This window comes from Nicotiana tomentosiformis, chromosome 1, assembly GCF_000390325.3.
Source record: "Nicotiana tomentosiformis chromosome 1, ASM39032v3, whole genome shotgun sequence".
Taxonomy (NCBI): Eukaryota; Viridiplantae; Streptophyta; class Magnoliopsida; order Solanales; family Solanaceae; genus Nicotiana; species Nicotiana tomentosiformis.
In genome coordinates this window covers 6470983-6543071 of record NC_090812.1, presented here as the reverse complement: position 1 = coordinate 6543071, position 72089 = coordinate 6470983, and the positions used below count along the sequence as shown (strand labels likewise).

Here is a 72089-nt window from a genome sequence, read left to right as displayed (position 1 = left end):
CGATAGTATGTGTTATGATTCAGTCATTGTGGGCTTTCGGAGGGTTATTTATCCATGTGTGGGTGCCCGGGGTTGATTTGGGGGTCCATTGGTAGGTCTAATTAGGATGTGTATTCTACACCGAGTCGGATTAGTTGGCTCCATACTGCTATTATTGAGGGATGTGCCATTCGGTTATTGTTGAGCTTATTTGTGCTTTGATATGTTCGGTGAGTTACTCTTCTATGCTGTGAGGGGTATTGATTCGTTGGTTGTATGCACCCATAGTGCAGTTCTATTGGGGCCTTATAGCAAAAATTTGCGCGAGATGGGTATTTGGGTGATACATGAGTGGTTGCGCATTGGTTATGTTCTTTCGGGTTTGTGTGGCATTGTGTCATTTGCTTCTCCATGGTTATGGTAATGCACTTCAAGTACTTGATGCCGTATTGCGCGTGGTTATTGATTTTGAGCATGGTGGCTGAGGTATTTCATGTGGATTAGTGTTTGCATGGGGTCATGTATTGCAGCAGAGTTATGTTGAGATATGATCCTTGTGTTAGATTCGTGTGTTATGGTTCTACGGTGTGTGATGGGTTCTTATCATTGCGTTGGGGTGGTACCCGTCGGGCTTACGGGATGATTCTCTTATTTGAGTCATTTTCATGATTGAGTACATTTGGAAGGTTGCTTATTGGTGCACGGATTTCACGGGTTGTGGCTTTAGATAGTATTGGTGTGGCATGTCAGTAGAGTAGCTGGTATTTGATAAGATGAAGTCATCGGATCTAGGATGGGTGCTATCAAATTTAATTATGGCATATTTGGAAGGATAATATCGAAAGTTGGCTTAGGAATTTGCTATGGTTCTTGTAGAAGGAGAGAGAGCTCCACGACTGGTAGATCTGGTGAATGGTTACAAGTCTCTGCGTGTTTCTTTCATCATCGGTGGTGCACAAAGGTTTTAGAATGGAGTCTTGTTTGATATGAGGTTTATTACCGTCATGGGGTTGTTTCGAGCAGCTACAGTGATTAGAAATCATTGCTTCAAGCATTTGAGCTATGTGGTATTTGAAGTTTTGAGAATTTGAGTTATGGTTACGGCTTTTGGTACAGCTTGTTCAGACTTATACAATGTGTAGGTTGCGGGATTCTGACCTTATACAAAATTCCGGATGTTGGGAATTGGATTCTAAGGCTTGTGGGTTAGGTAGAATTAAGAAATTTCAGTTATGTGGTGTTATCAGACCTATATGGGATAGGGTGACGTGGGATCACCCCCGGGTACGTGCGTGGTAAGATGGAATAGTGATTTGGTGGCTTGGAAACAACTTTTGGCACGTTCGAGGAGGAACATATATTTAAGTGGGGGAGGATGTAACGACTCGGCCGGTCGTTTTGAACGTACTAGCCTCGATCCTCTATTTACTACATTCCCCGTATCTATTTCTACTTATGTGACTTACCGGGAGGTCTTGTTTTGGTTTCGGAGTGTTTTCGTACACTTAGTCACTAAAACGGAAGCTTAGGCCTTAGGATTTTGACCGTAATCGGAATGGTGTGAAGACGACTCCTGAATGGAGTTTCGTCAGTTTCGTTAGATCCGTTGGGTGATTTTGGACTTAAGAGAGTGTCCGGACTATGAATTTGAGGTATGTAGCTGATTTAGGCATGAAATTGCGAAAGTCGAATGTTTGGGAAGTTTGACCGGGGGATTGACTTTTTGATATCGGGGTCGGATTCCAATTCCGGAAGTTGGAGTAGGACCGTAATGTTTAATATGACTTGTGTGCAAAATTTGAGGTCAATCGGACGTGGTTTGGTATGATTCGGCATTATTTGTAGAATTTGGAAATTTCGAAGTTCATTAAGTTTGGATTGGAGAGTGATTCGTATTTTTGATTTTATTTGAGGAGGTTTGAGGATTCGACTAAGTTCGTATAGTGTTTTGGGACTTGATGGTATATTTGGTTGAGGTCCTGGGGGCCTCAGGTGAGTTTTGGGTGGTTAACGGATCATTTTTGGACTTTGGTTGATGGCTGATATCTACTTGTGTATATTTTTTGGTTTTCTCTTATGCGTTCACGAGAGGAGCCTCACGTTCGCGAAGGGTTAATGTGAGCTAGAAAGATTTTGTTCTTCGCGTTCGCGAAGAAATGGACGCGGACGCGAAGGTGTGGTCTACGTGTGCATCGCGAACGCGTGAGTGGTGTCATGCTCGCGAAGAGAAGTGAGGTAGCTGGGGACCCCAGGTCTTTGGTCTACGCGTTCACGAGGTATGGGCCGCGTTTGCGATGAATTGAGCTTGTAAAGCTTCGCGTTCGCGAAGAGTAAACTGGGAGACAGTTTGTGTTGGCCTACGCGAACGCGAGAGGACAGCCGCGTTCACGGTTAAGGAAATCTGGGCAGACAATATTAATTTCAAAAACGAGTGTTTGAACTCATTTTTAATATTTTGAGCTAGAGAACACGGAATTGGGCGATTCTTGAAGGGATATTTGGGGAGTTGATTGGTTAAATCCCATGATTTCATCTTTAATTGTATAATCTAATTTGTGATTTGGGGTGAGAAATTGGGGAAAAAGAGGAAGAACTCTTGAGTTAAAATTTTGAGGTTTTGAATGGGATTTTGTTATCGAATTTGAGTAATTTTGGTATGGTTAGGCTCGTGAGTGAATGGGCTTTCGAGTTTTGTGACTTTTGTTAGATTTTGAGACATGGGCCCGGGGCCCGGATTCGAGCCGATTTCGGATTTGTGGCTTATAATTTTGTGTTTTTCTTGTGGAATTGATTCCTTTAGCCTATATTAATTATACCGTACTGCTTGTGGCTATATTCGGGTCATTTGGAGACTGATTCGAGGGGCAAAGGAATTACGGAGTAGGATTTGCTCGGTATGGGGTAAGTAACGCTTTCAAACTTGGTTCTGAGGGTTCGAAACCCCGAACTCTGTGCTATAAGATTGGTATTGAGGTGACGCACATGCCAAGTGACGGGCGTTCGAGCGTGCACCGTGAGAATTGTGGCCTGGTTGATTGCATGGCACTGTATAATGACTCTATTTTGTTGATATCCGTATTTTCATCTTGTGATAAAATAATTGAGCTGTCAATCATGCTAGATATCATGTTTGGGCTTTATACCGGTACTGTTGGGACCCCTGGTGGTTGTTTCTTGTTGTCATCTCACTGATTTCACTGATATTATGTACTCAATCATGTTCATGCATTTCATATCATATCTCCGTCTCAGTTATTATTTATTGATACATCATATTATTGTTTCGGGCTAATTTTCATGATATTGTGACCCCGTGAGTGAGACTTGAGAGATGGATGACTGAGTGAGGCTGAGAGCCTGATTATGATTAACAGTTATGGGATTGGGTTGCACGCCGCAGTGGTTATACTGATTTTAGGATAGCGCTTGGGTTGTAGGAGCCCCTCCGGAGTCTGTACACACACCCAGTAAGCGCGATTGATATTATTGAGGGATGGATCTTCCCTGGACATGGATCTTGTCTGTAGTACTTGATACCGGGAGATGGATCTTCTCCACAGGGCTGGATTAGCCTTCCTCGGTACCGGGTAACTTATAGTCAGTGATGTATATGTTCCGGGATGGATCTTCCCTGGGTCGTATGGGCCATATACAGTACCGAGTGGTTGAGCATTCGAGAGTGTGAGCACATGAGGCTGACAGTATGGTGCATCACATACAGCATGTGTATTGGCATGTAGAGGTAGCAGAGTTATATTCTTTACACTGTTCGTATATGCTTCACTTTACTATTTTGAGTTGCCTATTTACTTTGAAAGCATACCTACATTTTTGTTCAGTTATTTCTATTTTATCTTTACCGGTTGAGTTCGTCACTACCTTTCAATCCAAAGTTTGGACTTGTTACTTACTGAGTTGGATGTACTTACGTTACTCCTTGCACCTCGTGTGCAGATCCAGGCATTTTTGGTCACGGCGGCGGTTGCTGATTGCAGCTTCAGAGTTCGGAGACTACCAAGGTAGCTGTAAGGCATTCACAGGCCTTGACTCTCTTTCTTTATCACTAGTTGTATTTTCAGTTTATTTCTCTAGACACTGTAGTGGATTGTATTCTGATTTAGACGCTCATGTACTCTGTGACACCCCTGTTTTGGGATGGATTGTATCGTATTTTGGATATTTCTGTTTTCAAAAATGTTTTTACTAAATTATTAAATTGCTTTCGTCTTCATGTTCAAAGATTTTTTTTCTTCTGTGTTGAGATGTTGAGTTGTGGCTTGCCTAGTTCCACGATATGCGCCATTACGACGGTTAGATTTTGGGTCGTGACAATAATTTTATATTTTAGATAAAGAAAAATCAATGAAAAAGGGTCACACGCTAAAATATTATAATAAGAGTCTAAAGACCTCTAAAAAATTCATAATCATAAACTTGACCACGATCATTCCGACCGAAGTCGGTCGGTAATTTAATGTTAAATAAAAAAATATATATAATTTAAATATCGACCGAAGTCGTTCGATAATTTAATTTTAGATTTAAAAAAGAAATTATTTAATTTAAAAACCGACCGAAGTCGGTTGGTTTTAGCCAAGATACAAATTAATTATAGGTACTATATAATATATAATTAATTGTGTATGTATGTATATATTCATACACACACACACACACACACATATATATATATATATATATATATATTCTCCAATCGGGTGATTTAACCGAGTATATGTTGTTGTTGCTACAACTTAAGTTTTAATATAGCACTCCATCTTATAACACTATACATTTTATTTTTAAATGTGTTATAGCGGATTGGGTGCCGATACTTAGACTCGATCGCTCCAACATTAAAACTCAATATATATTTAATTTACTAAGGCCGTCAGTACACCCGAAGTAGGTCGGTTTTAGTCAAGATCCAAATTATAAGTACAATTTAATATTTAATTATTTTTGTATGTATATACATACACACACACACACACACACACACACACATACACACATATATATGTATATATATTGTCACGACCCCAAATTTCCTCCGTAGGAGGTCGTGATGGCACCTAGTCTCTAAGACTAGGTAAGCTTATCGATGCGGAATAAATCATAAATATCTGAAATAAATAAACTACAATTTAAATATTTACAACTCCCAAAACCCGGTAGAAATAAGTCACAAGCTTCTACGAATTTTATCCTCAATGTCTCTATATATATCAAGGTCTAAAGAAAATAAGGAAGCATCATAATAATGATAGAAGGGGAGTACGGAGTCTGCGGACGCTGGCAGATATACCTCGAAGTCTCCGTATACAGGTAATTCACTGATGTCGGGGCTGGTAAAGAGTACCTGGATCGGCACAAAAAGATGTGTAGAAGCGTAGTATGAGTACACCATAACGGTACCCAGTAAGTGCCAATCTTAACCTCGGTTTGACCGAGTTAGCGTACCCAGTTAGCGTAGTATGAGTACACTAAATTCCAATAACGATTTGACCCTCAAATCCTCAAATCTATCCAAGAGGGCTTTCAAATTTTTTCAACTTAAATCACTAATTAAATGTTAAAAACAGTGATGGATTTGGACAATCAAACCAAGATTGAGTTAAGAACACTTACCCCAATGTTTTTCCTTGAAAATATATCAAAAATCGCCTCTGCTCAAGCTCCAAGTTGTTAAAAATGGCGAATGGGATGAAGCCCCCTGTTTTTATAACTTACAGATCTGTCAAGGCTGACCTCGATCGTGGAGTCCGATCCTAGACCTCGATCATGGGAGTCCGATTATGGGGAGTCCGATCATGGCCTTCGACCATGGGGCACGATCACAGCCATCGATCCTGGCTATCGATCATGGCCTCGATCACTGGCCTTGGTCATAGCCCTCGATCTTGGGCCTTTGATCACTGGCCTTCGAGCTTGCCTTCGATCATGGCCCTCGAGCCTTGCCTTCGATCATGGCTCTCGAGACTGCCTTCGAGCATGGATCTCGAGACTGCCTTCAATCCTGGGCTTAATTTCTGGCCTTCGATGTTTGGGCTCGATTGCACAGCAGAAGAAAATTTGCAACAGCTGTTTAAGTCCCATTTTTGATCCGTTAACCATCTGAAACTCACCCGAGGCCCTCGGGACCTCAACCAAATATACGAACAAGTCCTAAAATATCATACGAACTTATTTGAAATCTCAAATCACATAAAACGACGCTAAAACCACGAATTATGCTCCAATTCAAGCTTAATGAAACTTAAAATTTTCAACTTCTACATTCGATGTCGAAACCTATCAAATCAAGTCCGATTGATATCAAATTTTGCACACAAGTCATAAATGACATAACGGAGCTGTGAAAATATTCAGAACTAGATTCCAACCCCGATATCAAAAATCCCCGGTCAAACTTCCAAACTTTAAATTCCTATTTTAGTCGTTTCAAGCCTAATTTCACTACGAACTTCCAAATAAAATTCAGATCATGCTCCGAAGTTCAAAATCACCATAAGGAGCTGTTAAAATCATCAAAATTCTATTCCGGGGTTGTTTGCACATAATTTGACATCCAGTCATTATTTGAACTTAAACTTTTAAATTTTTCATCAAAATTCCATATCTCGGGCTAGGGACCTCGAAATTTGATTCCGGGCATACGCCCAAGTTCCAAATCATGATACGGACCTACCGGAACTGTCAAAACACCGATCCGAGTCTGTTTGCTCAAAATATTGACCAAAGTCAACTCAGTTGAGTTTTAAAGCTCTAATTCACATTTTAATCTATTTCTTTTCACATAAAAACTTTCTGAAAAATTTTAGGGACTGCGCACGCAAGTCGAGTAATGATAATAGTGCTTTTCGAGATCTTAGAATACATCATTAATTATTAAATTTAAAGATGACATTTTGGGTCATCACATTCTCCACCTCTAAAACAAACGTTCGTCCTCGAACGGAGTTAGAAAAAGTACCTGAGTTGGTGAATAAGTGTGGATAACAGCTGCGCATATCATGCTCGGTCTCCCAAGTCGCCTCCTAGACTGGATGACCCCTCCACTGAACCTTCACGGAAGCAATGTTCTTTGACCTCAGCTTTCGAACCTGCCTATCTAAAATAGCTACTGGTTCCTCAACATAAGATAGATCCTTGTCCAACTGAACCGAACTGAAGTCTAACACATGAGACGGGTTGTCGTGATATTTCCTAAGCATAGAAACATGGAATACCACATGAACCGCAGAAAGACTAGGTGGTAGTGCAAGTCTATAAGCCACCTTTCCAACTCTCTCAAGAATCTCAAAAGGTCCAATATACCTAGGGCTCAACTTGCCCTTCTTCCCGAACCTCATCACACCCTTCTGTCTAGATTGGGTTGTACGAAGTTGATCCTAAATCAACTTAACCTTTTCCAAGGCATCCTGAACCAAGTCTGTACTCAATAGTCTAGCCTCGCCCGGTTCGAACCAACCTACTGGAGACCGGCACCGCCTACCATACAAGGCCTCATACGGAGCCATCTGAATGCTTGACTGGTAACTGTTGTTATAAGAAAACTCTGCAAGTTGTAAGAACTGATCTCAAGCACCCCCAAAATCTATCACACACGTACAAATCATATCCTCCAGTATCTGAATAGTGAGTTCGGACTACCCGTCCGTCTGAGGGTGAAATAATGTATTCAACTCTACCCGAGTACCCAACTCACAGTGTACTACCCTCCAGAACCGTGATGTAAACTGCGTACCCCGGTCAGAGATGATAGATACTGGTACGCCGTGAAGTCTGACAATCTCGTGTATATAGATTCGAGCCAACTGCTCGGAAGAGTAGGTAGTCATCACAGGAATGAAATGAGCTGACTTGATCAATCTATCCACAATCACCCAAGCTGCATCGAACTTCCTCTGAGTCCGTGGGAGCCCAACAACGAAATCTATAGTGATCTTCTCCCATTTCCATTATGGAATCTCTAACTTCTGAAGCAATCCACCCAGTTGTTGATGCTCATATTTCACTTGTTGGAAATTTAGACACCGAGCTACATACTCCACTATGTCTTTCTTCATCCGCCTCCACCAATAGTGTTGTCTCAAGTCCTGATACATCTTTGCAGCACCCGGATGAATAGAGTACCGCGAACTGTGAGCCTCCTCAAGAATCAACTCACGCAAGCCATCTACATTGGGTACACAAAGCCTGCCCTGCATCTGTAGTACACCGTTATCTCCAATAGTGACTTCCTTGGCATCACCGTGCTGAACTGTATCCTTAAGACAAGCAAATGGGGGTCATCATACTGATGTTCCCTGATACGATCATAAAGAGAAGACCGAGAAACCACGCAAGCCAAAACTCGGCTAGGATCGGAAATATCCAACCTGACAAACTGGTTGGCTAAGGCCTGAACATCCAAGGCTAAAGGCCTCTCTGCTACCGGTAAATATGCTAAGCTGCCCAAACTCTCCGCCTTATGACTCAAGGCATCGGGCACTACATTGGCCTTCTCGGGATGATAGAGAATGGTGATATCATAATCCTTAAGCCACTCCAACCATCTCCGCTGCCGCAAATTAAGATCCTTTTGTTTAAACAGATGTTGTAGACTCCGGTGATCAGTGTAGACCTCACAATGGATACCGTACAAATAATGCCGCCAAATCTTCAAGGCATGAACAATAGCAGCTAACTTAATGTCGTGTAGAGGATAATTCTTCTCATGCACCTTTAACTGACTGGACGCGTAGGCAATCACCCTACCGTCTTGCATCAACACTACACCGAGACCAATACACGATGCATCACAATATACAGTATAAGACCCTGAACCTGTAGGTAATACTAATATTAGGGCTGTAGTCAAAGTTATCTTGAGCTTTTGGAAGCTCTCCTCACATTCTTGGGTTCACCTGAACGGAGAACCCTTCTGGGTTAATTTGGTCATAGATGCAGCAATAGAAGAGAAACCCTTTACAAATCGGCGATAATACTCTGCCAAACCAAGGAATCTCCGGATTTCTGTAACTGAGGACGGTCTGGACCAACTCTGCACTGCTTCAATCTTTTTCGGATCTACCTTGATTCCCTCGCACGAAACTATATGACCCAAAAATCCCACTGAATCAAGCCAGAATTCACACTTTGAAAATTTTGCATATAACTTCTTTTCTCTCAAAATCTGAAGCACTGTCCTCAGGTGTTGTTCATGATCTTCCCAACTCCGAGAATACACCAGAATGTCATCAATAAACACAATGATGAAAGAATCAAGATAGGGCTGAAATACACTATTCATTAAGTGCATAAATGCTACTGGGGCGTTGGTCAGCCCAAAAGACATCACAAGGAACTCGTAATGACCGTACCGAGTCCTGAAAGCAGTCTTCGGGATATCTGGCTCCCGAATCTTCAACTGATGATAGCCTGAACGTAAGTCGATCTTAGAGAATACTCTGTTACCCTAAAGATGATCAAATAGATCATCAATACATGTCAATGGATACCTTTTCTTCACAGTAACCTTGTTCAGTTGGCGGTAATCAATACACATCTGCATAGAACCATCCTTCTTCTTCACAAATAAGATAGGAGCACCCCAAGGAGATACACTAGGCCGAATGAAACCCTTAATAAGCAACTCTCGTAATTGTTCTTTTAATTCTTTCAACTCTGTTGGGGCCATACGATATTGTGGAATATAAATGGGCCGAGTACCTGATAATAAATCAATGCCAAGGTCAATATCCCTGTCGGGTGGCATACCCGGAAGATCTGCTGGAAATACATCGGGAAAATCCATTACTACAGGAACTGACTCCATAGTAGGAGTATAAATACTAACATCTCTCACATAGGCCAGATACGCATCACACCCCTTCTCAACCATTCGTTGAGCTTTAAGGAATGAAACAACCCTGCTAGGAACATGATCCGAAGTACCTCTCCACTCTAGCCGTGGTACACCTGGCATAGCCAATGTCACCATCTTGGCGTAACAATCAAGAATAGCGTGATAGGGCGACAACCAGTCCATGCCCAAAATAATATCGAAATCCACCATACTGAGCAATAATAAATCATCTATGGTCTCAAAACCGCTGATAACAATTAAACACGACCGATACACACGGTCCACAATAATAGATTCACACACGAGTGTAGATACATAAACAGAAGAACTTAAGGAATCACGTGATATGCCCAAATACGGGGCAAAATAAGATGACACATAAGAATAAGTGGAGCCTGGATCAAATAAGAGTGATGTATCTCTATGACAGACCGGAATAATACATGTGATAATAGAATCGGTTGCAACTGCATCTGTCCTAGCAGGAAGGGCATAATATCTGGCCTGGCCTCCCCCTCTAGGGCGACCTCTACCTGTCCGACCTCCACCTCTAGCTGGTTGTGCAGGTGGAGTGGCAACTGGTGCAATAATCATGGCCTGAGAAGCCTGAAGGCCCTGTGGAATGGGTGGGGCCTGAGAAATCTGTGGAGGTGCACCCCTCCTAAATCTGGGGCAATCTCACATAATATGACGAGTGTCACCACACTCAAAACAAGCCCTCGGAGGACGTGGCTGCTGAGACTGGCTCGGGCCTGATCGACTAGATTGTCCGCTGGAAGCACCCCGTACAGGAGGTACAGTAGACACTGGCGGTGCATAATATGGAACATAAGGTCTGGGAGTATCCGGAATACCATTGGAAGCTGGAAGTGATGAATGAATAGGACGGCTCACATAACCTCTACCATGACGGGCTGCAACTGAGGCACGAGAATTATTATATGTGCTAGAATCTCGGGGTCTCTTAGCTTCCCTCTCTTCCCTCTCCCGAGTCTGCATACCTTCCAATCTCCTAGCAATTGACACCACCTATTGGTATGTGATGTCCATCTCTAGCTCTCGGGCCATACTGTACCTGATACTAGGGTGGAGACCCTTAATAAATCTGCGAACCCTCTCTCGAATAGTAGCAACTAAGGCTAGTGCATGCCTAGCCAAATCACTGAATCAGACCGCATATTCTGACACGGTCATAGAACCCTGGTGCATCTTCTCAAACTTTGCACACCATGCATCTCTAAGACTCTGAGGAACATACTCCCTTAAGAACATATCTGAAAATTGAGTCCAAGTAAGTGAAGCTGCCTCAACCGAACTATCCAACTCATATGCCCGCCACCACTGGTAGGCTGCTCCTCTAAACTGGAATGCCGTGAAAGAAACCCCACTGGAATCCACAATACCCATAGTACGAAGGATACGGTGACATTCCTCCAGAAAACCCTGAGCATCCTCTGAAGCTAAACCATTGAAAGTGGGAGGGTGGTACTTCTTATACCTCTCGAGCCTGAGCTGCTCCCCTTCTGAAACTGTTGTCCTAATCTCAGGCCGAACTGGGACAACTGGCTGCACTGGTATAACCTCTGGGGCATGGTCAACTTGGGCCAATGGCTCTGTAGTACGGGTGATGAGAGTCTGTGCTCCTCCTCCGGCCTGAGATATGGCAGGAGCAAGTGGAATTAACCCTACCTGAGCTAGAGTACCAAACATGCTCAGAAACTGGGCAAGAGTCTCCTGAAGTGCAGGAGTAGTAACAGGCATCTCAGGTGCCTGCTCTTCAACTGGAGCTACTGGTGGCTCTAGTGCAGCAGCTCGTGCAGGTGCTCTGGATGTACCACGTGGTCTTCCTCGGCCTCTGCCCCGAACCCGGCCTCTTGCGGCTCCAACAGGGGGCACGAGTGTCTGATCATCGGATCCAGTTATGCGTGTCCTCACCATCTGTGAGAGAATTGAAAGATAATGGTTTAAAACTTTAAAGTCAACAAATGCGCACGATAAGGAATCAAAGAAGTGAATATTTCCTAACAGTTCCATAGCCTCTCGAAGATAAATACAGACGTGTCCGTACCGATCCGCAAGACTTTACTAAACCTGCTTGTCACTCATGACACCTATGAACCTAGTGCTCTGATACCAACTTGTCACGACCCCAAATTTCCTCTGTAGGAGGTCGTGATGGCACCTAGTCTCTAAGACTAGGTAAGCCTATCAATGCGAAATAAATCATAAATATCTAAAATAAATAAACGACAATTCAAATAATTACAACTCCCAAAACCCGGTAGAAATAAGTCACAAGCTTCTAAGAATTTTATCCTCAATGTCTCTATATATATCAAGGTCTAAAGAAAATAAGGAAGCAACATAATAATGATAGAAGGGGACTCCGGAGTCTGCAGACGCTGGCACATATACCTCGAAGTCTCCGTGTACAGGTAACTCACTGATGGCGGGGCTGGTAATGAGTACCTGGATCTGCACAAAAATATGTGCAGAAGCGAAGTATGAGTACACCACAGTGGTACCCAGTAAGTGTCAAGCCTAACCTCGGTAGAGTAGTGACGAGGTCAGGTCAGGCCCTACTGAAAAATAATAATTGCATGGTAAAATGTTTAACAATATAATAAAATATAATGATAATGAAAATGAATCAAGTAGCATGTCACCATTTAATTACACAAAATAATGGCAAATAATATCTCGTGGAATCAAAACAGAATTCCTTTCAACTTTAAGAAAATCACAACTAATAATCAAAGGCAACTGCGGCCATAAATCAATATCAAAAAGGGCACTCCCGAGGTACCGCCTCGTAGTCCCAAATCATAAATAAATTCACAATATCTCATTTCCATATCTCATCGCGGGAGCCTTCACAATTTATTTTAAAGAAAATATTTTTTCCGAAATAGCATCCCGCGTTTTAGCCATCCTTATCATACCGCATGACTTCTAGTAGTTCCCCCTACTAGGCACGTGTATCAAGCCACCCTTATCTCACCGCATGCGTTTCAATACCCAGACCTTATACTACCGCATGCGTATCAATATCACAATATATCACAATTTGCACCTCAAGTGCTCAAATAATTTAACTTGCCAAAATAATTCAACAACAATATTTTTTCACAATAAAGAGCTCACGGCTCATGTCAAAATAAATTATCAATAATATTTTTCCACAATAAAGAGCTCACGACTCCATCATAATGAGTACGAAAATCTTACACAAAAATAATATTTCAAAATCTTTAATACGTTGCTTCAATACCAAATTTAAAATGTCAAATAATTCATATTAATAATAATTAAATTAAAGAAAATCAACTTCTAATAATGCACGGAATAAAAAAAACCAAGTTTCAACTAAACGGGTAAAACAATTAGCAGGAAAAGGTCAAGCAAATTTAAAGTATACAAATCAAATCAATGATGAAGAATATAACAAGATTTAATAATTTAATTAATATGCAACAGTGATCTTCACAATTTAAAAATATAATCCTTCACATTTAATTCATGTACACACTTGTCACCTCGTGTACACGACTTTCATCACATTATAATTAGTACCAATTCTAGGGGAAATTTCTCCCACACAAGGTTAGACAAGTCACTTACCTCGACTTGCTCCAATTTAACCAAGTAGTATATTTTTTCTCAATTTTCCGATTCCGTTCGACTCGTATCTAGTCATAATTAATTCGCTACAGTCAACAAAAATTATAGAATTAATTCTATAAGAAAATACTACATTTTTCAATAAAAATCCGAAATTAACTCAAAAATGGCCCGTGGGCCCATGTCTCGGAATCCGGCGAAAGTTAAGAAATATGAACGCCCATTCAACCACGAGTCTAACCATACCAAAATGAGTAAATTCTAATAACGATTTGACCCTCAAATCCTCAAATCTATCCAAGAGGGCTTTCAAATTTTTCCAACTTAAATCACCAATTAAATGTTAAAAACAGTGATGGATTCGGATAATCTAACCAAGATTGAGTTAAGAACACTTACCCCAATAGTTTTCCTTAAAAATATATCAAAAATCGTCTCTGCTCAAGCTCCAAGTTGTTAAAAATGGCGAATGGGACGAAGCCCCCCTGTTTTTATAACTTACAGATCTGTCCAGGCTGACCTCAATTGCGGAGTCCGATCATGGACCTCGATCATGGGAGTCCGATCATGTCCCTCGGCCCTGGGGCTCATTCACAGCCATCGATCATGGCTATCGATCATGTCTTCAATCTTTATGGCCTTCGATCACTAGCCTTGGTCATAGCCCTCGATCTTGGGCCTTCGATCACTGGCCTTCGAGCTTGCCTTCGATCATGGCCCTCAAGCCTTCCCTTCGATCATGGCTCTCGAGCCTGCCTTCGATCATGGATCTTGAGCCTTCCTTCGATCCTCGGCTTGATTTCTGGCCTTCGATTTTTGGGCTCGATTGCACAGCAAAAGAAAATTTGCAGCAGCTTATGCAGCAACTGTTTAAGTCCCATTTTTGATCCGTTAACCATCCGAAACTCACCCGAGGCCCTCTGGACCTCAACCAAATATACCAACAAGTCCTAAAACATCATACGAACTTATTTGAAATCTCAAATCACATAAAACGACGCTAACATCACGAATAATGCTCCAATTCAAGCTTAATGAAACTTAAAATTTCTAACTTCTACATTCGATGTCGAAACCTATCAAATCAAGTCCGATTGATTTCCAATTTTGCACACAAGTCATAAATGACATAACGGAGCTGTGAAAATTTTCAAAACTGGATTCCGACCCCGATATCAAAAAGTCAACTCCCCGGTCAAACTTCCAAACTTTAAATTCCTATTTTAGCCGTTTCAAGCCTAATTTCACTACGGACTTTCAAATAAAATTCCGATCACGCTTCGAAGTTCAAAATCACCATACGGAGCTGTTGGAATCATCAAAATTCTATTCCGGGGTCGTTTTCACAGAATTCGATATACGATCACTATTTGAACTTAAACTTTTTAATTTTTCATCGCAATTCCATATCTCGTGCTAGGGACCTCGGAATTTGATTCCGGGCATACGCCCAAGTTTCAAATCACGATACGGACCTACCGGAACTGTCAAAATACTGATCCGAGTCCGTTTGCTTAAAATGTTGACCAAAGTCAACTCAGTTGAGTTTTAAAGCTAGAATTCACATTTTAATCCATTTCTTTTTCACATAAAAACTTTTCAAAAAATTTTAGGGACTGCGCACGCAATTCGAGTATTGATAAATAGTGCTTTTCAAGGTCTTAGAACACAGAATTAATTATTAAATTTAAAGATGGCATTTTGGATCATCACATATATACACTCCAATCATGTGATTTGACCGAGTATATGTTGTTGTTGCTACAACTTAAGTTTTAATATAGCACTATATATTTTATTTTTAAATGTGTTATAGAGTGTTAGATGTCGATTCTGTGTCCATTAATCCACTGATGAAGTATCCGAGCAAAGTACTAATAATTATATTAGGTGATTGAGAATAAAACATTCAAGACTGTGTCGATTGTACACATCTTGGAGCATCTAGTCACTCATTGTACCGGAGTATCTAGTCACTTAAACTCCAAGATTTATTTTCTTATTTAGTCACCGATCAAGCATTCGAGTATGAACAGTTGAGAATAAATTATCAACGCTAGTCATATGTATGGAAGTGCAAATTATCATAAATGAAATAAAATCATACACTCTATTAGAATCTATTACACGTATACGGATATGAAGTGTAATTTATACGAAAGCACACGGATGATAAACATTATATATATAATTGATCGAGAATTGATCGAGTTTAATTGATATAGTCGTTATATATATATATATATATATATATATATATATATATATATATATATATATATATATATATATATATATATATATATATAAAACAATAATTTATAAGTGGCTGACTATTTTTGACCACTAATACCGGCTGGAATCGGTCGGTATATTCATAATAATTTTAAAAACTTATTTTGGTAATAGAAAAAAAATAATTGAGCCTGGACGGAAAAAATTAAATCAAAATTTTCGATCGAATTCGGTCGGTATACTTGAATATTTTTAATTAAACTTATTTTTGGTAGATAATATGCAAGTGTGACCATGACTTGGTCAAATATTGACCAATTTTCGACCGAAATCGGTCGAAATATTTATATGTGTCAGATAAAGTACTATTTCTTTATTGTGGGACCAATTTTTCTGACCGAAAGTGGTCAATATGTTTTAGGAAAAAAATTTATTTGACTTTTGCAACCGATCTAGTTTTTTTCCGACCGATTTCGGTCGGTTTCCTCTTCCGGCCGATTTCGGTCAGTATGGATTGGACAGAATTTGGCAGATTTCTAGTAGTGATTATTCTTAAATGTCAAAGGAGAAATGAACAATATAGGAATGGGGAACCGGGTACAGGGGCAGTGGAACTACAGTTCTGTGTAGAGTTCAGAAGAACTTAACATCTGTATTTGTATTAAAAATCTACTTAATATGTATGCATAATTTATCTAGAATTAAAAAAATACCTTTTTAAAAATTTAAAATTCATAAACTTAAAATTCTAACTCCACTTCTGAGCGGGTACTGTACCCTACCTACTTGTTGCTGCCAGTGCTTAATTGTGCTTTACAATCTTTAGAACAAGACTACTAGTGTGTTTAATTCTAGTAAAAGTTGGCAGCCAAATATAGCTGACATTATTATAATGCGAATGTCAAACTACAACAACTTAGCATTTGGTATCAATAAGATACTTTTCAGAAAATACGTCACCTTTTATATATAATTGCCAAAAGCTATTTTTAAGGGAAAAAGTTTTTTCCATCAAATAGGAAGAAATGACTATACACACTTTTGGGTGGAAAACATATTCTTTCACAACTATCTCAATTATTAACTTTATATTATTATTTCAATCAACGCTTAATTAGACATGAATATCAAAATGTGATAATTAGTTTTTGCTAACAATATTATCAATATTTTAGTAAATAGTTTTTTGGAATATATTTTTCACTCCCGATCGAATACCATAAAACATCTTTCAAAAAATAAGTCATTTCCCCCAAATATATTGTTTGTCATAGAAAAAACACACCCACAAATAAAGGTAATGAATACAACTTGGTAATAAAATTTCTTTATTTACCAAAAAAAAAACTAATGAATACAACTCACATAGTGAATAGTAATATCATATTATTTATTAATCTCTTCTATGTTCTTGTTACACTTGAGTCTTTTTAGCTCAACATATGCATGATAGATTGTAAAACTGTGATACACAAATTAAAGTTTAGGAAAGTTTTGATCAATACATCTATCTCTCCTTTTCAAGATTGTAACGACCTAATCAGTCGTTTTGACTGTTAGAACCTCGTTCCCCTAAATAAGACTCCTCGTATGTGCTTTTACTAATTTATGACTTGCGGGGATGGTTGGCTCAGGATTTGAAAGTGTTCGGGTTGAAATCAGAGCAATTGGTTCCTTAGTTGGCTTTAAAAAGGGCGAGTTTGACTTTGGTCAATATTAGTTTTAGAAAACAACTTCGGAATCGAGATTTGATGGTTCTAATAGGTTCGTATGATGATTTTGGACTTGGGCGTATGTTCGGATCGGGTTTTGGATGACCCGGGAACGTTTCAGCGCCTATTGTAGAAGTTGACATTTTGGAAGAATTTCATAAATTTAGGTTGAAGTGTATTTTAATGTTATAAATGTCCGTTTGGGATTCCGAGCCTGGAATAGCTCAGTGTGATGATTCTGGTCTTAGGAGCGCATCCGAATGTTAATTTGGAGGTCCGTAGGTTATTTCGGAGTCATTTGGCGGAAGTTAGAAATTTGAAAATTTTTAAGAAGTTTGATCGTGAGTGAACTTTTTGATATCGGGTTCGGATTCCTATTTTGAAAATTGAAGTAGGTCCGTATGGTAATTTAATACTTGCACGCAAAATTTGGTGCCAATCCGAGTAGTTTAAGTATGTTTCGGTGCGTTCAGAATAAGTTTGAAAATTTTAAAAATTCTAAGTTGAATCAATTTGGTTTGAGGTATGATTTGTAGTTTTGATGTTATTTGATGTGATTTGAGGCCTCGAGCAAATTTGTGTTAGGTTATGGGACTGGTTGGTGTGATTAGACGGGATCCCGGGGGCCTCGGGTGTGTTTCAGGTTGGTTTCGGATCGAATTTGGATGAAAAGTTGTTGCTGGTTTGTTGGTTCTGGTTTTGTTCTTCGCGAACACGAAGGGAGTCACGCTTTCGCAAAGAAGGAAAATGGTGGCTGCTATCTTGTGCTTCGCGAATGCGAAGAAGGGCTCGCGAATGCGGAGGAGTGCTTGATGAACCTACGCGAACGCGGTGGGCCAGTCGCGAACGCGTAGAAGGAAATGGAGGAGATGTGCCTGAGGTCGTTGGCCTTCGCGAACGCGAAGTGTGGAACGCGAACGTGAAGAAACAAGGTCAACTGGCCATCGCGAACGTGACGAGGAGGTCGCGAACGCGAGGAACAATTTTGGCCATTTTCACTTCATTTCCGCCATGTGAGCCGATCTTGGAGCGATTTTGGAGCTACATCTTCATCATCTATGTCAAGATAAGTGATTCCCACCTATTGCAAGTTTAATACTTTGATTATATATGGATTTTGACAAGAAAATTTGTAGAAATTTCATATTTTGATGAAAAATCTAGAAATTGATATTTTTGGATTTTAACCACGAAAATGGCTATGGAATTGAATGAAAATGATATATTTGAGTTTTTGAGATTATGGGTAACGATTTCCTCCGAATATTTTCAGAATCCGGGCACATGGGCCCAGGGTGAATTTTAGAAATTTTACCATTTTGGATAGGGTAATTTATTTAATAGTCTAATTTTGAATTATTGAGCATGTATTAATTATTTTATATAACTTTTGGATAGTTTTGGATTTTCGGCACTGAATTGAGATTATTCGCGACATTGTGATCGGGAAGTGAGCTTTGATACAAGGTAAATCTCTTGTCTAACCTTATAACAGGGAATTTACCCCATAGGTGATTTAAATTAATAATTATTGATAATTGTAGGGGCTACGTACGCACGAGGTGACAAGAATTCATGCGTAGCTACTAATATTGCTAAAGTCCAGGTAGTTTAGGACTCAAATCATGAATTACTTGTGATAATTGTATCCTTATTTAATTAAAGCAATAGAATTATGTTGCAAATTGTTAGAGAAAATGGTAAAAGATTGAAATCTCACTTACTTGAAATTTTGTTCAGAATATTTAACTGTTGTAGAAATTTGTACATTCTCCTGCGTTAAATCTCAAAAATGTATATATATATTTTCATTCCGGAGGTTCATAAGAAAATGTCTTCCTTTCTTATGGAGCGGGTTGAACGCCTCGGTAGTATAGATGTATCTATGGATCGCGCCGCACGTTCCTCGGCAGTGTACACGATACTCTAGATCGGGCCGAACGACCTTGGCAGACATCGTGCCTAATAATAATAATTACACGATACCTTGATATTTTATTGCAGCTTGTGAAGCAAATTGATAAATGGGAAATTATTGGAATTTAATGAATTAATTATTTCTGTTGTTTAAGTAACATTACTGTCATTTCTATAAATCATGTTGATTTAAATATTTCCATTTTTAATATTATTGACCCTTAGTGAGTGTCAAAGTCAACCTCTCGTCACTACTTCTTCGAGATTAGGCTTGATACTTACTGGGTACACGTTGTTTACGTACTCATGCTACACTTGCTGCATATTTTTGTGCAGGTATAGATATGTCTAGCGGCCTTGTGGGCGTAGTGGTGTGGTTAAAATGTGGGGACTTAGGTGAGCTGCATTCTATATTACGATCCGCAGCCAACAGAGTCTCCTTCAGAGTTATTTATATTTTCCTGTCTAATTTGTATTCCGGACAGATGCTGTATTTTATTTTACTCTCTAGTTAATGTTCATGCACTTGCGACACCGGATTTTGGGAGTGGTTATGGGTTGTTTAGAAATTTTAGTTGCAAAAAAATATTTATCACTTACTCTATGAGTTCTATCTTTACTATTTAATTGAAGAAAATTTGATTCAAAAATACTAAATTGAGTAATTAAATTAATTAGTCAAGGTTGGCTGACCTGACAGCGGGGTTAGATGCCATCACGATCTTCAATGGATTTTGGATCGTGACAAAGATAATGGGAGAGATACACAAGATTATATATTAGATTTTGAGAGAGGTAGAGAGAGAGCCAAAAGAGAAAAAAGAAGGGGGGAGGATAGAGAGTTCACCCATATAATTGAAGGAAGAAGAAGGTCATTTGGGGGATTAAATTTGTAAGGGGACTCAATTAGATATTTTGGCTAATTGGGAAGATGAATCTTAGTGAAATACTTGAAGGACATGCACATATTGTGTGTCTATTCGCCACTAGAAGGCCTTAGGGGTCGTTTGGTTTCCAAGTAGGGATACACAATCTTATGGTTGGCCAAAAATATATATATTTAACCATTGTTGCCTCATATTCTAGTACTTTTAATCGTCTTTCGAGTATTAATTATATTACTTTATGCTTATTATTATATTTTAACTATGTAGGAATAAAGCGATGTGAAGATTAAGAGATTTGGAGCAAAATAAAATAAAATACGGAAAAAAAAAAACAAAATTAAAAGAATAAAAAAAGGAGGATACCCTTAGGGTTTTGTCCCCCAAATGGAAGACAACAGTAAGCTATGGAATGCCAAGCAAAACGCAGCAAAGAAGGATTGCAAAACGTTACTGGTTTCTGCGCTGGCCCTGGACGCTGGAGGCGAGATTTTTCCTAGTTCACTCGGGACAAGATTATTTCGGTCCTACGCGGCCAAACTTATATAAAAGGGGTTCTAAACCTATTTTAATGGGGAGACGACATTTTTGAGAGGAAAACACAAGCACAAAGCCGTCGTGGAGGCCGGAATTCATCAAATTCCATCTTTCTTCCACCAAACTTAGTAATTTTTATGTTTCTTTGTATGATTTGTTATTTGGCTACCATGTCTATATGGAGCTAAACTTCACGTTCTAGGGTTGTGATTCTTTCATGACTATTATTATTCGGATATTGATTTTATTTTCTTGATTTATCATATTAATTTATTTATTCAATCTTGCGCTTAATTATTTAATTGCTTGATCACCAATTGAATACTATCTACGAATCTAGAGTTGAACTCGAAAATGAGCATTCTAGATTGCACACATGATTGAGTAGAGCAAGTTCTTGAACTTGGGCATCGGGGAACAAATTTGCAGTTAGGATAGACATATACCCAATTGCCTTGTTTGGTTGATGTACATGAATTATAAATGTATTCTTGTTAGTCTAATTCCATAGACATATAGACTTTAGGTTAGCTTGAATAGGCGAGTACGAACTCGACAGATTCTTATGAGCAATATTAACCCTGTCAACCAATGAACTAGATGAATTAGTTAGTCAATTCAATTGAAGAATACAATAGGAATGTTAGATAGCCCATAACCCTAGATCGTTTTTAGTACATTGATAACATAAAAATTTGCACTTCCTTTGTTCAGAGTTCATTATTTATTTTCTTTTTATTGAAATTACTTTAGCATCACTACTTTTGGGTTTAATCCTTATTTAGATAATTAGGATAGTCTAATCTAGTTAATAGTTGATAACAAATCTCCGTGCGAACGATACTCTACTCACTACTCTATTACTTGACGACCGCGTATACTTGAGTGTGCGTTTGGCCGTAATAAGTTTTTGGCGCCTTTGTCGGGGACTTAGAATTAGCTATTTTTCTAGATTAGACATTTATTTTTATTTATTCAAGTTTTTTTGTTTTTTAATTTAGTTAGTATTTCTTATTTATTTTAACATGGTATCTTGGAATGAAAATTATTCGAATGATGGTTATTCTTATTTTGATGATCCTTCTCCATATTGTGGAGGACCTCACTGGTGGAAAAATTATCATAATATTCCCGAAAGCGAGTTGTGCGCACAATCTCAATCCTTTGAATTGAATATTTGTAATATGTGTGGTGGTCAAGATGGCCATTGGGATGGTTGTCCTAATTCTTTTCATCCTTCTGTGAGCCATTATTATGATCTTTCTAACAGTATTTGTGAGTTTAATAGGAGCAATAAAGTGTAGGATATGGAACGTGATACACATACTAGGGATATTTTGAGGCAAGTAACAGAGCAACAGGATGAACTCAAAAAAGATATGAAAAGAATGAGGGCAATAATTACAAGAATGAAGGCCAATATGGAAGAATTAAATAAAAAGAGCGTGTACCAGCAAGAGAACAATTTTGAAAAAGAGGAGATTTTGAGCCAAACTTGGCGGGTGGAACAAGCTGAAAGATTAGAAATATATGAGACTCAATGTGAGGAAATTACAAATGAGATGAGATACATTATAGAAGTAAGAGTTGAACTGGGACAAGAGATCGATAAATTTGGCACTACTATTCACAACTTAGAGGCTCAATTGAATGCAAAGGTTGATACATCTAATAGCCAACAAAATAGTAATGAGTTGTGTGAAGCTGAAAAGGAGCTTATACGCCAAATTGAGGAGCTAAAAGTGGAGAGCCAATCATTCGAGCATATTTTTGTTGATGATGCCCATGTTGAGAAAAGTACACTAGAGCCATGTGAGGAAACAAATAATGTTATATTTGAAGACTCTTGTGCATGTAAATATGAGGATGTAAAGAGTAATACAATTCTAGATTTAGGGCGTATTGGTCCTCATTCCATTCATTTTTCAACATTGTGTTTGGATGATGACATGGAAATCGAGTCATCTGAGCCTTTGGAGGAGCCAATGGACGAGGAACGGGGTGCTTATATTCTTGAATTCGCCGTGCCAGAGAGACAGAATTACATACCTCATCCGAAGGTCAAGAAGTGTAGAATGCGATATTGGTTGCTTGGCCCAATTAAATTTGTCTCACCGCCCCGGGAGCATAATAGAAAGCTTGAAGCCAAATTAGGGGCTCAATTCATAAGTTCGAGGTGGAGGCAAAAAGTGGTTCACGTTGTGCCGCGACGTTAAATTAGGCGTTTGTTGAGAGGCAACCCAGCTTTACTACTTTCTTTTAGTTTTGATTTTTTTTCTTATTGTATTATTTGTGTAGTGTTATTTTATTTTGTAGGATTTTGAGCATAGGTAGCAAAGCCATAGGAAGTGTGCAAAAGTGAGTCATGTGGCTGGAACTAAGTGTGGGGTACCCGCACAAAGGCTCATACCTGGGAGAAGTCTGAGTATCCCGTGAGCTGCTAATGCTTCGGCCTTTGGCCTACCAAGGAGTCTCTTTTACCCTCTTGTTGTTTACAGTGTGCATTGAGAACATTGCACAATTTTAAGTGTGAGGTGAGGAGATTGTTTGGATAATTTTAAAGAAAAAAATATTTGAAAAAAAAAAAAGAAAATTGAAAAAAAAGCAGAAATTTTGGATTTTTTCCGACGATGGATTTTGTGGACAACTTTCATGAGGGATTAAGGTCCAATGAAAAAAAATCTAAAAATATTTTCTTTTATGTTCTAGTTAGTCTTAGTTAGATAATAATCTCCCTTGATTTTTCTTTTTTGCATCGGTTTTTTCCAGGGGATGTAACTTGAACCGGGTAATTTTTTTTATTTTAAGGATTAGATTATTTTTAGGAGTAGTAAAAGAGGGAGAAGAAAAACCTTTGTGACTTGTTTGATACTAGCATATTTAGGCCTGAGTTTGAGTAGTACTTTTCTCTAAGTGCTTGAGTAATAAATAAAATAGCAGATTTTCTGACACCTAAGCTCAGGGTTGCGACTCTATATATAGCTTATTCTTATTTTGTTGTTCGCTATGATCATGTCTGTCTTAGAGTAAAATTGATCCATCTTGATTGATACTTGTGTCATGTGTGGTGATGATTTCTTATATATATTCCATGTTTTGCATCTTAGTCTAGAGCTTGCCCTGCATGTTATTGAAGCGAAATAAAAGTGTTGCTCTGTTTAGTATATGATAATAGGCTTTCTTTGATATGTCTTGTGAATTTTAAGCTTTTCAGATATTGTACCACTAGTTAGCCCTTTGAGCCTATAGCATTTTGTTTGGAAGCCGTATTTTTGCCTTGATCCATTTATTGAATTCCTAGTTTTTGCACCCTGCTTTCTTTAGCAGTGTTGCTTAGATTGTGATATTAATTGATAACTTTGAAGAAAGGGATGATTAAGTGAAAAAGGTAACCAATGATAGCTGCAAAGTGATGAAAAGGCCCTCTTGAAAAGAATGTGACATGAAAAAAAAAATGAAAAAAATTGCTATGAAAAAAAATGAAATGTTCATGATATGAGGGATATAATTGTGAAACAATTGATGAAGAGATGGCTAAAAAATAAAATTAAGAGCTGAAAATAATGGGTGATGAAGTCTAAAGTGCAAAGTGCTTAGGGAAGTATAAGTCATTGTTATATAGTTCTCCTACCCGTTCCCTAGCCAACATTACAACCCGTTAAAGTCATATTGATTCTATTTGAGCATACTTAATTAGCATAGATGTACATAATGGGCACGCCTATGGTTCTTTGTGTATACATATGAATTTGTTTCTGAGTGCGAGAGTTGTTCTTTGATGCTAAGTCCTTAAATTATATTCATTATTTGATTTGAGTGTATGAACTATTTATTCTTGTGAGGGCACTGATTTCATGATAAATATGTGATGTTATTAGCTTTATTTGACAGAGTCCCTCTCTAGGTTAGGAGGTTAGAAGTTTGTTGTTTGTTTGTGACTTGTATATCTTGCACGATGATTAGGAAGTGTATATGTGATGGTTTGAGTTGTCATAGGACCTAGTTGTTAGTATCAACCGAAGTGGTGGTGTTTCTAGGCTTGATTAGTAATTTTGAGAATCTATTGGAGTTGGATATTAGCATATTATTTTTGGGTTAGTTGGTTGTAAATTGAAATATGGGCTATAAAATTGAAAAGTAGGAAGCCCACTTGTTCTTATGTGAAATTTTCCAAAAATTAAAACTAAAAGACACAAATGTGGACACATTGGCATTGAGATGGTCAGCTTTTAACAAAGCCTTTGGGCTTCTTCGGAGAACGGTGCATGTAAGCTTGAGCATTTTATTTCTTCCGCATTCAAAATTGCAACAGTACGAAGTGCATTGAACATAACAATTATAATTGAGAAAACTGTTACTCAAAATAAATTACTTCATCTGTCAAAGAAAACCAACAGATATACAATTAAAATTGTTAATTAATTATCTCATCTGTTGAAGAAACCCATCAAACACTCAATTAAATTCTTATCAAACATCTGCATATATAAATTGCCTTTGAAATCGAATTGAAATTTTCTGCTTCCGTAAAAATATTGTAAATTTTAGTTAAGCTTATATTTTCGCCTCCTGCAACATACAAATCTACTACTATATACGTCAACTCAAGTAAGTAATTTTTTTTCTCTTATTACTCTCCATGAAAAACACTAGAACACTTCCTACAATTATTTAGTTCTATGAAGTAGTGCTATCATTTTTTTTTTGTGGTAACTATATATGTGTAACAAATGATATATCAAGCATTTGGCAGTTTATTGTCATATTTGGTATAAGAGTAAACTTAGTTTGGTTATCCAGAAACGTAGAAACAACCAAAGATAATTTTGTTATCAAACTGTTTCGGATATTCAAGGCATCTACTCTTTTCATGTACGCATTATTCTGGATCGGGTCGAACGACCTCGGCATAAGCGTGCGTTATATCGCTGGCAGTCCGAATGTTCACGAGATTATTCTTCCACTGATGCATGGTCTTTTATATGGTATTCCTTATCCGTTTGATACTGGCACTTGATATATCTGAGTTGTTGAGGTAGAATATAAGACTGAGAAAATCATACCCTTTAAAAGAATTTTTGGAAGATTATGTAACTTATAGATTTACCCCATTATTGATGTATGCTTCATATCTGTTATGATTTATTATATTGCTTTATTGGACCTCTAGTAAATGTCGATGTCGACCCCTCGTGACTACTTCTCCGGGGTTAAGCTAGACATTTACTGGGTACGAGTTGATTTACGTATTCATGCTACACTTCTGCTCTAAATGTGTAGGATCTGACAGGTTCAATTGGTGATCATCTTGGCGCGTAAGCGTAACTGTTGAGGAGACTTTATGATGAGCTGCATTCCAGGCTACGTATCACAGCCCACAGAGTTTCCATCGTAATTTACTCTATCCTGTCTTATTTACATTCCAGACAGATGTTGTATTATTATTGTACTACTTAGTAAATGCTCATGCACTTGTGACACCGGATTTTGGGATGTTCTAGAAGTTGTTTGTGATTTTGCTTAGCATTTACATACTTTTATTATCTATTCTGTTAAAAAATTTAAGTTTCCATGATTTTAATGCGTTGATTTCTTTATCTAATAAAATTCACGATTTCGAGAATAATAAAGTTCATAATTAAGTTGGTAGTTCACTGTTAACTTGCCAAACAGCAACGTTGGGCGCATGTTGAAGACTGAAGCTACAATGTACAAAAGCTAGGGACTAAACTACACTTTAGCAAACTTATAACTGAAATTAGGAAAGTAGTTATTAACTACCTTGTGTTAGTTACAGATATGAAAGAATCTGTAGAGCAAATTCTTCATGTATATATACTCTTGATCCGCTCATTGTATAGAATACAATTGAATGAAATGAATACAATACACTTTACTTCCTCCTCTCTCAAGATCATCTAATTCTCTCTTCTTCCTCGACTCCATTTCTGCTTCTATTCTTTCTTCTTCTTCTATATTTTTTTCTTGAGTTCTTAGCTCACATAGTACTCAAATAAGTTCACGGTATCATAACAGCAAAGCCTCAAAGCTTGAAGATCGAATCAATTCCGCAAATCATTTGAAGAAAGAAAGATCTTTCAAATCAAAGAAACAAGAATGGGTAATACTGCAGATCAAGAAGCAGTTGCAAGTGCTACTGTGTCTGGAGGAGGAAACAGTGAAGCTTCTCTAGGAATCGTCTATATTCACCCTTTGTTTCTCCATCCATCAGATTTTAGTGGTATACAAATTATCTTCTTTCAACTTACAGGTATCGAAAACTATTTTATTTGGTTACGTTCAATGAAAATTTCTCTGTTAGGAAGGAATAAACTAGGACTTGTGGATGGCTCTTGTAAAAAAGAGGATTTTCCTGAAGCTATGGGAAATCATAGGGAAAAGGGTTAATGCCATAGTTCTTTCTTGGATAATGAGATCAGTTGCTAAAGGACTTCTAGGAGGTATTATGTATGCTACTAATGCCTAGGTTGTTTGGGAAGAATTGTATGAACGATTTAACAAAATTGATGGTTCGAGAACCTTTAATACCCATAAAGAGATTGCTACTTATTGTAACGACCCGGCCAGTCGTTTTGAATATTATAACCCCATTCCCTCATTTACTGATCAATTTATGTCTTGCAATTGATTTATGACTTATCAGGTTAGTTGGTTCGGGACCGGAGTGGCTTCAAGGGTGAATTGAGACACTTAGTCTCTTAAGTAGAAACTTAAATTGAAAAAGTCAACCGGATATTGACCTATGTGTAAATAATCTCAAATTTAAATTTCGATGATTTTGTTAGCTCCGTTAGGTAATTTTGGACTTAGGAGTGCGTCCGAAATGTGATTTGGAGGTCCGTGGTAGAACTAGGCTTGAATTAATGAAATTGGAAATTTGGCGATTTCGGTCGGTAGTGGAAAAATTTGATATCGGGGTCGGAATGGAATTTTGAAAGTTGGAGTAGGTTCGTAGTGTCATTTGTTATATGTGTTCAAAATTTGAGGTCATTCGAACGTGGTTTGGTTGGTTTCGGCATTGGTTTCTGAATTTGGAAATTTAAAAGTTCTTAGGCTTAAATCCGATGGTAATTTGATGATTTGATGTTGTTTTTAGTGATTCGACTGTTCGACTAAGTTGGTATGTTGATATATAACTTGTTGGTATTTTTGGTTGAGGTCCTGAGGGACTCGGGATGATTTCGGATGGGTATCGGGGAGTTTGGAAGTTGGAAAATGCAGCTGGAAGATGCCGGTGTAAGGCTACTGGTGTGGCTGCACCTGCGAATTTTGAGCTGCAGGTGCGATGATCGCATGTGCGGATGGCATGTAGCAGATGCGAAAAATGGAGGCCTGGCATTGAGCTCATGTGCGGAAGAGAGGATCGCACCTGCGAGCCCGCAGGTGCGAAGGGGCAGCCGCAAGTGCGAAGCTTGGCGTCTAAGTGACTTTCGCATATGCGCACCTGGGACCGCAGATTCGAGTCCGCAGGTTCGAGAAAGGGTCCGCAGGTGCGGAAACCCTGGGGCAGGTCCTATATATCACACTTCGCGAATTTTGGTGCGTTCTTCACCATTTCTATTCAGTTTTTGGAGCTTTAGGGAGAGTTTTGAAGAGGGAATCAAGGGGGTTTCATTGAGGCAAGTTACTTGAGCCCTAATACTTGTATATATTATGATTTTCCGTTGTTTAATTGTTGTAATTAGTGAAAATGAGGGGTTAGGGCTTGGGATTTTTGGAGAAATAATTTAAGGATTTAAAGGACCAAACGATGTCGGATTTTGATGAATTTTATATGGTTAGACTCGGGAGAGGACAAGGTTTATTATTCTGCCATTTTTGACTAATTTTGAGATGTAGGACCGGGGGTCGGGTTTTGGTCGGTTTCAGATTTTTGGCATATTTTGTAGTTTTTCTTGTGGAATTCATTCCATTAGCGTATATTGATGGTATTGTACTGATTGTGATTAGATTCGGAGCATTTGGAGACCGGGTCCAGAGACGAGGGCATCCCGGGGTAGGATATTTACGTTGTTAAGGTAAGTAACAATTTTAACTCTAGCTTTGAGGATATAAACCCGGAGATTTGACATCACGTGATTGTTTGAAAGTGATACCCACGCTAGGTGACGAGCGTGTGGGTGTGCACTGCGAGGGATTGAGACTTGGTCCATCCCGTGAGGTTGTGAGCTTAATTGGCTATTATCTGTGGTTATGTGTTTATTTGTTATTGAACTTGTTTAATTTGGCTATTATATGTGGTTATGTGTTTATTTGTTAGAGATCATGCTTAGGCTTTATTCATGCTCACATTATTTGTACTGAGTCATAGAAATTATTGTACATGCTACCTCAGTCTCTATTATCTGCTAATATGCAGTGGTACTTGATGTGGGTTGTGTTCCCTTATTTGTTGGTGATGATGAGGCTAGTGAGGTACATGATTGAGTGAGGCCGAGGGCATGGTTGTGAGGATATTAATACCATAGCGCGTGAGTTCGTAGCACGTGAGTTGACCGTGCGGCTCCAGGTATTGATACCATAGCGCGTGAGTTGTCCGCGTAGCACGTGAGTTGACTGTGCGGATCCAGGTATTGATATGATGGCACGTGAGTTGTCCGTGCTTAGCGCTTGGGCTTTGGGAGCCCCTCCGGAGTCTGTACACACCCCCAGTGAGCACAGAGTGTTAAGCGTTTTGAGTATTGAGTGCTGAGTGCGAGTGATGAGTGATGGAGTGACACTGTTGCGAGATTGTATTTATTTGTGTTGTTGCTGCATTTATCTATTAAACTTCTTTGTGGCATTTACTGAGTTATGGAATTTACCTGTTTATTTTTAAATTGTGAAAATAAATAACTGGACTGTTTTACTTAGCTTGTCACTATTGCTCAGTTCCTTAGTTATTTCTGTTACTTGCTGAGGTGGTTGTACTCATGCTACACCCTACACTTTATGTGCAGATTCAGGTAAGTTACAGCGCGGCGATCGTTGAGTTCAGGCTGGCTATTTGTGGAGATTGCAAGGTAGCTGCTAGCGTCCGCAGGACCTTGTTACTCCTTTTATCATTGTTTCTTTTGGATTGTATTGACAGTTAGAAAATTTCATTTCTTAGTTCATAGATTTAGACGATCTTGACTTAGTGACACCCCGATGTTTGGGGCTCATTTACGTATTTCAAAAATTATATTTAAAGTTGATTTAGTTTATGAGAAATTTAGATGTTGAAATATTTTATTAAATTCTTATAATCGATTTAGTAGTAATATTTTGGGAAATAGGCTTGCCTTGTAACACGATAGGCGCCATCACGACCACAGTTAGATTTTGGGTCGTGACAAGTTGGTATCAGAGCTAAGGTTACATAAGTCTCGCGAGTCATGAGCGGGTATAGTAGAGTCTTGCGGATCGGTACGGAGACGTCTGTACTTATTTTCAAGAGGTTGCAGAACCTTTAGGAAAATTTCATATTTTTGGATTCTTATCGTGCACTCTGTGTATTCTAGTAACTAAACATCAGTATTTCATTCACTCACAGATGGTGAGGACTCGTGCTACCGGTCAAGAGGGTCAGCCACCAGTTCGGGTCGCGAGAGGCCGAGGTCGCGGTAGAGGCCATGGTAGGGGCATAGGTGCAGCTCGTACAGCAGCCGGGGAAGTACCTGTTGATCCACCAGTTGTCCCAGATCATGACCAGGTTCCAGTTGTTGATGCACCAGCTCAGGCACACCACCTGTGCCTATTGTGATTCTTGGCCTTCAAGAGGCCCTAGCTCAGATTCTGACAGCGTGTACCGGCCTTGCTCATGCGGTCTCTATTTCGACGACCGCAACCACTTCTCAGGCTAGGGGAGGCACTCAGACTCCCATCGCTCGCACACTCAAGCAGGTTGTTTGGGACTTCAGACACATGAGGCACCACCATCCCAGCCGGTTATAGCTGCACAGGATTATGTGGTTCCTACTATGCCTGAGGATGATCAAGGTAGGTTGGAGAGGTTTGGGACACTCCAGCCGCCACCTTTCAGTGGCACAGAGAGAGAGGACGCTCAGGATTTCTTAGACAGGTGTCAGAGGATACTCCGTACTGCTAGTATTTTGGAGACTTGTGGGGTCTCATTCACTACCTTTCAGTTTTCTGGGGTTGCACTCAGATGGTGGGAGACTTACGAGAGGCATAGGCCTGTTGGTGCAGCACCCCTTACTTGGCAGCAATTCTCTATTCTTTTTCTGGAGAAGTTTGTACCTGAGTCCCTCAGAGAGGAGCTGCACAGGCAGTTTGAGCAGCTTCGCCAGGGTGAGATGTTTGTTACACAGTATGAGATGTGGTTCTCCGAGTTAGCTCGTCATGCGGTCTGGTTGGTTCCCACATACCAAGAGAGGATCAGGAGGTTTATAGATGGCCTCGGCTTTCAGCTTCGATTGCTTATGACCAGGGAGAAAGTATCTGGGGTTACCTTTGATGAGGTTGTCTACATTGCTCGATAGATTGAGATAGTTCGAGGTCAGGAGAGGACTAAGAGGGAGACTAAGAGGCCTCGTGGTCAGGGTGGTTTCAGTGGTGCTCCTTAGGGAGGTCAGTTTCAGCAGAACCAATTTCAGTAGGGCCAATCATCATTCAGTGCATTGCCAGCACAGGGTTCTCATTATGCCCTGCCCGCTCAAGTATCATCGGGTAATTCTTTTGGGCATCAGGAGCAACAATTTCATTAGAGGATGGGGTGTTTCGAGTGTAGGGATTTTGGTCACATTGCAAGATATTGCTCGAGGATGTTGGGTGGGACTCCGCAGCGGAGTACTCAGCCTCCGACTACAGCACCAGTTACCTCACCACCCACCCAGCCAGCTAAGGGTGGAATTCATCCAGCTAGGGGCGGAGCTCAGTCAGTTATGGGTCGCCCCAGAGGGGGAGGCAGATCAGGGGGTGGTCAGGACCATTTCTATGCCCTCACAGCCAGGTCAGACGTTATTGCTTCAGATGTTGTTATTTCAGGTATGTTCTTCTGTTAGACTCGTTCGAGGACGAATGTTTGTTTAAGAGGGGGAGAATGTAACGACCCGGCCGGTCGTTTTGAATATTATAACCCCATTCCCCCATTTACTGCTCAATTTATGTCTTGCAATTGATTTATGACTTATCAGGTTAGTTGGTTCGGGACCGGAGTGGCTTCAGGGTAAATTGAGACACTTAGTCTCTTAAGAAGAATCTTAAATTGGAAAAGTCAACTGGATGTTGACCTATGTGTAAACGATCTTAGATTTAAATTCTGATGATTCTGTTAGCTCCGTTAGGTGATTTTGGACTTAGGAGTGCGTCTGGAATGTAATTTGGAGGTCCGTGGTAGAATTAGGCTTGAATTGGTGAAATTAGAAATTTGACGAGTTTGGTCGGCAGTGAAAAAATTTGATATCGGGGTCGGAATGGAATTCCAGAAGTTGGAGTAGGTTCGTAGTGTCATTTGTTATGTGTGTTCAAAATTTTAGGTTATTCGGACGTGGTTTGGTTGGTTTCGGCATTGGTTGCCGAATTTGGAAATTTAGAAGTTCTTAAGGCTTGAATCCGAGGGTAATTTGATTATTTGATGTTGTTTTGAGTGATTCAACGGTTCGACTAAGTTGGTATGTTGATATATGACTTGTTGGTATTTTTGGTTGAGGTCCTGAGGGACTCGGGATGATTTCGGATGGGTATCGGGGAATTTGGAAGTTGGAAAATGCAGCTGGAAGCTGCTAGTGTAAGGCTACTGATGTGGCCGCACCTGCGGATTTTGAGCCGCAGGTGCGATGATTGCAGGTGCGGATGGCATGTCGCAGATGTGGAAAATGGAGGCCTTGCATTGAGCGCAGGTGCGGAAGAGAGGATCGCACCTGCGAGCCCGCAGGTGCGAAGGGGCAGCCGCATGTGCAAAGCTTGGCGTCTAAGTGACTTTCGCATATGCGCACCTGGGACCGCAGATGCGAGTCAGCAGGTGTGAGAAAGGGTTCGCAGGTGCAGAATCCTTGGGGCAGATCCTATATATCACAATTTCTATTCGGTTTTTGGAGCTTTAGGGAGAGTTTTGAAGAGGGAATCAAGGGGGTTTCGTTGAGAGAAGTTACTTGAGCCCTAATACTTGTATATAAGGTGATTTTCCTTTATTTAATTATTGTAATTAGTGAAAATGAGGGGTTAGTGCTTGGGATTTTTGGAGAAATAATTTAAGGATTTGAAGGACCAAACGATGTCGGATTTTGATGAATTTTATATGGTTAGACTCGGGAGAGGACAACGTTTATTATTCTGCCATTTTTGACTAATTTCAAGACGTGGGTCCGGGGGTCGGGTTTTGGTCTGTTTTAGATTTTGGCATATTTTTGTAGTTTTTCATGTGGAATTCATTCCATTAGCATATATTGATCGTATTGTACTGATTATGATTAGATTCGGAGCATTTGGAGACCGGGTCCAGAGACGAGGGCATCCCGGGGTAAGATATTTACGCTGTTAAGGTAAGTAACAATTTTAACTCTGGCTTTGAGGGTATAAACCCGGAGATTTGACATCACGTGATTGTTTGGAAGTGATACCCACGCTAGGTGACGAGCGTGTGGGTGTGCACCGCGAGGGATTGAGACTTGGTCCGTCCCGTGAGGCTTAATTGGCTATTATCTGTGGTTATGTATTTATTTGTTGTTGAACTTGTTTGCCTTCATGTTAGAGATCATGCTTAGGCTTTATTCATGCTCACATTATTTGTACTCAGTCTTAGAAATTATTGTACATGTTACCTCAGTCTCTATTATCTGCTAATATGCGGTGGTACTTAATGTGGGTTGTGTTCCCTTATTTGTTGGTGATGATGAGGCTAGTGAGGTACATAATTGAGTGAGGCCGAGGGCATGGTTGTGAGGATATTAATACCATAGCGTGTGAGTTCGTAGCACGTGAGTTGACCGTGCGGGTCTAGGTATTGATACCATAGCGCGTGAGTTATCCGCGTAGCACGTAAGTTGACCGTGCGGATACAGGTATTGATATGATGGCACGTGAGTTGTCCATGCTTAGAGCTTGGGCTTTGGGAGCCCCTCCGGAGTCTGTACACACCCCCAATGAGCGCAGAGTGTTGAGAGTTTTGAGTATTGAGTGCGAGTGATGAGTGATGGAGTGACACTGCTGCGAGGTTGTATTTATTTTTGTTGTTGTGTGCATTTATCTGTTAAACTTCTTTGTGGCATTTACTGAGTTATGGAATTTACCTGTTTATTTTTAAATTATGAAAATAAATAACTGGATTGTTTTACTTAGCTCGTCACTATTGCTTAGTTCCTTAGTTATTTCTATTACTTGCTGAGGTAGTTGTACTCATGCTACACCCTGCACTTTATATGCAGATTCAGGTAAGTTAGAGCGCGACGATCGTTGAGTTCAGGCCGGCTATCTGTGGAGATTGCAAGGTAGCTGTTAGCATCCGCAGGACCTTGTTACTCCTTTTATCATTGCTTCTTTTGGATTGTATTGACAGTTAGAAAATTTTATTTCTTAGTTCATAGATTTAGACGCTCTTGACTTAGATTCAGATGTTGAAATATTTTATTAAATTCTTAAAATCGATTTAGTAGTAATATTTTGGGAAATAGGCTTGCCTTATAACACGATAGGCGCCATCACGACCACAGTTAGATTTTGGGTCGTGACACTTATGTGTCTAGCTATTTCTCAAAATTAAAAGACTTATGGGAAGAGTTTGAAGCATTAGTTCAGGCTCCTAGCTGCAACTGTGAAAACTACAAAGAGTTTAGACTGAATCTGCAGAAATTGAAGTTGTTTCAATTCTTAATGGGGCTTAATGACTCATATGACCAGGCAAGAAGCCAAATCTTGCTCATGAGCCCAATGCCATCTGTAAACCAAGCCTACTCTATGGTTATAAGTGATGAAAGCCAAAAATCAGTCAAAAATGTGACTGGTATCCTAGGTGTTAATCCTGCAGTAATACCAGAAAACTATGAAGCTGCTATGTTCACTAGAAATGGTGGTGGAAATCAGAACCACAAGTTCAAGAAGAACTATAATTTGCAGTGTGAAGTATGCAAACTTAAGGGGAATGCCAAAGAAACCTGCTATAGGGTGGTATGATACCCTTCTGAATTTAAGAAAATGAAGTTTGGGCAATCTGCAACTTATAATGTACAGATGGACAGTTGTACTTCTCAGGCTAGCCAAAATAGTGGCTACAATGATTTTTCACAAGCCGACTTTCTATCGACTAAACCAAGAGTGGATTACTCTGACATGTAGCACAAATACGACACTCTTAATGGATAGAATACCAAAACTGTCCCTGCATTGTTTACCAAAGAACAGTACAATCAGCTTCTACAAATGATAAATAAAGAAGAAGCAACATCAACTTACTCAGCTAATATTGCGGGTAAGCATAATGAGTGCATTGCTACTAAGACTCTTCAGGAATGGATCATTGACACAGGTGCAACCAGTTATATAGTGTCAAGCTTAAGGTGTCTGAATAGTGATACTATAATTAAGTCTGAAATACCAAAAAAAGTGTTCCTACCTAATGGTGATGTGTCTCTAGTCACACATGTAGGAACAAGTAGTCTGTTTAACAAGGATACTATCACAAATATTTTTCATCTACCACAGTTTAAGTACAACCTTATAGATGTATCTAAACTAACTAAAGAGCTGAATTGGATGATTGCTTTCTTCCTTGAATTTTGTGTTTTTCAGGATCTCTTGAGTGGGAAGGTGAAAGGAGTTGGTAGAGAAAAGGATGGGCTATATCTGTTTGTGACTGGTGCAAATGAACACACAAAAATTGCAGGCTTAAATGTTCAAGACTCGGACTGCAGAATCAACAGTAATGAAGTTGATATACAACTATGGCATAGTCGACTAGGACATGTTTCTATTTCTATAATGAAGAAACTTCGATATGTTTCTCAAGAGGCTATAGCAAATAGACTAGCTAATTGCAAAGTATGCCCATGTGCAAAGCAAACTAGGCTTCCATTCCCTAACAACAGCATTAGAACTAATAAGTGTTTTGAACTAGTTCATATGGATGTATGGGGGCCTTACAAAGTCTCTACTTTAGATGGATATAAATACTTTTTGACTATAGTATATGATCACTCAAGAGTGACATGGATTTATCTGTTTTCTTTGAAGTCCGATGTGTGTGTACTCATTCAATAATTTGTTCAACTCATTAAAACACAATTTGATAGAACTATAAAGGTGATCAAAACAGATAATGGCTCTGAGTTTGTCAACTTAGTTTGTAGTGAATGTTTTAGCAAATGTGGGATCATTCATCAAAAGACTTGTATTTATACACCCCCAACAGAATATGGTAGCATAAAGAAAACATAGACATATTTTGGATGTCACTAGAGCTATAAGATTTCAAGGTGCTATACCAATCAGGTTCTGGAGACTATGTGTACTAGCAGTTGTTTACATTATTAATAGAATGCCTAGTTCAATACTACAACACAAGTCTCCATTTGAAAAGCTATACAAAAGAAAGCCATCCATTCAACATCTAAGAGTCTTAGGGTGTCTATGTTATGCTAAACATGTGCAAGAAACTGATAAAATATTATCTAGAACAAGAGTTGCAGTTGCATATGGAGTATGCAGAAAATCAGAAAGGATATCCTCTTTATGATATTGAGAAAAATGAGTTTTTCATCAATAAAGATGTAATATTCAAAGAAATTGTCTTTCCATTCTCTCTCAGTACAAGCAAACAACAAAATCAATCCATCTTCAATGATACTACACAAGGCCAGCAATATCTATATACAGAAATGTATACTACAAATGTGTCACGACCCAAAATTCTCACCTTCGGAACCGTGATGGCGCTTAACATTTCACTTGCTAGACAAGCCAACGATAGAATAAAATTAGCCATTTTAACAAAATTTTAAATTAATTAATACCAAGGAAATAAATGCAGATATAATGCATGTAATAATCCATAATAATCGTGATATCTAAATACCATCCCAGAACTGGAGTCACAAGTGCGCGAGCTTCTAAAATAATACAAATAAAGGTTTGAATAAAATTCAGGTTGTTTGAAATATAATACATAGCTGAGATTATATAGAAGGGGACTTCAGAACTGCGAACGATGTGCAATTATACCTCAAGTCTCCACTGGTAGCTGTATCCGGGAAAATCTACAGTGCGTCGCTGGGACCAACTCTGAAATCTGCACAAGAAGTGCAGAGTACAGTATCAGTACAACCGACCCCATGTACTAGTAAGTGCCGAGCCTAACCTCGACGAAGTAGTGACGGGGCTATGACAAGACACGTATGTAAACCACATGTACAAGTATATACAAATACAAAGTGAAAATAATACAACAAATAACAATTTATAAATTTAGAGGGAACAAGCGAACGGGAAGGATATAATAATTTCAGAAGGAGTAGTGTCACTTAGCAGCCAATTAATTTATCAACAATAAAATGAGCAAATGATAATATGAAAATGGCAATGCACCACCCTTCGTGCTTTTACTCTTATTTGACACGGCATCACCCTTCGTGCTTTTACACACATAAATGGCACGGCAACACCCTCCGTGCTCTTACACTCACAAATGGCACGACAACACCCTTCGTGCTTTTACACTCACAAATGGCACAACAACACCCTTCGTGCTTTTACACTCTTCCTTACCATGAAAATAATAATATAAATTTTGAAGAGTATTTAAGTGCGGGGATATACACTTATCAATCAATTCAATACCAAAATACCGACTTCACCTTCCAAAATATTCAACAATAATTAAATGAATAATAATTTCACGAATAATGATCAAATAAGCATGTGATAATTATTGCAGGAATTCAAGAATTAATATTTGACAAGGAATATGAGTGAAACAATTAATGTAATAATTAATTCATAATTTAAATCGATTTATGATTTTTCAAGTAATTATGCAAATAATTAATTTGACGATGTATAAACACCCGTCACCTTGCATATACGTCATACACATGCATCTCACATAACAAATAAATTAAGGGTTCTATTCCCTCAAGTCAAGGTTAACTACGACACTTACCTCGCTTTGCAACCAAATTTCAAGTTTCCAGCACACCCTTGCCTAGCGAATTAGTGTCCGAAATCCTCAAATCTAGTCATAAACAATTCAATATATTCATACAAATTGTAAAAATTAACTACATATGAATTTATTAATTTTCTGGATTAAAATCCGAAATTCATCTAAAAAATCAATAGTGGGGCCTACGTCTCGAATCTCGAAAAAACTTACGAAATTCGTACACCCATTCCGATACGAGTCCAACCATACAAAAATTATCCAATTCCGATGTCAAATGGACCTTCAAATCTAAATTTTTCGTTTTTGGAAAATTTTACAAAAATCCCAATTTCTTCCATCTAAATCCGAAATAAAGGATGAATATAGACATGGATTCATGAAATATAATCACTATTGGTTATAGAACACTTACCCAATTCAAAGTCGTGAAAATCTCCCTTTGAAATCGCCCAAATCTGAGACTTGAAATGTCTAAAAATGAGAAAAATCTCGGACTCTTCGATTTATATACTGCCCAGGATTTTCGCACATGCGGTGCCTGAGCTCGCACCTGCGCATCCACTTTTGCAGAAAGGGTTTCGCTTCTGCGACCCTCACTTGCCCAGCCTCCGTTTCTGCGATGCTTAGGACCGCATTTGCGGTCGCGCTTTTGCGCAAAAATGGTTGCACCTGCGAAGAACCTAGGCCAGCCCAATCCTGCATCTGCGATGAAAGGTTCGCTTCTACTAGCTCGCACCTGCGATGCAAATTCCGCAGGTGCGATTACATAAGATTGGAAGAACCTTCAGATTTTCTTCTAAATCCAAATTTGATCTGTTAACCCTCTGAAACTCACCCGAGGTCCCTGGGACCTCAACCTAATATACCAACAAGTCCTAAAACATAACACAGACTTACTCAGGGTCTCAAATAACATCGAAATTACAATTCACATCTCGATTCGAACTTTAAGTTTTAAACTTTTCAATTTGCAAGTGTTGTGCCGAAACATGTTAAATGAATCCGGAATGACATCAAATTTGGCACACAAGTCATAAATGACATAACAGAGCTATTCAAATTTCCAGAATTGGATTCCGGCCCCGATATAAAAAAGTTAACTCCATAGTCAAACTTGAAAATCTTTAGCCTTTAAATTTCTAGTTTCCGTTAAATGATCATAATTTGAGCTAGGGATCTCCAAATTAAATTTCGGACATACGCCCAAGTCCCAAATCACGATACAGACCTACCGGAACTTTCAAAATACCGATCCGGGTCCGTTTGCTCAAAATGTTGACCAAAGTCAACTTAGTTGAGTTTTAAGGCTCTATTTCACATTTTAGTCCATATATTCACATAAAAACTTTTCGAAAAATTATACGGACTGCGCACGCAAGTCGAGGAATAATAAATAGTGCTTTTCGAGGTCTTAGAACACATAATTAATTATTAAATTTAAAGATGAACTTTTGGGTCATCACATTCTCCACCTCTAAAACAAACGTTCATCCTCGAACGGAATTAGAAAAAGTACCTGAACTAGTGAAAAGGTGTGGGTATTTACTTTGCATATTCGACTCGGACTCCCAGGTAGATGCTTCTACCGGTTGGCCTCTCCATTGTACCCGAACTGAAGGATAACTCTTAGACCTCAACTGTCGAACCTGCCGGGCTAGAATAAGTCAAATCCTTGTCCAATTGGACAAGTGCAAGCCTGTAGGTTACTTCACCCATCCTTTCAAGAATTTCGAATGGTCCAATATACCTAGGGCTCAACTTGCCCTTCTTTCCGAACCTCATTACACCTTTCATAGGTGAAACCCGGAGCAATATTCTTTCTCCATCCATGAATGCAACATCATGAACTTTACGGTCGGCTTAACTTTTTTGCCTAGATTGAGCTGTGCGTAATCGATCCTGAATAACTTTGACTTTGTCCAAAGCATCCTGTACCAAATCGGTACCCAACAACTGAGCCTCTCCCGGTTCAAACCAGCCAACTGGCGAAAGACATCGCCTTCCGTATAATGCCTCATATGGAGCCATCTAAATGCTCGACTGGTAGCTATTATTATAAGAAAACTCCACAAGTGGCAATTACTGATCCCAAGAACCTCCAAAATCTATAACACATGCGCGAAACATATCTTCCAATATCTGAATAGTGCGCTCTGACTGTCCGTTTGTGGATGAAATGTTGTACTCAACTCAACCCGCGTGCCTAACTCACGTTGTACAGCCCTCCAAAACTGTGAGGTAAATTTTACTTTTAACTCATAGTCTAAAGCAGAAGGCAAGGGAATAATCTTTGACACTGGACTACAATCACAGGCAGACAAGACAATTAACATATACTAAATGTCAACATTCGAGGGTAAGAAGAGTTGACATTTTAACCAAAGTTTAGGGCTTCGGAGTTATAAATTTTTACATAAGGGAATTGTAACTAGCATGGACTGTGACATGCTATTTACTTAGTACTTTGAAATAATAAGCTTTAAAACCTAAGATGAAACTCAATAGTTTCTTCTCCCTGGTACAGTTCTTACTGTTACAAGGACAACAGAATAAGGAGCTGCTACGTACATTAAATCAACCGATACTTGCATATTTCAAAACTGACTGCAGAGGCAAAGCAACTAGACAGTAAAATTGCTTACAAGTTCCAAAATCAAGTTTACATTACTCTTCCTCTTCACAAGTGTAAACCATCCCAATTGAGGAACATGTACGGGGAAATAATGTGGCGCACTTTGAGATTATCTTGCACTGAAAATTGGCTCAGCGTCCATGCTTGGTTGAGTTCTTCTAGTGTACTTGAGTAGTAGACCTTCTAGAGAAAGTCCTGGTACCTTCAGATCCCTATACATTACATAATAACAGCAGAAATGGAGCATATGACATCATTTCAAGGATCAAGTAAGATGAAAGAAACAAGATTGAAATCATAGGCAATGAAATGTAAAAGCCAACCTGACAAATAGCTGCAGTTCTTTCCATTCCCACTTCGGCTTCTCCTGGAATAATTTGGAAAACCGTTCAGCAGGCATAGATGGGAGTGAAGAAACACTAAAAGCATAAATCCTAGTCTCGATCCCGAGCTTTTCTGTTAAGACTTCTCCTTCTAGCACATCAAAACTTGCATTCATCCCTTCAGGAACTTTCTTTCTCCACTCTTCCATAAATCTTTCAAGTTTCATTTTTTTCCCTCTTAAGATTACTCTGGCGAAATGCACACAAACTGGCCTCTCTTCCAACCTCCACGTACAGCCGCCTCTAGTGTCATCATCCACCTTACTTCCATAAACTTCCAAACAGTGCCTTACTATTTTCCGAGGGAATCCATCTGCTTCCAGCACACGCAAAACTTCATCTTCATTTAGAGCACTTAAAGGCCAGTCATTCAGCACTGCATCATGCAAAAGCATGTTCAGAATCTCATCCACAAAGTTCTCATCTAAAAGTCGCCAATATCCATCTATCTCTACTGCTGAAACAGCTCGCAACCCTGTGCACAGTTCCTTGTCACTGGCTTGCACCTTTTCAACAAGGTCATCCCATGCATACAAGCCCCTGTTCTTGTGCGCAAATTCAGTATCCATTTGTGACACTTCATCAAAACCATAAGGGTTTTCTGAGAGAAGCAAATTGAGCTTGTCCAATCTAGGAGCAACCTCGACAAGTTCCATAGTGCCAGGTACTACTTTGATGACAGAAGCAACTGTCAAATTGTCATGATGCTTTTCACTTGAGTCTGGTGAAGCTCCATGTGTGATCGGTAGGTCGGGAGGAGGTATAAGAAATACAGAATTAGAAGTTCCGACAAATTTAATGGCATAAGTTTTTGACTGGCTACAGAGAACTGCATCTTCATCTGGCTGCCCTCTTAATGTTACCCTAGAGAATAAGCATAAATTTAACTCAAAACTTTAGATAGCAAATTGAAGAACTTTACAGAATGGTACAACACACCTTTGATTGAGGATATCAGGTAGGAGTTTCTCATCCAGCTCAAGAAGCATTAAATCATCGTGAGGACCAAATAGATTGTGATAAGCGATAGAGATTGATGAATTGGGTTGAACATTTAGTATTGCCTCCGCTCCTCCTTCAGCATAAGTTTGTGATTTTTCTGTTTCCATCTTCAGGTCCATACTTTAATAGAAACCTTACAATACCCCTGATCCCCCAAAAAATTGTAAAAATAAAAGAAAAAAAGAGGAAATTTTTCAAAAGAAAAACAAAAGGAAGATGATCTACTCTAGGTCCCTTGTCTATAAAGTTCTCAAAAAAATGGATCTCTTGAGCAACAACACAAAGAAAACTCTGATAAAACAAATAGGAGCACAAACAGTCCAGTGCAAGAATAGTTATCAGGGTCGAAACCCCAGATGACAACAGACCTCAAATGACCGTTTCACTTCCTTGCCTCCACACCTGCAAGACAAAACATCTGTAATGGAAATTGAAGAACAAAAAAAAAAAACTGAAAAGCACACTGTTCCGATAAATATGAGAACAGCAAGAATTTGATTCTTACTTGAATTTGACAACCTTCATTTTTTTTAAGGCTGTAACTTGTTTCTAGATTAAGGCAGTGACTAAATATGTTATCAAGGATTATATACTCATATATTGTGCAGTTTTTATGAGCCCTGAATATAATGAGTGAGGTCATATCATCAATGAATGAGAACATCCTCCAATGATGTTTAAGAGGTACACATTGGCATCTTTTGAAAGAATGTCTATAGAATAATCAACTAAGAAAAAGTAACTCCCATAGACCCCGAAGAAAAAGAACATTTTGAAGGTTGAGCTTGTTCAGAAAGTGATCGAAATAAAAAATCAGTTCTATCGTCTATGTTATCACATAAAGATTAGATTAAAAGCTCGCAGACTTAATCAGCTTAACACCATAAAGATAGGAAACTGAGCCAACATGACACAATAGGGCCAACTGACTCCTGCTCTAAATGCTTATGTTTGTTGCATCTAAAAGAAGAAAAAAACAAGACGGGATAATGAATTACAAGAACATGAAACATTCAAGTCAACTCAGAAAAAAAAATCTTATAGTTTTAAGATAAAAATCTGGGAAACATAGATTTCCAGCCGAAACTTTGATGGCTTCTCTGGATAAGCCTCTAAAGTTTCCAAGGATACGAGGCCTAAGCTTATCACATAAAATTGAAGGCAACAGTATACTTTGACAAAGTCTTCTTATCCTTAAAACACATTCTCCCTGAAACTTATACTTGAAGTTCTCTATTTTATGTTAAAGTATATAATTCCTTCTGTCACAGTTTACTTGATACTTTCCATTCTAGGAAATCCCACAACTTCTTGTACGAAACTTTGAATTCTTTCAAAAATTCATTCTTTTCAACAATGATGTAACGATAACTTCAATATTTTATTTCACTACTCTTACTAATACAGCACAAGTCAAATTAACTTCCTAAAACCTTGTGATAATCAGATTATGTCACATCAGAAAACCAGTAAAAGTTAACCACACTATTCATCTCAGAAGGAAAAATATCATAAATTTGAGCTAATTCTTAAAAATAACAAGATAGAGAAAAATGCAATAACTAAAATTTTCTACTAAATAAAGCCTGAACTCTAACGAAGTATTGCCCAATACCAAATTTATACATCCAAATTCTTGTCAAAGCCCATTTCATTTCTCATAAAACAGAATCTCCAAAAACGTTTAAAGACTAGGCAATAGATTTAGATTTGTCCTTACAAACGATCAGAACAAGATCTCAAACAATAGCAGCACACACACACACACACACAGCACAACCCACAAAATAAATACCATATCACAAAGCAGCAAACCCAAGTTAAGATTTTCTGAAAATATCAGTAGAGAAAATTACCCGTTTTTTCCTTTTGGGAGGCGTTAATTGTGAACTAATCTCCAATGGAGTTTGGGTAGGGTTGAAGAGATGAGAGAGAGACAGAGAGAGAAAAAAAAAGTGAGGAGCTGTGGATTTGGAGGGAAATTTGGAGAGAGGAAAGAGAATTTTTTATTTTCTTTTTTGCGAAAAAATAGAGTTAATGGGTTGGGAGGCCCATTATTCTGGGCTGGGCTCTGTGTAAAAAATGAAGAAAGACAAGAATGAAGAATTAATCCAAATAGCCGCTTACCTAATTTCTTAAACTAAAAATAGTAGGCTGATGTATAAAATATGTAAAATTCATGTATAATATATGTATAACTATATATAATCAATGTATAATCTATAAATACCGGCTAGAAAAATTAAATAGTGAACCTAACCGGCTATTTCTGTAACAATCCCAAAGAAAATATGGGCCAACATTGGAGTTTTATATTTGGACTTAATTATAGCCCAGGCATGTGGATCAATGATTGCCATTTTAGGACCTCAAATGCTCTAACGCAAAGGGTGTTGAAGTTCCAAAAGGCTTATGACCTTGTAGTAAGGGTGGCAAGTGGGTCGGTCCCGGGTCTAAACGGGCCAAGCGAGCCGGTCCAACGGTCTCGGTTCCAAATTAAACGGGTCAAACAGTCCCGGTCTAAACGGCCTTTTAGTAGGGACCGGCCCGGGACCTTTTGGTCTCGAGCTAAACGGTCCTGGCCCGCGGGTTAAATGGGCTAAGTGGGCCCAACGGATTTTTTTTTTTAAAAAAAACTACAAATTAGAGACAAAAGGATGTTAAAAATAATATCTAAGGCAATGCCTTGTAAAATTTATTATAGAATTATGACCTAAATTTTTTAATATTTTTAAATTCAAATTTAAAGTCTAAAGACAAAAATATTGTAAAGAGATATTCAAAGCAATGTCTTGTAATTTTATTATAGTATTAAAAAAATATGACAATATCTTTCTTAGTCTTTACCCCCTCCCCCCCTCGTGGAATGAGCTCAACAAGGTGCTAATACCACTTCCGGGTGAAGCAACATCCTCCGCAAGTTTAGCTAGCATTTCTTCGTAAGCTTCGTCTTCATCTAGTTGTGATTCAGCAAGTCCAAAATTTCTTCTTTCCGACCGGATCCAATCTCTGAAAAGTACTGATTTTTCCATGCTCTCCCTCATAGATGCTCTATAATCACTGAGTTGAAGTCTTGCTTGACTGAAAGCGCTCTCTGATGCCACTGTTGAAGCTTGAATAGTTAAAATATCTCGGATCATCCTTGAAAGAACCGGAAAGTATTTTTCTTTGTACTTCCACCATTCCAAAAGATTAAAGGAGCCGTCGGGATTCACTTCCTCAATTCCCTGCGACAAATAAACTTCAAGCTCATTTAGTTATGAAAAATCACTACTACTAGAACCTTGAGAACCCCTAAGCACCGCCCAAGCAATAAGTGTTCTTACTCCCGCAATTCTTTTAGATGATTGAGAATCAGAAGAAGGAGTTGGAATAATTAGTCTAGCATGATTTAATGTAACTTGATAAGCATTAAAAATAGTTTGAGCATTTATTCTAATTGAGGCTATTGCTTCTGGAAGTTGAGACAATTCCTCATCTTCAGGTGCTAAACCATTATAAACAGTTTCATACCAAAAATGAGGACCTCCTAATTTCATACAAGGATTTAACAAAGCAGAAACATCATAAATAGGAGGAATAGGGAAAAAATATTTTTTAAACTTTTTTCTCATAGAATCAATAGCAAGTTTATAAATTTTTCCACCCTCTGAAAAATAAGCAAACAAATTTGCAAGTTCTGCAATATAAACTAAACAGTTAGAAATAGTAGGATAATATTGCCCAGAAAATTCATTTGTAGCAATATAAAATTTTTCTAAAACATCTACAAGTATTTTAACATTAGTCCAATCCTCATTTGTAAGGTGCTCATCATCATCACTTACATGTGCATTAAATGATGAGTTTACGAAATTTTTATATTCATATGCAACAACCAAACTTTCATACATGTAATTCCATCTAGTTGGACAAGGTTTAGGAACATTTCTTTCTCTTAGGTCAAATCCATAGCATCTTTTAAAATATTCTCTAAGTCTACTTCTACGGTTTGGATAAAAAATCCAGTTAAGAGCCATTTTAACCTTTTTAATTTCAATATTTAAAATTCTTATACCATCACCCACAATTAAATGGTAAATATGACAAATACATCTAACATGAAAAAATTTTCTAATACAAAAATATCAACAAATATTTATAACTGTGCTAGCAATAAACTGTCATGTGTGACGTGAATTAATTACTCTATAAGAAATATTGCGCTTTTGCATTATCCAATCCTCATCAATCCAATGACCGATAACAGTAAGGTAATCGCAGTCGTTACCACTTCTACCAATATCAGTTGTAATAGCAACACGATAATTTATATGAGTAAATAAATAGCGCAAATATTGTTCATATTCATGTTTATATTTATAAATATCGCTCTTTACGGTTGTGCGAGGAAATCCTTTATAAGTAGGATTAAAAAAAAATTCTAATATAATGCACAAAGTTAGGGTCATAAGGAAAACTATAAGGTAAGCACATAACCGTTACCATTTTTGCCAATTATTTTCGATATTTTTTTGGATCATAATATAAAATACCACCGGTAACAGTGTTAATTCCTGGTTGAAATTTATTTGAACCGGTACTAGGGTCAACCTGACTAGGAGTAGGTAGACTTTTCTCCTCTGCCAAAGCTTTCATACGAAGATATCTCACTTTATCTTAAAGGTGTTTCAATATGTGTCTACCTCCCCCCTCCCCCCCCTCCCCCCACCCAATCTAAAATATTTAAAAACTAACATCATGCCACAAGTTTTACATTTAGCCATATTTTCTGGAACTAGTTGAGTAAAAAATGGCCAAACGGGAGATGTTTATGTCCGTTTGCTGGGTTGTCTAGAAAAAGTAGGGGTAGTAACAAGAGTATCAAATGAGGCATCATTTGGATTAGCAGGGTTATCACTAGTTGAATTAACATCAGGAGCAGGACTAGTTGGTGTATCATCATCCAGTTGAGTTTCATCAAAATCTATTTCCTCATCATCATTTTCATCAATAGTTGGATTAGAATAAAGAGCATTCATTAATTCATGGTCTAATTGTTCACCAAATCTAATATTATGGCAAAATTGACTTTCAGTAAATTGTAATAAACTGTTATCGCTATCAAAAATAGCAGGTGTAGGACGGATATGGAGTTTAGTTCGGGGAACCCGTGGTAGTGGAGGAGGAACATATTGAGCACTAGATTCGTCACTCTTGGATTTTCCCTTATTTTTACCAAAAAGTTTTTTTAAGGAAGCCATCTTAATTAATAAAGTAATAGAAAATTAATAAAACAAACAAAACTATAATATTAAAACTTAAGAATTGGAACGAGTTTACCGAATTGACGAACAACTTGTTGAAAATTGATTATCGTTGAAGACTTTAATTCACCAACTTCACAATTGTTTCACAAATTGTAACAATAAAGTAAGCAATAATAGCAATTATAGAAGAAAATTAGAGAGAGATTGTGATAGATTGATGATTTTGTAAGAATAATGAAAGAATGAAGGGGTATTTATAGTTGAAAATAGGGAAAAAGTATAATTATAAGAAGTTTGGGGTTAAACAAAGTTGGGTGAGGTTAGATGGCTATTTTATAAATAGCTAACGGCTATATTTTAAATTTATAATATATATATATATATTTTAAAGTTGACTGTTGGGACCGTTTGGCCCGCTAAGGGACCGGTACGATCCCAGGCCCTGGCGGACCCAAAGCATAAGACCGGCCCATGCTCACTAAAACTAGTCCCAACGGTCTTGGCCCGTTTGGCCCGCGTTCCTCGGCCGGCCCCGGGCCTGGACCGGCCCACTTGCCAGCCTTACCTTGTAGTAACGAAGGAATTTCTATTGCAGTTTTAATCCTTGAATTGCTTTCCTTGAGCCGAAGGTCTATCAGAAACAACCCTCTTTCTAAGATATGCATAAACACCCATACCTCTCTTGTAGGATTACACAGGATATATTGTTATTGTTTTAATCCTTGAATTATTAAATGAGTTAAGAAAGAAAAGGCACACATTTTCTTAACGAAGAAAAGAAGAAGATAATGGCTGAACAACTTATTTCGTGTTTCACAGGGAGACAGTCTGGTAATAAAAAGTCATAATCTAAATTGTAATATTACGATTACGAGTACAAATTTCAGTAACCAAAGGCTATTGTTGCCTGTGAATCATCTTACTGTTAACTATATGAAAAGAAGAAAAAGAATTCGTTCCATACTTGGAGCTATTCATCAAATTCTTGAATATCATACATGTTTAGGGTTTGGCATCCTTGCAAATCCTTACATTCATCAACTCATAGGTTTTAATTTTTGTGCTTAATTTTATAAATACTTATTAGCAATTCCTATCTCCAAGATGTTTCCAAGACCAAATGAATTGAAGTCTTATACCTTAAGAACGCTATATAGCCAAAGCAGAAGATTTGAGCATTAATGTCTAATTGATTCGATTAGTCATAACTCATAAAGATGTGCTAACGACTAAGAAAATTTAATATAAATCACTTTCATTACTTTACTTGGACCAAAAAAATAAGTACGGTGTCAATTGCTGTTTCTTTGATCTGAAGTGGTTAATTAATTTTAAAAAGATATAATATCGGACTGGACAAGTACATTCATATTGTGATTACATTTGAGCAGATTGAAAAAAATGGATTGCAATGTAGTACATTCATAATGATCTCTCTTACTTTTTTCACGTATATATGAATTACAAAAAAAATAAAACACAAGTCTATTTCTTGAAATTAACAAACTAGATGACTTGGTTTTAGAAAAAATATCAAAGTATATTCAGGTCCACAATCAGTAATCTTAGTACCAACATAAAAATCTTCGCAGAAAAAAAGGAAGCTGGGAGGGAAGTAGTTGGTAGTCGAGCCCACGCAATTTATGGATATGTACTCCCCTCCCATTCTAAGTGGACGTTTGGACGTAAGAATTGTAAAATTTCAAAAAAAAAAAAAAGGCGAAAACGTTTTTCAACTAAAAAATGATATTTAAAAATTAAAATTGTGTTTGGACAAGAATATAATTTTAAGTTGTTTTTGAAATTTTATGAGTAATCGGAGTGAAAATTTTAAAAAATAGTTTTTTGGAGTTTTTTAAAATTTCGAAAAATTTTAAAATGCATATTCAAGTGAAAATTGAAAATTTTATGAACAAACGTTAATTTCAAAAAAAAAATAAAAAACATTTGAAAAAAAGAAAAAAAATTCTTATGTCCAAACGGGCACTTCTCTTTTCACTTCACACTTATTTGGCTTGCAAATTGCACATTTTTATTTATTTGAGACATCAGAAAATTGCTTTAAATAATTACTGTAATTCTGAGGACCACCGTTGAATAAACATTTCATTAACGAATGTCACTTCTTTTTTTTCCTGGCAGATGTCATTTCTCGTATCAGTAAGGCCAAATATATTCATGTACCGTAAGAAAAAGTTTAAATATATCATTCATTATAGTTTGGGTTCAAATATATCTCTGTCATAATATTATTGATTCAAATATACTCTCATCGTAATATTATTGGTTCAAATATACCTTTCTTCTGTTAAGTTTGTCCAAGTTGGACATCCAATTCTACGTGGCACTGATATTTGATGAGGTGAATGCCACATGACATGCTACCTCAGCGCCCCTAATCTATATATAAAAGATTAAAATTTGAAATACAATATTTTTTATGGTAGCGGTAATGGTGGCAATAGTGACGGAGGGGAAGGAAATTTTAGTGGTAGAAAAAAATAGAAGAGAGGGATAAAATGGGTTAGGGACGCTGATGTGGCAAACCATGTGACATCCACCTCATCAAATGTTAGTGTCACGTAAGATTAGATATCTACATTGAACAAACTTAACGGAAAATGAGTATATTTGAACCAATAGTATAACGACATTGGTATATATAGACTCAAAGTATAACGAAATGTATATTTAAATATTTTCTGACAGTACAAGAGTATATTTGACCATTTTCCAATTAAAAAACTGTAACCCTATTCCTGCAGAAGTAGGAATAATGAGACCAAAAATAATGATATAAGTATTCGAATATTTTTTTTTTATTCATCGAATAATATAATACCAATCTTGGCACTTCATTATTATCCACCGTATACAATTCGTGATAATCCTCGCATAACTTAAAAGTCTTTGTGTGGGATCTTTTCCAAGTACAATGTTCCCACACCCTATTTCGTTTCAAAGTGTTTCAACGGTCAACAGTATTATCAATATATGCGGTGTCATTTATGAATATTGAACAATCGTCAAATCTTCTGTCTCATCTAACCTTAGCTGTTAGGTTTGTGATGCAGGGAAAATAAACCTAATTTTATTGAAATTGTAAGGCATATTTGGTAGTTGGTACGAGTTCAATTCCAACCACATCTGCATTTATGTCTAGACAAATATTTGCTGGCTTCATCATCTACCTTCTTCACTGCCCTTAATGCAGCGACCTTAAATCATGGGCAAACGAGGGAGAGAGAGGTGGGGGCAGGGTGGAGCCATCATAGAAGTTACAAGTTAGGCAGAACCCTGTAGTATTGGCCAAATCTTATATGTATAAAAATATTATTTAATAATAAAAAAGGAGAAGATCGGTGCACGAAGTATCCCGTATTCATGCAGGGTCCGGAGAAGGGTCACACTCCAAGGGGTGTGATGTACGCAACCTACCCTGATGCAAGTGTTAGTGGTTGATTCTACGGCTCATACCCGTGACCTATAGGTCACACAGAGACAACTTTATCATTGCTCCAAGGCTCATCTTCAAAAAAAATATTTAATATGTACAATCAGACCTCTCTATAACATCCATATATAACAGCTATTCACTATAAAAGATAAGTTTTCCTCATAACCAATTTTTAAAGTTATATTTTTACCTCTCTATAACAACTTTTTCCCTATAACAACAACAACCATATTTATAGTAGAACATTATTTATAAAATTACACTTCTATAACAGCCATATAAAATCATTAAGATTACTATTAATTCTAAAAATATGCACACAATCTATTCCATTAAAAAAAAAAGTTTCTACCTTATATGATATATAAGATTTGAAGATTTGCACATGATATCTTTTCCATTGGACAAATTTTAAAAAATAATTAGATAGAAAATTTAATTGTTAAGCTCTTAGATTGTCTTCAAGGGAAAGCTATTGGATACATTTTGCTGAAAATTTAGACACGAACCTTCACCGATTCAAGCGTTATATTAGTAAGAGAATGAAATTTACGAAACAAGCTACAATTACAAAGTTCTTCCTTCAATCTTGAAAGAATTTATTTTTCTAAGTAGCTTTAAAATGTCTACCTTAGAGTTTAAATATGTATGAGTTTAGTTATGAATTTATTAATAATGTATTAATTTTCTTCAATATTTAACTAGTGAAATATGCATATCTTTTGAGATTTAAATTTGAATAGTTTTCTTATCTTTTATATGTAACATTAAAAAAGATAAAATAATTGATTTTTGAATAAGTTTTATTTATAACAGCCAAAAAATATTTAAACATCAAATGTTGTTATATGTGTATAACAGTCATTCACTATAAAAGCCAAAAAATATCGGAACAAACGAGGATGTTATAGAGATGGTTGACTGTATAAATAATTTCTTCGGAACCCAGTACGCAAAAAAGAGTTTTAGTTGAGAACTCATAAGCTTAAAATCATGAATTCGGGCACTTTTATATATCATATGACTTGTTATCCTGTAACCTTGCTTGGCTACATTGAGATGTACACTAGCATTGCATACACATATTGTATACACTAGCATTGCATACACATACTATATATTTAATTGTGGTAGTTAGTGGTTAGTGGGAAGCTCATTGCCAGCTGGCAAAGTTTTTATTTTTTTTCTTTTCTTATAAAATGTACAGTGTACAGATATTACTAAAAATGAAATGAAAATAGGGTATTCTTCAATATTCTTCTAGAGTCTTCTCTCCTATGTTCCATGGCTCTCGCATGAGTAAAGCTCGATTTCAATGTATTCTCCTATTTTTGATATGATATCAGAGCTTAGGCTCCGATTCTCGACCCAACTCCTCGCCAATTTTGCATAGTTCGATACTCTTCGATCTGTTTCTCTTTGAATTTCATCTCCTTTTTTTAAACCCCTCCCAAATTATGAGGATCTATAGTGTTTTCACACTTTTTCTCTACTGTGACTCGAACCCAGGACCTAGCGGTCGTAGGTGGAGGTACTTTTACCAACTGAGCAAGCCTCATTTGTCCTTTTTTGATCGATTTAGGGTTCTCAGATCGTGTTTTTTGTTGTTGTTGAGATTTTCTCTGAAATTGAGTGTTTTGACCGCTGAATTTTCAACTAGAACTTGCATTTTAGTATCCTTAACTGCTTGAATCATGGCCGGAGAAGAAGAAGTGACATAATCAACTAATACCTCACTAAACTCGACTAGTCCTCTTTACATGCATCCATCGGAGAATGCAGGAACTACTTTAGTGCCGGTCCCTTTTGATGGATCTGGGTACAAATTATGGATAAGAGGTGTACTAAGAGCTTTGTCTGTGAAGAATAAGGTAGGATTCATTAATGGAAAATGTAAGAGGCCAGATGCAAACGATGCTCTCTTCAGTCAGTGGGAACGATGTAATGACATGGTGACCTCGTGGATACTGAATTCACTTTCTAAGGATCTAACAGATAGCCTACAATATGTCAACAATGCGAAAGAGCTCTGGCAAGAGCTAGAAGATAGGCACGATCAGACGAATGGAGCAAGTTATGAAATGAAAAGGTTATGGGAAGAGCTAAACACCTTGAGCATACATGCTCAGTGCAGCTGCCAGTGTATCTGTGGATTCAAAGCTAATATGCAAAATGTTGAACAAGATAGGAGGCTAATTCAGTTTCTCATGGGACTAAAAGAAGTATATACAATAGTGAGGGGAAGTGTTTTGATGATGAACCCCTTACCTAGCATAGCGCAGGCTTTCTCCATTCTTATTCAGGAGGAGAAGTAGAGGGAAGTCAAGTCCCAGAGTCAAGTCATGATCGACTCTGCTGATCTAAATGCTAATACTTCAGGAGGCAACAATTTTAGGACAAACTACAATCAGAATTTTGTTGGAACTGGTGGTTTCAGAGGAAATTATAATCCTAACAAACCTAGGCCTTTTTGTGAGCATTGCAAAAAACCGGGGCAAACCAAAGACAAATGTTACAAGCTTCATGGGTATCCACAGGGCATGAATAGGTTCAACAACAACTCACAGACCTTCAACAAGTTCAACAAAGGGAAATTGAATGCTGCAAATGTGTTTGGAGGACCAGGTGATGGAATAAATGCTGGAGAAAAGGATGGAGTTTTGCAAGAACAAGGACATAATTTGCATAATCTAACCAAGGAACAATATGGACAGTTTCTGAGCCTGCTCGAGAACTTCCAATCAGGAAATGCAAGGGAAAATTTCGGAAACACTAACGTGGCTGGCGGTGCTGTCAATTTTGCAGGTACTATGACTTGCTGTAATTCTGTTGAGCATAGTAATCACTCATATGATTGTTTTAAGCCAAAATGTCAACTCAAGGATCCTAGACTCCGGTGCCACAAACCATATGACCTTCAAGAAATCTTAGTTAACCAACACTAAAACCCTAGTTTACCCTTTTGTGGTGTCATTGCCAAATGGATATAAGGTAAAGGTGACACTCATTGGAGATGTAGTCCTTAGCCCAAAATTCACCCTAAGAAAAGTTCTTTTTGTGCCTAGTTTCAAATATAACATGATTTCTGTTCATTCTTTGACAGTTCAGCTTGATTGCATAGTTGCATTTACCAAATTTACTTGCTTCCTTCTGCAGACCCCTTCAGTGAAGAGGCTTCTAGAGATTGGTAAAGCAATAGATGGTTTGTACTCTCAGTTCTCAAAGTCTACTTCTAGCATTGTTTCTGATTCTGTGTCTTGCCCTTCCACTTCATATCACACACATATAAATAAAGTACTTTCTGATTCATAGATTGTTATACATAGTTCAAATTTGAATAAAGGAAGTGGCCATTATGTGCTAAATGTCTTTATTAATGGTGTTGATACTGTTGATTCCTTGTGGAACAATCGATTAGGACATGTACCCTTTGTAAAGATGAGAGGTATCTCAACCATGCCAGTTAAATTTGCCTCAAAGCAACCATTCACGTGCCCTATATGTCCTATTGCCACACAAGCAAGATTACCCTTTTTACTATAAAGTTCATCTTCAATCAAAATTGTTGAACTACTACACATTGATTTGTGGGGACCCTACCATGTAAATACTCACGATGGCCACAAATACTTTATAACCCTTGTAGATGATTATAGTAGGTCTACCTGGATACATCTTTTGGGAAGCAAGAGTAATGCTTTATATGTGATTAAAGAATTTTTCACCATGGTAGAAAACTAGTTTGGGACTTCAATCAAGTCCATAAGGACTAATAATGGACTAGAGTTCACCAGTTCTGAAGCTATTTTATTTTTCCAGTCTAAAGAAATTGTCCACCAAAAGACCTGCCCCTACACACCCCAACAAAATAGGGTGGTAGAGAGAAAACATAAATACCTCCTTGAAACAGCTAGAGCATTGCTTTTCCAGTCCAAATTACCCCTAAAGTACTGGGAAGAATGTACACTTACCTCTACATACCTGATAAATAGATTACCTTCATCCCCCATAAATAATAAATGCCCCTATGAACTGCTTTACAAGAAAAAGCCTAACTATTCTTATCTCAGTAGTTTTGGCTGCTTATGTTTCACTACTACACTGAAAAACCGCAAAGATAAGTTTGAGCCAAGAGCCACTCCTCATATTTTTGTAGGCTATCCATCTCGTTCAAAGGGTTACAAAGTCTTAAGTTTGTTCACAAGGAAGATACATGTGTCAAGAGATGTAGTTTTTCATGAAAATGTGTTTCCCTTCTACTTGTCTTTCAATTTCAATAATGTGTCCTGTCCTAGCTAGTTTTCTTTTGCACAACAGATGTACCCTAATGTATCAGTTTTTCCCTCTGAACCTGATATGCCTCACGAGTCTTCATACCACTCTAGTGTAGTGTCACCTGAATCTCACTATGGTGCAATGTCACATGGTCATTCAAATAACCATGACCAATCACCAATAGCCATACGGCAAAATGATAGTCTGATAATTGATTCACCTCCACAAATCCAAGACCAACTATATGTTCCTGATCTCAATAACTATTTTTGTATCAAGTCAGTTGCAAGAATACCTGAGTCATAATCAGTGCAGACCTGTTAGGAACACACAATACCCATGCTTACTTAAAGGACTATGTGCATTCAATCCCAAATCTCCAACCATGTTCTTCTAGCCAAAGTCAAGAAACACAGTCTACATCTTTCACTGCTTATGTCCCAAACAAACAATATTTCTCTTTTAATGCATTAGTTCCTGAAAGTCAGCAGATGGTAAGAAATACTTCACATGAGTGTGAACCTTGTTCATATGATGAGGCAGTCATTAATCCTGCCTAGCAAGCAGCAATGACCCAAGAATTTCAGGCATTATACACAAATCATACATGGGATTTGGTGCCTCTCCTAGATGGAAAGAAAACTATATGATGCAAGTGGGTGTATAAGATCAAGCATAAATGATAGTAGGATATAATTATATAGTTTAGCTACTATTTTCACTCTAACTTAGCAGTACTTTATTGATATTTGAATGTTAAATGATAATAAATTGCTCTAATTAAGAACTTTATGCTTTGTAGGAGCAATTCCGGGCTATGAGGACGTTTAAGAGTGTTTTGGAGTTAATATGGAGCACTGAAGGCCAATTGGAGGTTAGCGCGCTTAGAAAGAAGAAAGAAAAAAATGCTTCAGAAAATCCTCCAGGTGTGTGAGCTATGTGCGGCCGTGCACTGGGCCGCGCATGTCAGGCAGAAACTGGCCAAAGTGTGTGGCCGCACACGTGCTTCCGAGAAAAATCATCCAAGGCCAATTTTGTAATTTGAGAGGCGACTAACCTTGACCTATATGAAGCCCAACTCGCCCAAAAATAGGGTATCTCTATTTCTAGAAGAACTTTGGAGGCAAGAACACAAGAGGAGCAAGACGGAGAATTCTCCTACGAGTTTTTCATCATCTTCTTCGTAATTCCATTGTTGGTTATGACTTTTTATATTGTAATCGTGCATAGTAGTATAAGTAGCTAAACCCGTCATCTAAGGTTGATGGAACTAATTGTTGGATGAAGTCTTGATTACGTTTTGATATAATTGAGCCATTTTTACTTTATAATTGTTCAACTATGTGTTTTTTGTGATTAATTGAAAGGGACCTTGATTAATCGTGTCCAGTTGTCTAGTGTTGCTTGAGAAAGAATACTTGATTAGATTATTGTTGAACACCACCACTTTCGAGTAAGTTAAGAGATTAATTACTTGAATTTAAAAGCTAGATTAGAGATAACGAAGCTTTGATGTGATATTTATGAGTTGTACAAATTATCAACTAGAGTAGTTTGAGAGAATGCTTCTAGTAAATTATCGTAATTGATCGAGAGATAAGTTACGGTAAACAAGAAGTCATCATCTTTATAGAGTGTTACATCGAGATTATAGCTAACGTGTCAGGAATTAATCCGACAATTGGGGAAATCAATAACCCTAGATTCATTTACCCTTGAATTCAACTTCATTCTTGCTTATTGATAGTTTTTATTGTCATTTTACCTTAGTTAAATAATTTCTGTTAATTATCAAATAAAATTTTGAACTCTGAAAATTATCTGAGCTTATCATTAGCGATACTAAAAGGTGTAGAAAATAGCGGATTATTTTTGCAGCGACCGCTTAGTCCTTTTTATAAGACATAGTTGGGCGTGATCAAATTTTAGCGCCGTTGCCGTGGAACTAACGGTGCTATTTATTATAACTTGGAAAAATTGCTAGGATTTTTAGTTTAGATCAATTTTCTGGGGTGTTAAAAATATTTCCATTGAAATTCTCACGTTTGAACTCTTCTGTGACTCAGGTGCATGCCTAGAAGCTCTTTGAGAAGTGGTGCACTTTTTGAAGGACTCTCAGATCATGAGAAAGCATTCAGGGCATTGAATCGGGCTATCAAGAAGGGCAAACAACTAAAACAAGATGAACAATTCGAAATTGAAATGGAAGACATCGATAACATCAACGAGAATAATAGGAATAATCGAGTTGACCCAAACATCAGAGTGGTAGCACCTATTGTGCCGGAAGCCCGCTCTATATGATTGGGCGCAACCAACTGCTTATAACTTGGCCACCACAATTGCAGTCCATCCGATACAAGTGGAGACATTTCAGATTACCAACAACATGCTGCAAAATAAAAGGGTTGTTCTCCGGGTCATACATCGAAGACCCACAACAACATCTGAAGAACTTTCTATCAATTTGTGTCACTCAAAGACAACCGAATGTGACTCCTGAAGCAATCAGATTATTATTGTTCCCATTCTCAGTGACTGGGGAGGCTCAAACTTGGCTGAATTTGCTCCCAATAAACTCCATTTCTACTTGGGAGGAACTGGTCAAGCAGTTCTTAAACAAGTTCAATCCACCCAACAAAACTGCGAGGCAAATTGATGAGATATTACAATTCAGGCAGAATCCGACTGAAACCTTGCAGGAAACCTGGGTGAGGTTTAAATGTATGCTAGTGAAGTGTCCACACCATGGCATCCCAGATTAGATGCTTAGACATAGATTCTATATGGGTTTGGCTGACGGTCTGAAGGACAATGTAGCTGCTTCAGCTGGGGGTGCATTCTTGAGCAAAACATTCACAGAGTGTAAGATTCTTCTTGACAAGATGGCTCAAAATTCAGGCTGGATGACGAGAGATACAACACACACTCCAATAGTGTATTCTGTTGCTCTTGACCCAAACCATACAAATGCAGAAAATATAGCCATTTTCATGACCCAGATGAGCTTGTTGACAAAGAAAATTGATGAGATAGGTACAAAACATGTTCACATTATTGATACGACAAATGGGGGCCTATGCACTCCCTGCATAAATCAGTCATATGTTTGGTCGTGGAGTGGAGAGAATGATAACCAGTGCTTCAGAGATGACATGAATTACATCAATAATTTTGGGGGTCAGAGGCAAGGTGGACAACAATGTGGACCTCAAAATCAACAGTACAAACCAACCCAACAACAATACAATACCATTTCAGGGGGAGAACGACCACAAGGCAAAGTCGTGCCTTATCAAAGGCAGCATGGCTACAATCAGCAATACCAAAAACTATTGGCTTACCAATCGCCTCATCAACAAAAAGATAGTAATATGATAGAAATCAAGGGCATGCTGAAAAAACTCATTGGGACAAATGGAAAGATGCAAGAAAAGTTAGCCGCACATGATTCGACTATTAAAGGCATTGAAATTCAGTAAGGCCCGTTATCTATGGCCTTGAACAATCTCCCACAAAGAACATTGCCTACATACACAAACATCAATCCAAAGGAGCAGAACCCAAATCAGCTAATGGCAGTGAGTCTCAGGAATGGAAGGGATTTAGATAGAGAGAAAGAAGTTGCTCAATCTAAGAGAGACGCAATGCCAATTACTCTAGTGACACTAGAGACCGACGAGTCAACAGAGCTCACAGAAGTTGTAATTGAACAGGCACAAGTGGACAAAGGCAAGGAGAAGGAATTTGAACAACTCCCAAAACAAGTGGTAAAAAAGGCTCCTAATAAAGAAAAGACACCAAGCAGTGGGCAGAAACTAACTCCTGCACCATTCCCTCAAAGGTTGGAAAAGAAAAAGAAAGATGACCATTACAGGAACTTCATGGAAATGCTTAGACAAATTCAATTGAATATTCCGCTGATGGATGCTTTGAGGGAAATGCCAGGCTATGCAAAAATGATGAAGGATCTGATGTCTCACAAATTTGACTTCCAGGACCTGTCTACTGTAACTCTAACTCAAACTTGCAGCGCGGTACTGACAAGACCTATGGATCAAAAATTGTCTGATTCCGGTAGTTTCACTATCCCATGCACAATTGGAAGTTATGCTTTTGCTAAAGCATTGTGTGACTTAGGAGCCAGTATAAACTTGATGCCTTTGGCAATCTACACAAAATTAGGCATTGGCAGAGCTAGACCGACCTCAATGTTATTGCAACTGACTGATCGCACAATCAAAAGGCCGACATGAATTCTAGATGATGTGCTAGTCCAAGTGAGGAAGTTTGTATTCCCTTCCGACTTCGTTATTCTTGACTGTCAAGTCTACGAAGAAATATCAATAATTTTGGGGAGGCCGTTCTTAGTCACTGGGAGAGCATTGATCGTCTATGAGACCAGAGAGTTAAAAATGAGGTTGAATAATGAGAAAATAATATTCAATATTCAACAATCTATGAGGAGGCCCATCGAATATGCAAATTGTTCACTAGTGGAGGCGGTGGATGTAATACTACAAGAGGAGGATGAGACCCTTAATGTCAGAGATCCGTTAGAAGCTTGCTTGATGAATTTGGAAGATGTGGATGGTGAAGAGTTGGCGGAGTGGGTCATGGCTATCTAAGGTCAAGGGTTCTGGAAAAGGGAACCCCAATTCGAGCCACTAAACTTAGAAGAAAGGGCAACACCACCTGCGGAGCCATCAATAGAGGAGCCACCACAGTTGGACCTGAAATCGCTTCCAGCTCACCTTAGGTAGGCTTTCTTTCGGCCTAACTCTACTTTAACCGTTATTATCTCATCTAGTTTGTTAGTTGTACAGGTAGAACAACTCCTACAAGTGTTACAGGAATGTAAGACTGCTATTGGTTGGACCATCCCAGATATAAAGGGTATCAGCCCAACCTTTTGCATGCACAAGATTCTCTTGGAAGAAGGGCACAAACCTTTCAGAGAACATAAAAGAAGGCTGAACCCGAACATGGAATACGTGGTGAAGAAAGAAGTGATCAAATGTTTAGATGCAGGTATCATATTCCCCATATCTGACAGTAACTGGGTGAACCCAGTTCAGTGTGTGCCAAAGAAGGGTGGAATGACGGTCGTGTAAAATGAGAATAACAAGTTGATCTTGACTCATACAGTTACGGGTTGGCGAATTTGCATGGATTATAGAAAACTGAACACAGCCACCCAGAAAGACCATTTTCCCTTGCCATTCATTGACCAAATGTTAGATAGGTTGGCTAGGCGATCTCACTTATGCTTTTTGGATGGATATTCGGGGTACAATCAGATATCAATAGCCCCTGAAGATAGCGAGAAAACATCCTTTACTTGTACGTATGGCATCTTTGCCTTTCGGAGAATGTCGTTTGGCATGTGCAATGCACCGGCTACATTTCAGAGGTGTATGTTAGCCATTTTCACTGATATGGTGGAGGATATTATGGAAGTCTTTATGGATGATTTCTCAGTGGTGGGGTATTCATTCGAAGACTGTCTTCACAATTTAAGAAAAGTGTAAAAAAGGTGTGTGGAGACAAATTTAGTGCTGAACTGGGAGAAGTGCCATTTTATGGTACAAGAAGGTATAGTATTGGGGCATCGGGTGTCTAGTAAAGGCATTGAGGTCGACCATGCTAAGGTTGATGTGATTGAGAAGTTTCCACCACCCACTTCGGTCAAGGCAGTGAGAAGTTTCCTTGGGCACGCTGGATTCTACATGCGATTTATAAAAGATTTCTCAAACATTGCTAACCCCTTATGTAAACTCCTTGAAAAGGATCATACCTTTGTGTTCTATGATGATTGTAGGTTGGCATTTGAGGAGCTGAAGAAGAGCCTGATGACTGCACCAATCATTGTTGCACCCAGCTGGGAGAAACCGTTCGAGCTCATGTGTGACGCGAGTGATTATGCTATAGGAGCAGTCCTGGGGCAGCGAAAGGACAAACTGGTGCACCCAATTTACTATGCAAGCAGAACGCTAAGCGGTGCACAACTAAATTATACCGTGACTGAGAAACAGATGTTGGCTATGGTGTTTGCTTTCGACAAATTCAGGCTTTATTTGATTGGTTTAAAAGTGATTGTTTATACTGACCATGAAACACTTAGGTACTTATAGCAAAGAAGGAGTCAAAGCCACGCTTGATCCATTGGGTTCTTTTGCTACAAGAATTCGATTTGGAGATCCGCGATAGGAAAATGGATAGATAACCAAGTAGCAGACCACCTTTCAAGGTTGGAGGGAGCTGAAAAGAAAGTAGAGATTGAAGATATAACTTATACATTCCCGGAAGAACAATTACTAGTAGTGGAAATGGAAGAGATGTCATAGTATGCTGATATTGCTAATTATTTGGCAAGAGGTATTGTACCTTATGAACTCTCTTTGATTCAAAAGAAAAAGATCTTTTGCGATTGTCGGTCTTATTACTGGGATGAACCTTTACTTTTTAAAATAATGTTAAGATAACATGATCCAGAGGTGTATCCCCGAGAAAGATCAATCTTCTGTTTTGCAGGCTTGCCATGCTTTACCATATGACGAGCACTTTGGAGGATTTCGAATAGCGGCAAAAGTGTTGGAGTCGGGTTTGTATTGGCCGACTTTATTCAAGGATACCCATGCTTGGATGAAAAGTTGTGATGAGTGCCAAAGGACAGGCAACATATCTCGCCGTCATGAGATGCCGATGACTACAATTCAAGAGGTGGAAGTATTTGACATGTGGGGGATTGATTTTATGGGACCATTTGTCAGCTCGTATGGTAACACGTACATATTGGTAGCAGTTGACTACATCTCCAAATGGGCTGAAGTTGTGGCCCTTCCAACAAATGATGCCAAATGAGTGACATGCTTTCTAAAGAATAATATTTTTACACGTTTTGGCACTCCGAGAGCTATAATCAGTGATGATGGAACCTATTTTTGCAATAGAGCATTCGCAAGGCTGTTAGAAAAGTATAGAGTTCGCCATAAGGTTTTCACACCTTACCACCCACAAACGAGCGGGCAAGTGGAAGTGTCCAATAGGGAAATCAAAAGTGTCCTGACCAAAACAGTGAATGCGACAAGAACTGATTGAGCAAAGAAGTTGGATGATGCATTACGGGCGTACCACACAACATTTAAAACTCCAATTTGTATGTATCCATACAAGTTGGTGTTTGGAAAAGCATGCCATATTCCGGTGGAGCTTGAGCATAAAGCCTTATGGGCATTGCGGCAGTTGAACTTGGATATGGAAAATGCAGGCACAAGTAGAGTCACAGAGCTACATGAACTCAAGGAATTCTGGTTCCATGCATTCGAGAATGCAAGATTGTACAAAGAAAGGATGAAAATAATGCATGATAAGCACATTCTAGATCGGAACTTCAAACCTGGAGATCTAGTGTTATTATACAACTCGAGATTAAGATTTTTTTCGGGTAAGCTGAAATCTAGCTGGTCAGGACCATTTAGAGTTATGCAAGTGTTTTCAAGTAGAGTAGTAAAAATTGAGTCCGAAGATAGAATGAATAGGTTTAAAGTGAATGGGCAAAGGTTGAAACACTACCTTGGAATGGTTGAAGAATAAGGGAGAAAGTTGTGATGTCTTTGGAAGAGCCCCAATATGTGAGCGAAGTGCAATCATAAAAGCCTGCGTCGTGCCGCGACGTTAAATTAGGCGCTTCCTGGGAGGCAACCCATGGTTTTGTTGTAATTCGTCGTGCCGCGACGTTAAATCAGGCACTTCTTGGGAGGCAACCCAATATTTTTTCTTTGGTCTTATTTTTCATATTTGATTTTGAACAGTGAAAGTATTGACAGGTATATTAGTGTGTAGGGATGAAATTGTGCGCGACAGAAGAACTCAGGGTGAAGAAATCCATCCGAAGATAGGTAAAAAGTGGCTAAAAGGGAGAAATTTCGAAGGACAAACGTGCGCGGCCGCGCACTGACCCCTCACAGGCCGCACACTTTCGGACCCCTACTGTTGTACATGTGCGACCGCGCATGGACCGCGCATTTTTTGACCCCCACTGCCCCACGTGCACTGATCGCGCATGGACCGCGCACTCGGCGCCGTTTTTAGGTTATTTCATTAGTTATTTTTTTTTATTTTTTTAATTTCCTTACTAATAATTGACCCCCCCCTTATTCGTCCCCTAAAATCTGAATAAAAACAAAACAAACCCTCCTCTCTCACAACAAACACACGCCCAAAACCCTCAATTCTCCCCAATTTCAAAAGAAAAAACCTAACTTCCTTTCCTCCTCTTCCCTACTCGATCACTCCCCAATCTCTATTCCTCACAAGCTTCTTCAGGTAAGTGCCATGGCTTCTATTTTCCTTTTCCTTTAGTTTTTATTTTTTCCAATTTTTTTCTTTTCTTCTTCTCTTTTAATTGTGTGGGAGTAGAAGTCATTGTTGTTATTTTATTTGATTTGTATTACTAAGTTTACTTGTTGGTATGTGAGGATAGTGGAATTTCATCTTGTTGGGTTGGATTAGATATTGTTAAGATTGTGGTGGAATTGAGGTATAATTGTGTGTTTAGGGAATTTGGGGTGAATTTCCACATCAAGTGTTTGTTTAAATGCCACAGTGAGTTCGTGAATGTAATTTGTGACCAATTGTGCAGGTGAAGTCTGAGTAACCGCTATTGGTTCACACATCCCGCCTTGTACTGATAGTGGTATTTGTTTTGTAGGTACTATGACACCCTCAAAGAAAAGACGAACCACATGCGCCTCTTCTAGTGGTCATGCAGGCTCGTCCCGGGCACGGGCCTCGACCGATGCACCTCAGTTTGATAGCACAAGGTCTGCATCAAGCTCAGCCCAAGAACGTTTTAGTCATAAGGCTCCTAAGAAGCCCATATCAGAATGGGGTATTGATAGGGGGTCTGTCACGCCCCAAAACCGAGGAGCGCGACCGGCGCTCAACCGAGTGAACCCGACCGAGCAAGCCTGTTAGATTTCATTCTACCCAAATTCATCCATGAATAGAGATAATACATATTATCATTAATTAGACGAAAATGTGTTCATGTCTACAATACCAATTCATTTCCAATAGTTTCATAATTTTTAAAGTCTCAAATGGACAAGTAACACGTCCATAACATAACATAGTTTGTCTTTCCCCAGCACCAATACACAACCCACACTATGTCAACGGAGCCTCTATAGATAAATATGAGTACAATGATAATGCCGGCATCAAGGCCCCGACAATAACTCAAACAGAATACACAAAGAACAAAAGATACATGACCCCAGGATGAAGTGGGGCTCACCAAGTCAGTTGGGAAGAAGGTCTACTTCTATCACTGATCAATGTCTCCTACTGTGGAACCACCTGCATCCATTTAAAGGGACGTTAGTACCGTCGAATAGTACTAGTATGAAAGCTAAACACCAATTTAAGAATTTAGAAATACACGATGAATATGATGAACCGGTGCGGCAATAGTATAATATAGATAACCGTCTCAACCATAGCAAGGTTATTAAAAGCTATCAACACCATTTATAGGAATTAAGATGAGATCCTCTATAACCATCTTCACACAAAGTGACCCCGCTGCCTCACCTCAATGTATGCAGGTGGAGGTGTACGTACAATACCACAACTCAAATAAAGCGGCCCTGCCGCCTCACCTCAATGTATGTAGGTGGAGGTGTACATACAATACCACAACTCAAATCAAGCGGCCCTGCCGCCTCACCTCAATGTATGCGGGTAGATGTATAACAACAGTACCAAGAACCTACACAAAGCGGCTATTCCGCCTCACCCCAATGTATGCGGGTGGTGGTGCCACAACAATACCAAAACTATACACAAAGCGGTCGTACCGCCTCACCCCAATGTAAGCGGGTGGAGGTGCAATCCCACAATACCATAATTCCTACACAAAGAGGTCATGCCGCCTCATCCCAATGTATATGCGGGTGGAGGTGTATCACAATCACACTCTCTTTAACATAATCCCCACATAAAGCGGTCATGCCGCCTCACTCCATTGTATGCGGGTGGAGGTGTATCAGAATCATAATCTCTACATAACTTGGCATAATAACTTTCACATAAATCACGACTAGAAATTATAACATGTGGATACATAATCCATAGTTTGGGACACATCCTCAATTTATAATGCAATATGATAAGAGCATTTGAAACACAGATTGAACATATATCTTCATCACAGAACTTATTGGAATACTCGATTTATAATCAACATCTCGGAACTTACAAAGATAATGGGGATTCCAATTCTCAAAGAAGAGTTTAGCCAACATACCTCAATTGAGCTTCCTTAAACTCTAAAACGTTCCAGAATTCTTAGCAACTTCAATCTATTTTAGAAATATAATAAATTGAACCACAATTAGGAAGATAATCATGGTTCTAGCTCATTTGGGCATTTTATCAAACACTAGATGTGCATTAAGGTTTCAAGATCCTTTTATGGAGGATTCCATCATCCCACAACCCAACCTTTACCATTGTTAGCTCAACAATCTTTCTACACCTTTTGCTAACACATGCATGTAAAATAACCAACCCTCTTGCCCAAAAATTATCTTGCTTATTATCCATTTCTACACAATATTCGAAATTGAGGGTTAGGGTGTAGAATCTTACCTCTAGGATGAAGACCTAATGAGTTTTCCTTCTCAATCTTTCAAAACTTGGGCAAGAATTGAAGAAAAATTATTGGAGAACACCTTCTCACTCTAGGGCACCCTCTCTCACTCTAAAATGTCAGATAATAGCTCAAAAATGATCCAAAGAGTGTATTTAACGAAATAGGGTCGGGTTTTAAAAATCCAAAAATGAAGCTCCGGAATAGGTTCTGCAGTCGCATATGCGACCGCATAATGGTTATGCAGACCGCATATCGGTCGCATAATTGGTTACAAAATAGCCAAAAGAACTGCCTGTGTATGCGGTCACTATGCTGTCCGCATAACTGTTATGCGGTCGCATAATGCACTGCATAACAGTTATGAGGTCGCATAGTCAACCGCATAGCTGCTTCCAGAATAGCCCTCACCTGCTCACTTCTGCGGCCATTATGCGGCCCGTAGAGTAATTATGTGGTCGCATAATGGAACGCATAAGTGCACATTTCCGGCAATTTTGTTTTTTTACTTTTCCGTGCATTGTTCAACCCAAAAGGTCCAAGCTGTGGCTCGCAAACTCGCCGCGAAGAATTTCTATAATCCTCAAACACGTAATCCTAGTCCGGCACAATAAAATATTATTTTCTTTACAAATTTACCACGCCTTACACTTAAGCACATCAAAAATTTCTGAGGTGTTACAGGGTCCCTCCAGGTTGTTTGCCACAATATGTATCAGGAGTTGGTTCGACGCAGGTTGGATATTTTCTTTGAAGAACCTGAGGAGGCCAACTTGATGGTTGTACGAGAGTTCTACGCGAACTGCTCTGAACATGAGGACCATATTTGCACTATGCGACAAAAGAGTGTTGATGTATCGATAGACGCCATTAGGAGGGAGTATCGGCTGCTAGTATTTGGTGGGGAGGAGGACTATTATGATACGTATAGGCGAGAACCAACCTCCTGGAACCTGTTTTTCAGAACAATCTATGTGCCAAACAAGGACATAGTGTGGATTACGCCAGTGCGGAAGTTTCACTCCGCCTCACTCACCTTTGAAGTGAAGTGTTGGCTTTATACTATCAATAGTCGCCTGCTGCCTTCCTTCAACACCACTGAGGTGAACGGTCCCAGAGCTGCATTGATCTGGTGCATCATGAATGGCCACGATTTTGATGTGGCTAAGGTTATTCACGATGAGATGTTCATCCGTTGTCCAGTGCAGAGGTATGGGTTTTTCTTCCCTTCACTAGTCACTAGATTATGCCGGGTAGCACAGGTGCCGGAGAACAATAACATGGATGGACGAGTGAAAAAAGAACCAAAGTTTCGGGCAGATAAAGTGAACATTGGGAAGGATCTTATGGTATCTGGTAGAGCTAATAGTGATGAGTCTGATGCGCCAGAGGAGGAAGATGAAGGGCAGGCTGAGGCTGTGGCTGAGTAACCCTACACGAGCAAGTTGCTGAGGCTGAGGGAATATCTGTGGTCAGACGGGATACGCGGATGACAACCCTAGAACATAAAATGGTAGGGTTACACACTTCTATCACGGATTTGGGGACTCGAGTTGATGCACTGGCCACCCAAAATGCAAAATCTGAGAAGAAGATCATGGCTTGGCTACGTGTACTAGGGATGTCGTGCTACCTCGACCCCGACACCATCTCCGATCAGGATTGATATACCAGGGAAGTTTCCTTTACCTTGCATTTTTTTTATTTGTGTGGCATGGGGACATGCCACAATTTTAAGTGTGGGGTGGGGGATATTTTGTATGGATAGAGTTATGTAGAGTAGTGTAGTTTCATTAGTTAAAAATAACAAAAAGAGTTTCTTTTGTTAGGAGTGTATGAATTCCCCCTTGGTTTTTCTTTGAGCCACGGTTCTATTCCAAGGGTTTCGTTTGAACCGGGTGTAGTTAGTTTTTTAATTTTTTTAAGTTAGGAACCCTTGGGCTATGGGCTGAATTGGAAATAGGATCTCTTTACTTTGTTATGCCTTGAATATAACAGGTACTTTAGTGTGACACTTAGGCTCAATTGTTGATTCTTGTAAAAGTGCCTTAAATTGTATGTTCTTAATTTGGCTTAAGTACCCTGACTAGAGTGTTTTGATAATCCAATCTGGAGTGACTCTTGTGCCATGTATGTGTGAGGCTTGTTGTATTATGTGCACTGCATTTGATTCCTAGAACTTGCCCCGTATGTTTACAAAGCGAAATAGTAGTCTTGTTCAGTCTTGAAAGTGATATAGGAGTTTCTTTGTTGAGCCATATATATATTTCTCCCGCCTGATTGTTATGTATCGTAGTGATCCCCTTTGAGCCTTACCCCTTTGTTTGAATTAACCATATATTTGAACCTTTTCACCTCTCATGAGCACTTGAATTGCTATGAACTTGTAAAGGTTAAAATGTGGGGTGGTTGGTGGGGATTTTGAGTGGAACTAATGAAATAAGGAGAAATGTGCACTGTGTTGAAAAAAAAAAGAATAATAAAAGCCACGTGAATTGAAAATGAAAAAAAAAAGTTGTATTGTGGTGAATAATATTCCTTTGGTGGCTTTTGATGTAATTGTGCTTAAAGAAATATGGGATAATATACGTTGATGTGAAGGTGGAATGTTGGTTTGACATAAGTATGGACTTGAATGTTAAAGTATAAGTATTAAAGTGCTTAGGGAGGTATAGTCACTCTTATATCCAAATATATTCTACCTGACCCGCAGCCTACATTACAACCAAATAAAGTCCTACTTGATCCTAGACTGAATGAGCTCGATTAGTAGAGTAGTACAATACGGGTAAGCTTATGGAGCATCTTTTGTGGCACAAGAATATCGTTTCCTAGGGTGAGTGAATTCCGTCTATTTTGAAGTCCCTCATTGTGCGTGAATTTTATTGATTGTGGTGAGTCTCTTTTGTTGTGAGAAGGTACTTGATTCATGAAGGAAAGGTAATTCTTGACCTCTGCGTTAGAGTAAGTGAGTAAGTTAGGAATATTGCATGGTGTGTGAGAGTCAACTCTTGAGGTGAAGATGTTACACTATTGTGCTCAATCTATGTGAAATATTCTTGGTGTGATGAGTTAGGGAAATTGCTTTGTGAAGTTAGGCCTCTGTAGAGTGTGGTTTGATTGCTCGGGGACGAGCAATAGTTTAAGTGTGGTGTATTAATAGTAGTATATAATTATACAGTTTAGCTACTATTTGCACTCTAACTTAGCGGTACTTTATTGATATTTGAATGCTAAATAATAACAAATTGCTCTAATTAAGAACTTTATGCTTTGCAGGAGAAATTCCGGGCTATGAGGACGTTAAAGAGTGTTTTGGAGCTAATATGGAGCATTGTAGGCCAATTGGAGGTTAGCGCTTAAAAAGAAGAAAGAAAACAATGTTGCAGAATATCCTCCAGGTGCGCGAGCTATGCGCGGCCGCGCATGTCAGGCAGAAACTAGCCAAAATGCGCGGCCGTGCACGTACTTCCGAAAAAAATTGTACAAGGCCAATTTTTTAATTGACAAGCGACTAACCTTGACCTATATGAAGCCCAACTCGCCCAAAAAGAGGGTATCTCTGTTTTTAGAAGAACTTTGGAGGCAAGAACACAAGAGGAGCAAGACGGAGAATTCTCCTACGAGTTTTCATCTTCCATTGTTGGTTATGACTTTTTATATTGTAATCGTACATAGTAGTATGAGTAGCTAAACCCGTCATCTAGGGTTTATGGAACTAATTGTTGGATGAAGTCTTGATTACGTTTTGATATAATTGAACCATTTTTACTTTATAATTGCTCAACTATGTGTTTCTTGTGATTAATTAAAAGGGCCGTTAATTAATCGTGTCTAGTTGTCTAGTGTGGCTTGAAAAAGAATACTTTATTAGATTGTTGTTGAACAACACCACTTTAGAGTAAGTTAAGAGATTAATTACTTGAATTTAAAAGCGGGATTAGAGATAACGAAGCTTTGGTGTAATTTTTATAAGTTGTACAAATTGTCAACTGAGTAGTTCGAGAGAATGCTTCTAGTAAATTATCGTAATTGATCGAGAGATAAGAATGATAAACAAGAACTCATCATCTTTATAGAGTGTTACGGCGAGATTATAGCTAACGTGTAGGAATTAATCCGACAATTGGAAAAATCAATAGCCTTAGATTCTTTTACCCTTGAATTCAACTTTATTTTTGCTTATTGATAGTTTTTATTGTCATTTTTCCTTAGTTAAATAATTTATGTTAATTATCAAATAAAATCTTGAACTCTGAAAATTGTCTAAACTTATCATTAGTGATACTAAAAGTTATAGCAAATAGGTTAGTTCCCTATGAGATTCGACTTCGGACTCTTGAACCGGATTATTTTTGCAGCGACTGCTTAGTCCTTTTTATAAGGCATAGTTGGGCGTGATCAATATGGTAGATGGGATCATTGAGAGATTCAAAGTCAGGTTGGTTGTCAAAGGGTACACTCATCAAGCTGGAATAGACTATACAGAGACATTCTCACTAGTGGTAAAAATGACCAATGTAAGGGCTCTAGTAGGGACAACAATTAAGAAGGGTTGGCAGATGTTCCAATTAGATGTGAACAATATTTTTCTTCATAGATATCTACACGAGGAAGTCTACATGGAAGTACCACCTAGTTTTGTTATAGAGAGACCAGGTTTAGTGTGCAAACTGAATAAATCTTTGTATGGCTTGAAGCAGGCAAGCAGACAATGGTATGAAAAGCTTGCAGAAGCATTGTGTTCAAAAGGATATACTCACTCATTGCTAGATTATTCCTTATTTCATAAGAAGAAAGGCAACACAATGGTATTTGTGGCAATGTATGTAGATGATGTTATACTCACATGAAATGACATTGATGAGATCAACTTCTTGAAGAAGTTCTTAGACCAGACCTTCAAGATCGACTTAGGCATTTTGCATTATTTCTTGGGATTGGAAGTATTGTACAAGGAAGATGGGGTACTAATCTCTCAGAGGAAGTTTATTATGGACTTATTGAAGGAGTATGACTGTCTGCAGCAATCCTTATTGTCTTCTTCTCTTGATCCTTCACTCAAGTTGAAAGCTGACGAATGTGTTCCATTAGAAGATCCCACTCATTATAGAAAGCTGGTTGGGAAGCTGAATTTTCTTACCAATACCAGACTTGACATAGCATTCAGTGTACAACATCTCAGCTAATACATGCAGAATCCTAGAGACACTCACTTAAGGGCTGCATATCATGTGTTGAGGTATTTGAAAGGTAATCCCAATTTGGGGATATTCCTATCCAGCAGAACATGCTATATGATCAGTGCCTTATGTGATTTAGACTGGGCTTCCTGCCCAGAGTCCAGGAAATCTGTTAGTGGGTACTTGATACTGCTTGGTGGTTGTCCAGTTAATTGAAAATCAAAGAAACGATCCACCATAGCCCTATCCTCAGCTGAGGCAGAGTACAGGTTGACTAGAGCAGTAGTTGGTGAGCTTGTTTGGCTGACTAGGCTATTTGAAGAATTAACAGTTCCATTATCTCTCCCAATTTCAGTTTTCTGTGATAGCCAGGCAGCCTTGTACATAGCCAAGAACCCAGTTTTTCACGAGCGCACCAAATATATAAAAGTTGACTGCCATTTTGTACGAGACAAACTTCAGGAGGGTCTGATTTCATTGCATCATATCTCCACATCTGATCAGTTAGCCGACATATTCACTAAAACTCTCATAGGCATCAAGCACTCCACCTTACTTGACAAGTTGGGTGTGGACTCCTCACCTCCAACTTGATGGGGGGAGGGGGTATTGAGATGTACACTGGCATTACATACACATATTGTATACACTGGCACTGCATACACATACTGTATATTTAATTGTGGTAGTTAGTGGTTAGTGAGCAGCTCATTACCAGTTGGCAACGTTTTCTTTTTTTTTCTTTTCTTATAAAATATACGGTGTACAGATATTACTAAAAATGAAATAAAAATAAGGAATTCTTCAATATTCTTCTAGAGTCTTCTCTCCTCTGTTTCATGGCTCTCTCATGAGCAAAAGCTCAATTTCAATGTCTTCTCCCATTTTTGATAGGTTCTAAATATCCAAACCTGTTAATTTGCTACTTGTCAGATATAATATGGAATTTTGACCATCTTCCTCAATAATTCAACAGGGAGAAGTTACGAATGAATTACCAAGTGTAGAAAGTAAATGAATCATAACATAAATTTTTTTTTGTTCATGTATGATGATGAACTTGCGTGTTAGGTATCTATCTGTAGTCTAAGTTATTGCACTTTAATTTTGTCTTTCTTCTCATTCTGTCTGTCATTTTTTAAGTGATGGGTCTCCATAATTTTGTATTTAAAGGTTTTCATTTTAAAGTATTTTGTCCCTACGCCAGTGCAACTCTGATGCTTAGCATGCATGCATGGTCACATTAGCCAACTTTGAACGATATATAATATTCAAGCAATAGACAATAATAACAATAAGTCAATAACAATAACGTTTAAACAAGAGGTTGATCATTCATACTTTTCTATATAAACTCAACTCATATCACATCAACTACCGATATATACCAGAATCCAAATTATGCAGGGAGGAGAATT

General features: G+C 38.5%; 5 protein-coding genes across 5 annotated transcripts; 4 read left to right on the top strand and 1 right to left on the bottom strand.

Moving 5' to 3' along the window:
• Positions 1–22045: 22045 nt before the first annotated feature.
• LOC138897197 (uncharacterized) lies at positions 22046–26057 on the top strand. The gene is made up of 2 exons (XM_070183176.1): positions 22046–22480; positions 26019–26057. Exons 1-2 carry the CDS (start codon positions 22046–22048, stop codon positions 26055–26057), a joined length of 474 nt encoding a protein of 157 aa, XP_070039277.1.
• Positions 26058–40296: 14239 nt separating this feature from the next.
• LOC104117974 (uncharacterized) lies at positions 40297–43830 on the bottom strand. The gene is made up of 4 exons (XM_009629133.4): positions 43707–43830; positions 41788–42252; positions 40789–41712; positions 40297–40677 (listed from the first exon to the last, which is right to left on the bottom strand). Exons 2-4 carry the CDS (start codon positions 41967–41969, stop codon positions 40575–40577), a joined length of 1209 nt encoding a protein of 402 aa, XP_009627428.1. The 5' UTR covers positions 41970–42252; positions 43707–43830; the 3' UTR covers positions 40297–40574.
• An 8486-nt stretch (positions 43831–52316) lies between these two features.
• Positions 52317–52871, top strand: LOC138897152 (uncharacterized). The gene has a single exon (XM_070183127.1). The coding sequence runs from the start codon at positions 52317–52319 to the stop codon at positions 52869–52871; it is 555 nt and encodes a 184-aa protein (XP_070039228.1).
• Positions 52872–58325: 5454 nt separating this feature from the next.
• LOC104117980 (uncharacterized) lies at positions 58326–59087 on the top strand. Its single transcript, XM_070183080.1, has one exon. The coding sequence runs from the start codon at positions 58326–58328 to the stop codon at positions 59085–59087; it is 762 nt and encodes a 253-aa protein (XP_070039181.1).
• Positions 59088–59246: 159 nt separating this feature from the next.
• LOC138897061 (uncharacterized) lies at positions 59247–61695 on the top strand. Its single transcript, XM_070183028.1, has 5 exons — positions 59247–59444; positions 59658–59862; positions 59980–60319; positions 60653–60923; positions 61327–61695. Exons 1-5 carry the CDS (start codon positions 59247–59249, stop codon positions 61693–61695), a joined length of 1383 nt encoding a protein of 460 aa, XP_070039129.1.
• Positions 61696–72089: the final 10394 nt, after the last annotated feature.

Bases quoted from the DNA above. Each gene is read 5' to 3' on its own strand.
- LOC138897197 (XM_070183176.1), top strand. From the start codon at position 22,046: ATGGAACGTGATACACATACTAGGGATATTTTGAGGCAAGTAACAGAG. The intron at 22,481-26,018 runs GTGGAGAGCCAA...CTAAATGTGTAG, and splicing joins GCCAAATTGAGGAGCTAAAA to GATCTGACAGGTTCAATTGG.
- LOC104117974 (XM_009629133.4), bottom strand. From the start codon at position 41,969: ATGGACCTGAAGATGGAAACAGAAAAATCACAAACTTATGCTGAAGGA. The intron at 41,713-41,787 runs GTGTGTTGTACC...CTTATTCTCTAG, and splicing joins CCTGATATCCTCAATCAAAG to GGTAACATTAAGAGGGCAGC. The intron at 40,678-40,788 runs GTTGGCTTTTAC...TGTAATGTATAG, and splicing joins GAACTGCAGCTATTTGTCAG to GGATCTGAAGGTACCAGGAC.
- LOC138897152 (XM_070183127.1), top strand. From the start codon at position 52,317: ATGCATCCATCGGAGAATGCAGGAACTACTTTAGTGCCGGTCCCTTTT.
- LOC104117980 (XM_070183080.1), top strand. From the start codon at position 58,326: ATGGCCTTGAACAATCTCCCACAAAGAACATTGCCTACATACACAAAC.
- LOC138897061 (XM_070183028.1), top strand. From the start codon at position 59,247: ATGAGGTTGAATAATGAGAAAATAATATTCAATATTCAACAATCTATG. The intron at 59,445-59,657 runs GTCATGGCTATC...TTAGTTGTACAG, and splicing joins GTGAAGAGTTGGCGGAGTGG to GTAGAACAACTCCTACAAGT. The intron at 59,863-59,979 runs GTATCATATTCC...TGACTCATACAG, and splicing joins GATCAAATGTTTAGATGCAG to TTACGGGTTGGCGAATTTGC.